This window comes from Abramis brama, assembly GCF_963993115.1.
Source record: "Abramis brama genome assembly, chromosome: 25".
Classification (NCBI taxonomy): Eukaryota; Metazoa; Chordata; class Actinopteri; order Cypriniformes; family Leuciscidae; genus Abramis; species Abramis brama.
In genome coordinates this window covers 9470849-9542937 of record NC_139987.1, presented here as the reverse complement: position 1 = coordinate 9542937, position 72089 = coordinate 9470849, and the positions used below count along the sequence as shown (strand labels likewise).

At 36.2% G+C, this 72089-nt stretch overlaps 3 protein-coding genes across 3 annotated transcripts; 1 reads left to right on the top strand and 2 right to left on the bottom strand.

The window, feature by feature from the left end:
* Window positions 1-19796: 19796 nt before the first annotated feature.
* On the bottom strand, window positions 19797-47627 carry igsf9a (immunoglobulin superfamily, member 9a). Its single transcript, XM_084105235.1, has 21 exons — window positions 47358-47627; window positions 42121-42205; window positions 40920-41114; window positions 32891-33040; window positions 31756-31907; window positions 31115-31232; window positions 29596-29737; window positions 29361-29506; window positions 28728-28870; window positions 28317-28457; window positions 27622-27738; window positions 26985-27135; window positions 26559-26670; window positions 26053-26240; window positions 25391-25608; window positions 25183-25267; window positions 24871-25038; window positions 24682-24718; window positions 22369-24585; window positions 21856-22037; window positions 19797-21475 (listed from the first exon to the last, which is right to left on the bottom strand). Exons 2-21 carry the CDS (start codon window positions 42176-42178, stop codon window positions 21318-21320), a joined length of 4878 nt encoding a protein of 1625 aa, XP_083961361.1. The 5' UTR covers window positions 42179-42205; window positions 47358-47627; the 3' UTR covers window positions 19797-21317.
* A 6169-nt stretch (window positions 47628-53796) lies between these two features.
* tmem230a (transmembrane protein 230a) lies at window positions 53797-57975 on the bottom strand. Its single transcript, XM_084104623.1, has 4 exons — window positions 57756-57975; window positions 57053-57229; window positions 54845-54967; window positions 53797-54756 (listed from the first exon to the last, which is right to left on the bottom strand). The coding sequence occupies exons 2-4, from the start codon at window positions 57149-57151 to the stop codon at window positions 54616-54618; spliced, it is 363 nt and encodes a 120-aa protein (XP_083960749.1). The 5' UTR covers window positions 57152-57229; window positions 57756-57975; the 3' UTR covers window positions 53797-54615.
* A 4773-nt stretch (window positions 57976-62748) lies between these two features.
* adra1ab (adrenoceptor alpha 1Ab) lies at window positions 62749-70247 on the top strand. Its single transcript, XM_084104066.1, has 3 exons — window positions 62749-62868; window positions 65789-66875; window positions 68541-70247. Exons 2-3 carry the CDS (start codon window positions 65984-65986, stop codon window positions 68957-68959), a joined length of 1311 nt encoding a protein of 436 aa, XP_083960192.1. The 5' UTR covers window positions 62749-62868; window positions 65789-65983; the 3' UTR covers window positions 68960-70247.
* The last annotated feature ends 1842 nt before the right edge of the window (window positions 70248-72089 follow it).

The window sequence follows — 72089 nt, the reverse complement described above, 5'->3', positions numbered from 1 at the left end:
TTTCAGATTGCACTTAGAGGCTTTTGCATCTGAACTCTTCATATACTCAGCACATACACTGTAAAAAAAATTACATCCCCAAGTCAAAAATTTAAAGTGACCGATAACATCTAAATTTTTCAATTAGTCTGATGTATTATTTCTCATTGAGCCAATGTTAACAGACTATTGCAACAAGAATTTCACTTGGGCCAATTGAAAAATTTAGATGTTATCGGTCACTTGAAATTTTTGATTTGGGAGGGTTAGAAATTTTTTACAGTGTACTTTAAAAAAAAAAAGAAAGAAAAAAGCGTTTAATTTTAGCTTAATGCATTCTTTTTTTTATCAACACTTGAATGTGGGTAGTTTCATTAAAAAAAGCAACATTTTGAGCAAACAGTTGAGAAAATCATGTTTTCGTCAAAGATTCCTCCAAGTTCCTGAATTCCTTGTTCCCTCATCTGTTCTCCTGCTCCAGTGTCCCTTCAGCATTCCTGCTATCTCTGTAAGGCAAAGACATATTTTTTGTTATTCATAACGGCAACCAAACGGTGTGTGTGTGTGTGTGTGTGTGTGTGTGTGTGTGTGTGTGGATATACTTACCTAGTGAAGTTACATCCTCTATCGTCACCTTCTACCTGAAGCATATTCTCATCGTTTGTGGTGTATGGACATGTTCAATAATTGTATTTCACCAATCTCTCTCTCTCTAGTCTGATATCCTATTTGGACATGTAGTACCAAAATAATTATTAAAAACCTTGAGGTTCTTCATGGCTGTTTGCCTAAACACTGTCAATTTAATCAAGAGGATTTGGCCTTCAAAACTATAACTATGTTCAATGCGCAAAACTCTTCAATATTTTAAACTCATTTAAAACCTTATCATGCTTCTCAAAAGTGGTTCTGCGAAACAAGATGTATGCAAGCAAGAACACAGTTTAACTTTTTTTACAGGTATTTTGTGAAACCTTGGAACATCAGCTTTTCAGTTTTTCTAAAGCGGTTTCTCTTAATGAATCGCATTGTTTTCCATTAATTATATTTTTTGAAGCTTTTGAGTTGGAGGGAAGTGTGAAGGACATGCTTACATGTTGTTGTCATAAGAAACAAGTGAAGTCATTTCAGAGGCAATTATCATTTTTGGCATTTCAATAGGCATTTTGATGAAAAATTACCAAAACATCTTCTGACCCAAAACCACCTTCTATCTTCTGTAGAAAAACATGTACTGATAAGTCATGCAAAATAAGATCAGAAATGCACTAAGTAAGAAAATAGGGAAACTGTGAAACAGAAAATTCATCAACACTGAAAAAAAAGTTGCTCCCTTAAAGGGATAGTTCACTTTAAAATGAAAATTCTGTCATCATATGAAGAGTTCAGATGCAAAAGTCTCTAAATGCCATCTGAAATTTTCTTCTAGAATGATCATTTTTATCAAGCTCGTATATTTAAGTTCAGTAATTTCACTTAAATGACAATTAATAGGTAATTTTCATTGCAATTTAAGTGAAATTACTGAACTTAAATATACAAGCTTGATAAAAATGATCATTCTAGAAGAAAATTTCAGATGGCATTTAGAGACTTGTGCATTTGAACTCTTCATATACTCACCCTCATGTTGTTTCAAACCTGTATGAATTTCTTTCTACTGCTGAACAGAAAGGAAGATATTTAGAAGAATGTCAGTAACCAGTTTCTTGGTCCCATTGACTTCCATAGTAGGAAAAAATATATACTATGGAAGTCAATGGGACCCAGAAACTGCCTGGTTACTGACATTCTTCTAAATATCTTCCTTTCTGTTCAGCAGTAGAAAGAAATTCATACAGGTTTGAAACAACATGAGGGTGAGTATATGATGACAGAATTTTCATTTTAAAGTGAACTATCCCTTTAACCCTTGAATACAGACCCGTTTTCATTTTTTATCCAAAGAAAAATTATACGATTAATTATTTTCTCATCGGCCTTGGCTCATTTTCTGTGAAGAATATATATCAGAACACATGTATATGGTTTATGAGGACACAACTGTATATAATGACATGGGTATTACAATGTAATAGGACATCTGTGTCCTCATAAAACAAATGGCTTAAAAAAACACTAAATGGTGTTCTTTGAAATTCAAAAAATGGCAGAAGTTTTCTGTGATTGGTAGGGTTAGTGTAGGGGGATAGATTATACAGTTTGTACATTAGAAAAACCATTACGCCCATGGGAGAGTCCCCGTAAACCACATATCCAGGTGTGTGTGAACACGAACACTGGCTGAATAACAAAAATATGAACACCACACAAGAGTTAAATTAAGTACAATCAACTTGGATGTTCGAGTCATTTCAACTTAAATTACATTAAACTCACTTCAAAAATTTAACTGAATCTCGTATAACTTCTAAAAGTAAAAAATTGCTTAGCTTATTTTGATGAGTTAAAGCAATGGAAAAACATAATGTTCTCATAACTCACTGATCATATCATTTTATACTGTGAAGACAAACGTGACAAAGCCTAGCCCGAAAGTTCAAAAATGTTTTAGCCTTGAAGTTTAAAGAGATTTTTCTAAGGTAAGTTGTTGCTAGAGCGCTCTGTGGGTTGCTAGATGGTTGTTAAGGTGTTTTGGATGGTTTGGTGTTGTGGGTGGATGAAAAAGCAAGACAGAGAGATAGTTAAACAGATCCTTCTATGCACTTCCGATGGAATGACATGCTCTAAACTTCAAATCGAAACAGATCATTATTCAAATACAGACATCAGACAGCATAGATTTGTTTAAGTCTAAAATGTCAAAATGAACTTGATCGAGACTGGCAGCATCACCCTCTTAGCGCCGCATGGACCTTCAGTTGGACAAGCTGACAGGCTTTCTCAAGTGTTCAAAAAAAGATGAGAAGTGAGTGCATTGTCTTGTTTTTATATGGATTTTTTGAAGCAAACAGCTGGCTGCTCCCCTCCTTATTTATTTCAACACAAACAGTGGTCTTTGTGCAGAAGATTATAGTATATCTCAAAGGAGGAAGAAACTGTATAAAAGCATAAGATTTTTTCAACTTTTTTAAAATAACTCTCTTATGCTCATCAAGGTTGCATAATAAAATACAGTAAAACATTCATATTTGAATTTAAAATCACTGTTTTCTATTTATTAATTATGGCAAAGCTGAATTTTCAGCATCATTACTCCAGTCTTCAGTGTCACATGATCCTTCGGAAATCATTATAATATGACGATCTGCTGCTCAAGAAACATTTCTTATTATTATCAATGTTGAAAACTGTTGTGCTGCTTAATATTTTAGTGAAAACCGGGATACGAATAGAAAGAACAGCATTTTTTTTTTAAATGGAATCTATTTGTAACTTTAGAAATGTCTTTATTGTCTCTTATGATCAATTTAATATTTGCTGAATATAACTATCAATTTCTAAAAACACATTGTGACTGCTGTTTTTTTTTTTTTTTTTTTTTTTATCCCAACGAACCGATTGCCTAAAATGAACTGAACTCCCCGATGTGTCACATGAGAGTGTTCATTTTAGGTGAACACATTTAGCTCAATATATTCCTACATGTAAAGCTACTCTGTTTTGACAACAGCTGTACTGTCATACTATTTAAAAATTAATTTAGTCGCATTGCTCCTAAACTTAGTTCCTTAACACTGTAAATAACATCAGAGATTGTATGAAAAAAAAAAAAAAAAAAAAAATCTCCCACTACAAATTTTTGGTTGCTCTCCCCCCATAATTGACAATGCACTCATATGCCTTTTGATTATGATTTAGTGCCTGTAGAAAAGCTTTTCAGAATTCATACTACTGAGGGTGAGCTGTATAGTTGTTTCTCTCAGTCTATTTTCATTTCAGTTCAGATTGATAACTCTAATTAGAGAGAGTATAATGGCTAATTAGACGAGGCACGTCAACCATATCAAACATGCAATTGATCATGTGAACATGTGGGCTGTTACCAAAAGAAATCTATTTGTCTGACTCCATACAAATCCATATGCAAGCTTGGATAGACATCCATTTTTCATTTCAAACTGCTCATTAGGTTGTAACAAATGTATTTGCATATGTATATGTGAATATAGACCTGAATAAATCATGTATTCCAGTTCAATGAAGCTAATTAACGCGGCTAAACGCTGGTGTGACATTTAAGAGACAATGATTTCTCTAGTACAGTTCAGTAACTGACCATATCAGCTGATCATTCTCCCTGACCTCCCATGTAGACTAACACTTTTCTACTTTGATAAATGGTTTTATGAGGAGGCATATGTCTGTGAAGCTCCAGGTCAAAAAGGACAAGTTTTTTCTTTTAAGACTTATTTACCTTCACATAAAAGACAGTGCTCCAGTAGCAGAGCAGGCTCTATAATGCATTATTTATATGTCTCATATTTATCACGCCGTAGTTCTGAAGCACATTCTTTTTGTGTGTTTGTACTGTGAACCGACAGCATTTGTCGCATAAATGTTGATTACTACAAAATTATTTAATCTGGTTTCCTTAAAAAATAATCTTTGCACAGAAAAGGTTAGGGAGAGATTTTTTTCCACACTAAAATCATATTAACATGCATATAGTTTACATCTTGTGGCTGTACTTTTGAAACATTGAGTATTGTAACATTGTAACATCAGCCTCATTCACTTCTATTGTAAGTGTCTCACTGTAACCCAGATTTTTTTTAAAAGAAAAGGAAAGTGAAGATTTTAAGCCTAGCTGCACCCATTTGCACATTAACTCTTTCCCCGCCAGCAATAAAAATAAAAAAAAAATAAAAAAAAAACATTTGCCAGCCACCACCAGCGTTTTTGATCATTTTCACCAAATTTTCATGGCACCCATAATATTTTGTTGTATGAATATCTGAACATGCACATATCAAAAGAAAGAACAGACCCTCTGCTTAAAAATAAAAAATAATTAAAAAAAACGTTTTATTCTAGCTTTATGCATTCTTTTTTTTTTTAGTTGACATTTCATTTAGTAACATTAGGCAGTTTGGATTTAATGTTGATGACCACGTTATTTCACATATGCATATGATTACATGTGAGATCGCTTGTTCCTGCATTTTCTTCGCATGTGTTTTGATCAGGAGATTCTGTTCAGTTAGTTCTTTCAGAAGATGTGTCATAGCGCCCCCTAGCGTATAACAGTGAAAACACGGAAAGCACCGTTTCCTCACAAATGACGGAAATTTCTGTCAATGGAGGGGAAAGAGTTAGTAATAGTTCACGAAATAAGGGGGAGTCCATGACAGAATATTTACTTTTGGAGACTTACTTTGGCCTATTTATCCCATAATTTACTCGCCCTCACCCTTCCTCCAGAACTCGACTCTCGCCGAAAGCCAGTGATTATAGTTTATAAAATTTTAAATATGTATATTTTTCTTACAAAAACCCATTGCTTCGCTTCAGAAGGCATTTATTAACCTGCTGGAGTCGTATGGGTTACTTTTATGATAGATGGATGTGCTTTTTGGATCTTCACAAACTATTTTTTAATTAGCTATTCAGCTAATTCACTTATTCGGTGCTATTACAAAAATGGGAAGAGCTAGGATATTATTTAATGTAACTCAGATTGTGTTCAGCTGAAAGAAGAAAGTCACACAGGCTACACGGGATGGCTTGAAGACGGTGAGTAAATTATGGAATAATTCTCCTTTTTGGGTGAACTATCTCTTTTTTTTAAAAAAAGTTCAGTTTTGCAAATGCATGTCAAGTTAGCTTTGCAGATTTATTTTGTTAGCCAAGACACAACATGAATCTTGGAAAATAGCTGAAATGCATCTTTCTTACCAGACATTACACATCCTCATTATGCTTTGCCAGCTCTTGCCACCTTTGTTTATGGGATATGTTAACTAGCGGGGTAGAGCTAATGTCTTCAGGCATCTTGGCACTGACATCTGCCACCTTTGCCTTTGTTTGCTGCTTCTGTTCGTGACGTGCATATGTTTTATTGATTTAGATATTGTAAGCAAGCAAAGGGTAGGCAATGTCTGCAACAAGTCAAACTGGCTCCCCTAATTTCCATTTTGCACTTTATTTGATTCAGGCTTTTACTGTCATGCAATGGGACTATTGAGCACTTCACATCTTTCCAGAGCTTTGACTAGAGTTAAATGCTTGGTCTAAAACTATGTACTCTTAGTGTGCAATTATATTGCTTTTGAATGTTTTAAGCTTTGTTTCGGTTTTACAAATTATGTAAAATGACAAGCATTCATTGCCTTGCAACTAAATGAGTATACTTTAAAAGCTGCCGCATGCCGCATGCCTCCGGAGACAAAGTAAAACAATTAGAATCACTGACATTGTTATTGTTTGCAAATATTTCTACAATTACGCTTATGGATCTTTGTATCTCTCCTTAATTAAATAACTTAGTTGAAATACTAATGACTGCTACTAGACTCTTACACACCATGAATCATACCATAAAAAGTATGTAATTCAGTAATATTGTGATTTTTTTTTTTTACAATTTAAAAGAAGTGTTTTCTATTTTAATATATTTTAAAATGTAGTTTATTCCTGTGATGGTAAAGCTGAATTATTAGCATCATTACTCCATTCTTCAGTGTCACATGATCCTTCAGAAATCAGTTTAATATGATGATCTGCTGCTCAAGAAACATTTTTTATTATTATAAATGAAAACAGTTGTGCTGCTTAGTATTTTTGTGGAAACATCATTTTTTTCAGGATTATTTGCTGAATAGAAAGGCCAAAAGAACAGTATTTATTTGAAATAGAAATCTTTTGTAACAATGTAAAATTTGTTAATGTCAACATTTATAAATTTAATGTCCTTTCTTAATAAAAATAGTAATTTCATTAAAAAAAAGAAAAAACCTTACTGACCCCAAAATTTTTAACAGAAGTGTACTTTTCAAGATAAAAAGTACTTTTCTTTACAAATACAGCAAATTATCATTAATTTATCAATATCACTTCACAACAATCAGAACTAACCTCGCCTTTGTCATAAAAAGGTTAAATTCTGATATTTTACAAGACTTATTGACCGTGATACTATTTGTGAACAAAATAACATGAAAAGGGCTGTTGTATATATCATGTGATTATATCATAGACAGTAAAAGAAATGGACACAGCGACCCCATTGGATTCAACGGAGAAAAGTGAAGTCAATTAGAAGCACTCACTTCCTGATGGCTGAGCGTACTGCGCAGACTCAAACTGAGCTTGACGACGTAGATGTGACGTGAGCAACCTGTCTGTCTTCTAGTAGCTGTGCCAAGAGAAGTCTGAATCATTCCCTTCCGAATCTTGCAGAGACGGAGAGTGTGAGTAGGAGGTGTCCATGAGCTAGGAGCAGGAGAAACTTTTGCTAAGTATTCTGATTCATTATTTTGTCATTTTGCCTCCACGTCTCCCCGATTGCCTGCGAGCTTCTCCTCCTGTCCATACGGTAATCTCTCTACTGTGACAGAGAGTCGCGTGGTTATGACGCAATCGTTAGCCTATTTTTTACAAAAATGGCTTCTACGGGGCCATAGCGTAAGATACAAGGTAATGGAGCCTTTTATACATTTTCATGTTTCTTTAGAAATAAATAATGGACAAATGGAGTCTTTAAACGCCTCAGATGTAAAGTTATTCGCTGTCAAAGTGACGCCAAAATGAATGGGAGTCAATGGAATGCTAACAGCAGGTGATGGTCTGCTAATCAATGGCGGCCCCCGGGGAAGCTTCAATGTTTTCCGAAACATTGGGGGCTTGGATTATATTCAGGGGATGTTTACACAACACCATTTTCTACTAAAAACAGAAAACCTTTTTTTGATGGTCGTTCATTTACACGACAATGGCGGTTTGGGAGCCTAAAAATGCAAACTTTTGAAAACGTTTCAAAGTGCAAGTTTAAAAAAAAACTTACATTTGTGAAAACGGAGACGGAGGCGCGTGCATATCACGTGTTCAGTCTAAAGGTGCTTAGTGAATCTTTAAAAAGTCACATCGCCAACTACTGGCCTGGCATGAATAATACAGTGCTTTTAGTTGTTCTCACGGATCCATGTGAATGTGGATCGCTTTGACAGCATTCTCATAGGAAGAACTTGCATCGATGTCGTGTAAACGTACCCTCAGTCTAATTCTTCCCTTTTATTCAAAACGATTTGCGGAATGGACCTTGTTTGTGTCATCAAATAACTTTTTTAGTATTATCATTATCAGAAAGCACTCCTTGGGAGCTTTAAAAGTGCAGTGCTGTGATTTCTTGTCCATTAGCATAACTAGTTATTTTATTTATGATATGATGAAGTAGTCAATTTATCTCATAAGAATATAAGTGTAAGCACTAAAAATTACCAGTGATAAAATTAGCCCTTAGCAGAGGAGTTTCACTTAATGATTAGCCTTAAGTTACAGAGCTTCCTTCCAGCTATCTTTAAAGAATGTACTGCACTTTGCCTCAAGCAATTATTTTTCCCAAGATGCTGCCATCTAGAATTACACTCCAAATTACAGGTATGCATTCAGAGGTTAGAGTGTATCCCATCATTCAACACTTACACACACTGAGTCAAATGAACGTACAGACAACGGCGCCGTAAACTCACATCTGCTGTAGTTCTTCTCCAACGGCAAACTCCATTGCCCCATATGCAAATGACTCTGATTATGTAAATGCTTCTAAATATGACAGCTATTCAGGGAAGAGACAATTAAAGTAGCATCGCTCTATGGAATCAAGCTCTGTGTAACTGGAGCCAAGACACACAGGGAACGTTTTACTCTGCGTGGGCCTTCCTGTTATTTAATGCATCGTTCTCTGCATGAGACTAGGTTTATGTTACTTCACACAATTTATAATAATGCCAAATGAGAAACAAGTCAGCCAATGTCATTTTAAAAGGTGGGGGGAAAATTCAGTGTTTGTGAGAATATTATAGTCCTTGCATTCTTTTGAAAAAATAATCTATTTAATAGATATATCTTGTATAGGTCACACATATTTATATATTCTCCCACATGTAGTGGAAAGATATTTTATTAATCAAAAAAAGGAAAATTCACTGTGAAGTGGAAATGTTTAGCGACATCTCAGTATCAAAATTAGATGCTGACAATTAACTGCTGGTGTTACTGTGGTAACGAGTGGGGGAATAGAGTGTAACTTTGCTGCAGACTTTCTGTAAAATCACTACTACCCAAATGTTTCGTTGTACATATACAGTTTCATAATATGGACAGAGATTATCGCTGCAGAGAGCTAAAGCTGTAAATGTCAACACAAACACAACCAGCTTCACAGAGAAGGAGACGTTTTGCCTTGTGGCTTTCAAGTGCAGAGAAAACTGGGGGGGTTTGTCACATCGGAACTATATCTTTAAGCATCTAGTTGGAAAAAATATATTTATCCATTATGTCATCCAAATTAAAATTTAAGTGTCATCATGTTTTTGATCTTGGATGAACACAATAAAACAACACTGATATACATTCAGAAAAGCCACATAGGCTAAATAAAGTAATTATGGTAGATTTTAACTGAAAGTTTGAAGTAGCCTGTTTAACAGGACAAGGGTATTTCCATGTTAAAGTTGTTTTACTTTTGAATTTGTCCTGAAAAGCCATAAACTGCCTTTAACAAGCTGTTCAATGGCTGGTCCTCTTTGTGACAACATGCCCCTTACAGGTCATGTTCACACAGCCTAGGCTACTCTGTGGCTACATTTACGTTGACACCATTTCTTTTCTGTACTCGCAATCAATAATTGTGAACCATGATGACTGAACGACACAACAGCGGCGTGCAAGATACTTTATCATAGAAATATACATAGATTCTCTTTAGTGGCTTAGGAATAGCGGCCCATTGAAACGGCCGCTAATGAGGAATCTATGTAAATCTATGGTTTATTCAAACGGAAAACGAGGATATCGTGGATATTACGTCACCATAGGCGACAATGACAAGGGACGAGCCATTATGTAAAACTGGAATTTCGCTGGATTTACAAATCCTTGGGAACTTTTGGGAGAATGTAAGTGCACAACTGCATGAAATATATCACAATGTGAAAGTGTTTTTTGAATATTTTATTACAAAAATCTTATATTTTGTACCTTTAAATCAGCTCGCGCAGGTGTTACGGAGTCGCTATACGCGGTGGAAGTCAATTTCCGACAAATAAGAAAACAAAATCATGCTATTGGTAAATCTTAATTATGACATAAAAAATTATTATTATTTTATGTCATAATTATGACCTTTTCTAATCGACTTAGTGTGTAATAATTATGACCTTTATAATACCTTTACCTTTTTAATATTCATTACGTAAACATAATGTATTGATGATATGATGTCAAATTTCCTCTCGAGACCCACTCTCTTGTTTGTGAGCCATCTCTAATTATTTTATTGTAGAATCATGTATACATAAAGTAGTTGACACGAACACAGTAAATGCATAAACTGAACACGCAAGTCACGCGTGCACGACCACAATATAACTGGTATAACTTCTCCAGGGACGAGGTCACTCGCGATGAAATCAATCACATATATGCACTGCGACAGCTAAACAAGGGATTGCATTGAGATCCCACTCAGAAGACATGTAGGCCTACCTCTCTCTGAAACTGTGGGACCGAAATAGAGAAAGACTAGAGGGAAAGGTACACCCACAGGATGGTACTGTCGCTTACTTTTTGGGCTGGCATGTGTGCCAGTCCCCTGTGGCTCCGTGGGGAATGATGGGTGAAGAATGGAGGTGACAGAACGGACTATGGCGTTACGCAATCGCTATCCGTCGTGTGTGCCAGTAGATCTGACGTGCAGCTGAGGACAGCATTGGGATGTCAACACTGAGAAAACAACAGCGATAATGAGATATCATTGTTCACCGACAGGCTGAGACTTGTGTAGGAGTGCAGGCGACTTATTTCTAGTAGCCAAATCTCAGTAATGTATTCAAATCATCCGTATTTTTAATTATCATGTTACTATGGGGATTGGGGACCTAGACATAAAGAGAGAACGAACGATTTATTTTTGACAGCATATCACTCCATGAAGGAAGCTGAAGCTTGAGGTGTCAACGAACTAACAAGATTTATTTATTTTTTAATGATTAACATATAAGCATATATATGTATGCATGTATGTGTGTGCGGGGGTGTGTGTGCATAATATACGTATATATTTTCACATACACACTACTGGTCAAAAGTTTTAGATCAGTAAGATTTTTTATGTTTTTAAAAGAAGTCTCTTCTGCTCACCAAGGCTGCATTTATTTGATAAAAAACAATAAAAAAAAACAGTCATATTGTGAAATATTATGACAATTTAAAATGACTGTTTTCTATTTGAATATATTTTAATGTAATTTATTCCTCAGATGAAAGCTTAATTTTCAGCATCATTACTCCAGTCTGCAGTGTCACATGATCCTTCAGAAATCATTCTAAGATTTGATGCTCAAAAAACATTCATTATTATTTTCAATGTTGAAAACAGTTGTATACATTTTTTTTTCAAAATTCTTTGATGAATAGAAAGTTCAAAAGAACAGCATTTATTTAAAATAGAATATTTTCTAACATTATAAATGTCTTTATTGTAACTTTTGATCAGTTTAACTCATCCTTGATGAATAAAAGTATTGATTTATTTTATTTCTTTTCCCCAAAAATAAAATTAAAATTCTTACTGACCCCAAACTTTTGAAGGGTGTTTAGTGTTACAAAAGCTTTAGATTTCAGATAAATGCTGTTCTTTTGAACTTTCTATTCATCATAGCATCATGAAATAAAAATGTAAAAAAAAAAATCAACATTGATAATAATCATAAATGTTTCTTGATCATCAAGTCATCATATTAGAATGATTTCTGAAGGATCATGTGACACTGAAGACTGGAGTAATGATACTGAAAATTCAGCTTTGATCACAGAAATAAATTACACTTAACTATATATTCTCATAGAAAACAGCTGTTTTAAATTGTAATAATATTTCACAATATTACTGTTTTTGTTTGTATTTTTAATCAAATAAATGCAGCCTTGGTGAGCAGAAGAGACTTCTTTTAAAAACATTAAAATCTTACCGATCTAAAACTTTTGACCGGTAGTGTACATATACAGTATATAAGGTCTACTGTAATAATAGTTTTCTACTAGTTCATTCTGCAAAGCCTTCAAAGTAGCAAGCAATATAAAATTAAATCCAAAAGCACCTCTGTCTAGGGCTGAATGCATAATGTATTTTGCAGACTGTATTTACTTTAGTTTTAATTAGTTTGAATTTGTGTGTTCTGTTCATTTAGTTGTGTAATGCACGTAGTCTAAAACATCTGCGGTTCTCCTAAAAGTAAAACTTTTTGGAAGGTGAGTAGAGAATGTGCCGGAAACAAATGGATCAGATTATTTTACTGCACCGATAAAGCAAAGATTTTACAATCCCTTTGGGAATGAAGCTCAACTCATTAGCATAAACAAACATTCACCTTCATATGTCCATTCAGACACCGGCTGTCATTTCAGGTCTTCTCTTTTCATACAATCAAGATGCTATAATAATTGATTATATTATATATTATAATAAAAGTTGACACTTTATTTTACAGTATGTTACATGGGCTGTCAATTATGCATAATTACATGCAACAAACCCTAAACCAAACCCTATTGCAATTAAAATAATACAATTAGTATTATTATTGCATCTTGATTATACATGAACTGAAAGATGTTCCACTATTCCTTCAAGAGAGTTCATAACACAAACTGACTTCATGCAATCATAATTTCACAATCTTAATTTTGTATAATTCTGTTACACTGTACTTACAGCTGTGAACTTAATGTATACTATATAACAATGTACATAATCAAGATGGAATAATAGTAGTGGTATTGACTAAGACATACACTTTTTCCCTTAAAATAATAATATATAAAGACTATACAAGTACATGCAGTTTTGAAGAAGAGTGTTCAAATTGCACAAAACTGACTTCATAAATTCATAATTTCTCAGTTCCAAATCTGTATAATTTTCTGTCACACTACACTTACAGCCTGTGAACTTAATTTACTTCTGTTATGAATTTCTCATATTTCTAGGCATATCTCAATATGCACCTGTTCTCACTCCTCAAAATTATGAGTGTTACCAAAAATTAAGGTCAACTTGAAACGAACTGAATAACCTTTAAATAATTTGGCCTCTTTTCTTGCTGCAATTTAATATAGTGAAAAAAGATTCATTGCAACAGATCAACTGACCTTCCTCCAGCAATATACTCACACGCTGCGCTCTCTTAAAAAGGATATAGCCTGTCTTCACTTATTTATATGCAGTACCAATTCATTCTTCGAACCCTTTGCAAGCAGTCAGGATCTCAGTAAGTTATCAGAGGAGCGTCTGGATCTGCTAGATTTATATGTGATGCAGTTTCTGTATTCCTGTGAATCAAATAGTCATTGAATAAGGTTTGTTATCATCAGAAACAGACGGACTGTCATTCTCCAACCCTATTTAATCAGCCAAGCCACAGGATACCAGGACCCGGATGCCCCATACTGGGAGCCAATCTTTTCCAGCTTTAGCTCTACAAAACTCGGCAAGGAGAATATTGACATGGAAGTAACTATATTTGGATTTATAGAGGCAGTTTCACAGACTTCCGCAAGTCTGGCTCTTGACCAAAGAGTTACAATAGAGTCGCACTGCAGAGTTCTTCACAGTCTTGAAATAAACTTCACGTAAGTATGCGAGGAAATTATGCCTCAAGATATTCATAGCTGTTCATCTGTTCATTCTACTTCACTCAACATAATCAACATGACGACACACTTACTGTACAGAGGCAGTTCTGCATGAAAAGTGAATAAAAATAAACAAATATAACAGAATGTTAATTCACACCGCTCAGACTATATTTTATGTCCTACAATATACCATATGCATACTTGACAAGGTGATTTAGAAAAGACCCAAGGCAGCTCTGAAAAAAATAATTACAATGAGCCATATGGTGAACAGTTCTACACCTCGGCGAACACTTTCACAAAGGCATTTTCTCTGCTGGAAAATGGAGAGACAGCAAGAGATTTTTCCAATAAATATGTTTCATGAAGGTCTGACCTGAATTCACTGCTGCGGTAGCTACATACCTGACAGCTTTTAAGAATGATTGACATAATCACACTTAGCTGTCTCAGTCAATCAAACGATCTGTCTGGAGACATCATACTAAGTGGTACAATTCAAGCTTTTGTTCCTGTTTCTAATTTGGTCTCTTTGCTTATGAAGTCAGGAGGTATGTCAAGATCAATGGAATGGATTGGGCTGGAACGTTATTACGTTTTAAGGCAAGCGTGCTAGATATTCACCAGGATTATCATATTTAACTAAAACTAAAAATGTTAGTTTTTTTTACAAGAAATAAAGGTACAGTATGTAACTTTTGGCCATCTAGTGGTTAAAAAAACTGCATGCATTGCGAAAAAAACATTGTTTTGGTTGTGCTTTGGCTCTGCCTGACTGTGTGGATGAATATGGTTATCCTACTGCTTATTAAACATTCAGTATTGGCTTAGGATATTATAGCTGCGTCCCAAATCAGAGGCTGCATCCTTCGAAGGCAGCATTTGAAGGCAGATTGTGTCACAGAGACGTGTCGAAGGCTGTCCCAATTCGAAGGCTCCTTCAAATGCGACAAGAACAATCCTCCGTAGGCTAGACCGTCCAACTAAACCACGCTCGGTCCGACCTTCGCAGCCTTTGAAGTCCACGTCCTTCATCTCCTTCTTCCACATCCTTCATCTACAAAAAGCCAATCCAATGTTGATTCTTGTTTTATTACGAGCTCTATCGCGTTCTCTTTTTCTCAACAGACTCTCCTTTGTTTCAGTGATTTTAAACAGACGATTCCCAGGAGGTTTGAGATTTAGCCTGGTCCATGTCAACCTTTCTAACTAACCTATGCCCCTCCCACACCATACACGCGTCAAAGTAGCCGGAGCAACTTCTCTCTATATACAGATGTGACGAGACACGCACAGGAGAGCAATTTCCCACAAAAACCATTGCGACAGGTCTAAAATATAAACGCTAGGCTTACCATAGTGAATCAGGGTAAGACAAAAACACGTTTTGGAAGAAGGATTGATGATGTATTTACTCATTGTTTGAATTTTGTACTTTTTTATTTTTTTTACTTATATTTTTATTTAGAACCACAGCATTACATACAATACAGTATGGCATTGGGTTTTAACATGTTAGTCCATCATGTTCCCACAATATTGACAATTCTTCAAAACTTAATTATATCGTTCACATTATACAGAGAATGAAAACGCATTAACCTAGTACAGGGAAAGGTTCGAAAAAAAGTTCGAAAAAATCTGGTTATTATCTTCCATTTGAATTTCCTCCATTATCTGTGGAGTTCGAAAAAATCTGGTTATTATCTTCCATTTGAATTTCCTTCATTATCTGTGGAGTTCGAAAAAATCTGGTTATTATCTTCCATTTGAATTTCCTCCAGACATTAGAGTTGGTCACGAGATGTACCTCTCCACAAGCTTCCTCCCAAGTTTCAAGAGGGACTGTTTCATTAATTTCGTACAGATCTACAACCGTTAACTCTCACTGAGACGAGTGGATTTGTGTAGAGTGTTTGAACCCACTTTATGAAATTGGGGTCTGTAAATTTATTAAGCTTTGTTAATGTGTTTGAATTTGGTCATGTGAGATCTTGTTGTGTTGCCGTCCTATTCTTTTTATCTAAATGTTTGAGAGCGGTAACGCTGTGTTTTGGGAATGATAAAGGAAGGGGGACAGGTAAGAGATGTCACGTGACGTACATTGCACTTAGGTTTATTTTCTGTTTAAATACACCAGGTTAATGGGGCATGTGCCATTTGTTGTACTTTTGTTTGATAGTTAGAGTAGGGAAGGATACGACGTCTCGGACGTCGAAGGCTTTTCCTTTCTACATTTTTCTTCTGAATTAGTTAGGTTAGTTTAAAATGGTATAGAAAGATTATTTTGTTTTATTCTTTTCTTTGAGTTGGCACTGTCCAGTTATTCCCTTTTCCTTTCCCAAGTCTGGGATAATAATATAATTTGCTGGTTTGTTTGATTTATTTTTGATTGTAAACTACTTTAATTGTTTCTTTATTTATCTATATATATATGTTTATATATATAGATATCTTTTGGCAGTTGCACATAATAAATGTGTTCAAACGCTCTGCTGCTTCTTGGTTTCACTCACTTTCCAGTGTTCTAATGGTAAATATTGTTGACGGGTGACATAATGTTCCCCTTCTACCTTCCTAGGCTTTTAAAACCATGAAGGGTTGTAACAGGGTCAAATTTAAACCCTTTAAAGGACAAATCCAGTGAAAAATGAACCTAGGGGTAATTAACACATGGTTACCGAGTCGATCGTTCCCTGCGATGCATTTCATGAAAATCGAATGTATAGAGTTTTATCTTTAAAAACAGATTAGCTCATAACACTAGTATATGGGGCACAGAGTAAGTAAAAGTAAATCGCTAGTTAATACCACTAACAAGGCTCAAAATAGCCTCACACTAACACGGTAGCATAATGAGGGTCCCTACAGACAGTTTAATAAGAAGATACTTATTAAACTGGCGTCATCTTGGAAAACAGTCTCGACTAATCGAGTCACGAACACCGTGCTAAGTGAGCTGGTCGATAGGAATTACGCATAGTGAAATCTAACGTAGCACGGCGTTCGTGACTCGACTAGTCGAGACTGTTTTCCAAGATGACGCCTGTCTGTAAACGCGTAATGTACTGTCTTTATAAAGTATCTTCTTATTAAACTGTCTGTACACTTACAAAGTTCTCAATGCTTCGGTTTGCATGTAGGGACCCTCATTATGCTACTGTGTTAGTGTGAGGCTATTTTGAGCCTTGTTAGTGGTATTAACTAGCGATTTACTTTTACTTACTCTGTGCCCCATATACTAGTGTTATGAGCTAATCTGTTTTTAAAGATAAAACTCTATACATTCGATTTTCATGAAAACGCATCGCAGGGAACGATCGACTCGGTAACCATGTGTTAATTACCCCTAGATTCATTTTTCACTGGATTTGTCCTTTAAGAGTTTGGATCAGATACTGCCAAGATACCCGATCAAATGCCTTATGAGCATCAAGTGATAAGAATACTGCCTTTGTAGATTTTGTATAGCTCAGTATAATCAGATATGTTTCCTCTCTGGAGACACGTTCAGTCTTTCTGCTTGCAAATTCTGCCATGTAAATAGCGAATCCGCCATGACGCGAACACAACTAGCTTTTTTTTAAGGGAATGGGAGATGAGACTCGGATTGGTTTATTGCACGTTATGCCCAAAACACACCCATTACTAATTAAGAGAATAGGGACTACCCTTTTAGACCATGCGCTGGGCGCGCCGACCATTTTTCCCGTTGTTAAACTAGCAAAAGTGGATTCGGACACGCCCTAAGTGCTTTAGACCATGCGCTTAGATCGTTAAAATAGGGTCCAAAATATTAAAGAACTTTAACTTTAAAAATGAATTTTAAAAAAAATATATAGACATAAAAAAACTACTAAAAACTAATTTATTATTTATTATCTTAATGATACTAAAGTAACACTGCTATTTACTAGCATAACTGTATAATCTGCTCAGTTAGAGAATACACTAAAGTGTACATAAAAATAAAACAAATTGCTTTTTGTGTTAGTCAGATAGTCTTTTCCTGTCTAAGTGGCCGGTTCATGGCCAAAAGCAGCCGTAAAGTGGACTAAACTATGCGTTAGGTCTTAGGTCTGAACTTTTCTTGGATATGACCCAATACAAAGTCGCCACAGTCATTTATTCTGCACGGGATCGATATATGAATGGCCAGAGGGAAAGAAACAACTTCCTGAACACCTTGATTGCTATCTCTTTTTTTCCTGATGCAGGCAGAAAGAACCACTCTAGAACTACTTACAGTCTGCCTATGAATGATGTGTCACAGTGTGATTGGATAATCAGTAAGGGCTATAGGGCACAGAGAAGAAATGGCAAATGGCCACTTTAGTGACATATTGCATTTAGGTCAACATGACCGCAAAAGGCCAGGGTGAGAAAAGATCAAATCTTACATAAGAATTTGTGAAATGAAACTGAAGTCAATGCGTCATCACACCGGAAGGATCTCTACATACTGAAGGAGATGATCTTTGAAACTTGAAAATAATGCAGCATTTTAAAGGGATAGTTCACCCAAAAACGAAAACTCTGTGTACTCGCATCATGTTGTTCCAAACAGTATAACTTTTTTGCAGGACAACAAAAATACATTTTTTAAGATGATTTTTTATTCTCTTATCCATGGAATAACAATGAGGACAGTAGTTTTAATAAAAACAAACCAAAAGTTCCATTAAAAAAACAATTAAATTAGACTTTATTTACTGATTCTCGAATTCAACTCACTGATTAAGTGATCTGGAAAGGAATTATCAGTGAATAGAGACTATAAAGGGATAGTTCACCCAAAAATGAAAATTATTCTGTCATTATTTACTCACCCTCATGTTGTTCCAACTCTGTTCTAAATTTCTTTCTTCTGCTGAACATAAAAGAAGATATTTTGAAGAATATGGGTAACCAAACAGTTAATGAGCCCCACTGACTTCCATAGTATGGTAAAGCAAAAAAATACTATGGAAGTCAATGGGGTCAATTAACTGTTTGGTTATCAACATTCTTCAAAATATCTTCTTTTGTGTTCAGCAGAAGAAAGAAATTCATAGAGGTTTGGAACAACTTGAGGGTGAGTAAATGATGACAGAATTAACATTTTTGGGTGAACTATCCCTTTATTTCATACTATTCCTCTCGGAAAACCTTGACTTCAGAAGACTTGAAATACAGTATAACAGTTCATATGGAACATTTTAAGATACTTTTATGACTTTTTTTGCATCATTTGTGAAGATTGAAAGCCTCAGTCCCCATTTATTGTAATTGCACAGAAAATATCGATCAGCACGGAATGTGTCCTTTTTGTGTTTCACTGAAGAAAGTCAAAGTGGTTTAACGACATTAGGGTGAGTAAATAATGACTGAATTTTTATATTTGGGTGATGTAGTGCAATATGCATGTGTGAATACGTGAATGGTAAAGTATTCCTTTCGCAATTAATCTTTTTAGATGGTGTTTCTGGCACACGTTTGAAGGAGAGGTCTTTAGTCATTTTGTGTGTGGTTAATTATTAATGTTATATACAAGTCATGCATACTAATTATGAGTGCCATATTACACTGAATTTAGAAAAAGATGGACTAGAAGAAGTGGAAAACTGTTTGAGAGAAATGCAGTATGCATGTTTTTTTGACACATCTCTGCTTCTCACCTCAGCTGTGATTAATGCAGCATGTGGCATTGCTGGAAGCTTTAGATAATGATGGAGGCTGTGCACCTTATGTTCAGTACACACGCTATTGTGACCGCCTGTAACCTGTCAGGATTTCACAGTCCACTCAATCACTAAAAGAGAGTTCACAAATAGAAAAAAGTGCATATCTTGTTGCTCAATGGAAGAAGAAAAAAAAATAGAGAGAGAAATAAAGTGATTTGGCTTCCACAGCTCACAACATTCAGATGAAACGTTGTGATCAGAATGGTCAATAATGGCAATAACTCAGAATTTCCTTCAGAGGCTATATATATATAGATATATATATATATATATATTTAATATAATATACATGCATTGCTTTCAAGTTTTTTAATTCAGAAAAAAAGAGGTTATTTGTGAAAGTGCAGCACATCCTAGTGGATATAGAGGAACTCAACTCACTTTTGGCTTTGTAGTATCTACACACCAACAAAACAATATATATTTTGTTGTCTTTAATCAATATATAAATCCACATACATGAAATAAAACACATAATTTGATAAAGTAACAAAAATGTAAGTACAAATTGTTTCCAAAAACATAATAGGGTTGCAAACAATTGGAACAATCCTCATTTTCTACAAAGAAAAGGACCTTTCTTTGTACAGTCTTGTTTGAACAGGCTTTGATTAAAAAAATTAAAAGATAACAATTAATTACATATAGACATATTTGCAAAGATACCATATTCAATGAATTTTCTCAGTTGGCAGTAGATGTAAAGACATTTCATACTGGCAGAAAATTAAGACTAGTGGAATTTATGTCAGTGCATTACTGTCTAGTGTTTTCTAGCATTCTGACCAATAAAAGCATATAAAGTAGAATTGAATTGCTCTAAAATGTTTTGATTATTAAAAGAAATTGGAGCTGTGAAATGTTTGGTTAAACTGTAAACAGTTCAGCTCTGTTCGTTAATGTAACTTTGTATTGGCAGACTCGTTACCGGCCAGACTACAGGGCGCAGTGATAAGTAATTAACTCATGTGACCTGCAGTGAACTTAATCATTTCTTCAGTTGTACTCTGAAAGAGAATCCGTTTATTAGGTTCCTCCATGTATGAGGTAGGTACGAGTGGGTGGAGTATGGACCAATGATTGTCAAGAAAACTGAAGTTTCTGCCAAAGCATTACTCTAATCACATTTAAATGCATCTCCAACTTGCTTGACAACTTGAAGGTATAGCTAAAAATTATACTTTTTTCAGCATCCTGTTTCACATGATAAAATATTCCTATAACCGTGCATAAAAGGCCTTTGATGAGGTTTCTAAATCATAATGTGCTCTTACTGTCAAAATAGGAATTAAAGAACAATCAAACGGCACTCCAAAAATCAAATTTGAAAGGGGCTCATTGTAACAGCTTTAACATTTTTATTTCAAATTCAGTTTCATCAGCAACAGCAGGGTGCAGAGAGCAATGTCCTGTATTATTTATTTCCCCTTTGATTTGCAACTCCAGCACATACTATATGATTTTTAGGCTACAGTTCTCTTCACTGAGGTCTGGCCCATCCATCAGATAATGTAATTTCCATTAGTTGGACAGATGAGTGTGCGTTCTTAGGTTCCAGTGTGCTTGAGTGCCTGAGACGTCCAATTAATTGTGACACCCAGTGTCCCCTTTTATTCTGACCATTAAGATCTGTGTTGAGGGGAACCATGCTGTGTCCAATCCAGATTTGAGAACACACAAACATTTGGCTACAGTTTTGACAAACAAATCTAAACATTTTAAGTGTATCAACACAATTTCAGACTACTTAAGAGTCTAGGGGCTAAAATGAAAACAGTGCAGGCTGATCAGCGTGAATGGTGTACCTACTATTAGTAATCAGAAAAGCACAGTGTCGGGCTCTGGGTTTGGGAATGATGTGAAGCTCTTCCGAATCTCATGAGCAAGGAGTGATTCTTGCTCACAGTGAGGAGGAAGAATACTGGGAAGTTCAAAGAGTGGAACAGATTCCTTCAAACCAGCCGGAGTGTAGAGACCTTGGGTCAAACAGACAATGGAGATGAATGAAACTAGAAAGAGCAAACTGCCTTGAATGCATTTAAGTTCAGATTTTTTTAACTGGTCTTCATAATTTGACTTTCACAGTCAAAAAGAGCTGCATTATTTCCAAGGTACAGTTATGCTGTATTATATTATTTTTCCTTATATTTCCTTATATTATATTATTAGGATTAGCATTCATATTCCATTGTATTTGCATGGTACACCAAGGTATGTTTAAGAACACCATGGTAGTGCCATGGTACATGCCGACAAAACCATGGTATTGCCAATGTAACATGTCTAACAAAAATGTAGTTAGTGAAGGAACAACTTTTTGCTGAGTTACAAAATACAAAGCAAGCATTTCTCTTACTTTTTTGTTTCAGGTCTAAATCTGGCCTGCCATCATCTTTGGTAGTTCTGCCCAGCTTCCCTTGACCTTGAAGATCTCTTCGTAGACCTGCCTTGCTCATTGACACTTTGGGGTCCACAGGATGCATTTGGACGTAAGTAGAGTCCCACTCATAAATCTCATCCACAGAGCCTCTTCTAGATCTAAAGTCAGAAGATAAATTAATGTGCGATGTCGCTGAGTCTAATGTGACACATGGATTCCCTTACATAAATCCACAGGGGCATTGGGACATGTATATGGTACCATGTCAAAAAACATATTATTACTATTGAAAATCCCCCCCATGGTATTACAGTGGAGACAATAAAGTTTCTCTTCAAACACAAATTTCTTGTGTTCAAAAAAACTTTTATCATTGCAGATGCCCATGGTACTTTTTGTAAGAGAATTAACCATAATAATCTATTTAAATCCTTCAGAACCACTTTTAAGATAAATATATAAAGAAAGACAAAGAAAAGCCAGTATTACCTTTCAGGCCCCTGTAGAGCTGCCTCATCTCTGTCACTGTCCTCTGTGGTCTCTGGTGAGCTGGTGAGAGGGGGGCTGAGAGAAAACTGCCTGCTGTTAGGGGCATCCATGCTGCCTCTGCCACTGCTTTGGCTTGCATAACTTCTATAACTCCCCTCCGTCTCTGAACTCTTCCTGTATCTGTTAATTTCCACATCCACCTCCTGCCCATTTACAACTTCCTCCCCTCTTTCCACCTCTTGGCTCTGGCTCTGGCTCTGTCTTCCAGATGGCAAGGCTGACAGAGAGGGGCCATAAGACAGAGGCCAGCTAGAACCCCCTGGAGATAATAAAGCACTATGGGTGCTATGTCCTGACACTAGGTTTTTGCTGGATTGTAAATCATTGATTGAGTCATCATGGGATTTAGAGGCCTGAAGATGGTGATCTTGCGTTTGACTTTCTGAAGGTACATATGAATCTGTTTGCAATTTGGGACTACTTTTAGGCTTATCTGCCACAGAGTTGGGTCTGCACGGAAAGGGGGACATTGTAGAATCTCGACTAAGTGTCAGCGAATCTACCCAGGCATCAGGGGTCAAAAAATGGTCCTTGAATAATTTAGAGTCTAAACTATGCATACTCTTGTGCCGATTCCAATTGTTTGGCCCAGGACTCTTTGTCTTCCTTGGCATTGTTCCAGAGACATTCATTGTAGACACAGTTTTTCTTGACCAATTGTTCAACTTCTCCTGTTTTCTTGTTCTCACATGTCCTGACTCTTCTGATCTGTCCTTTTCAAGCTCTGATAACCTGGGTCTATCATAGTCTAGAGTCTCATAACTGTGGCCCAAGCCCAGTATAGACCTTGAATATGGAGACTGGCTCTCAAGATCAGGTCCATCCACACTCATCTCTGAATAATCAGTAATTGGAATCATCTGTCTAGTGCTTCTTTCTATGGCCTGCTCCTGCTGATCATCTAAGGATGAACTAAAATATGTGTCAAAATATTGTTGACTTCTGCTAGAGGTCCTATGGGCTCTATGTTCTACAGCAGTTTGGGTCTTTTCCAAATTGTAGTTTAAGGGTTCATCCTTTACACGACCAAAACTTGAATCAACAGGCGTCCTGCTTCGTCTTCGGTCCCATGTTTGGGATTTTTGGTGTTCCCCTCTGTCTAGACTTCGAGACCGTTGGTAGTTGGATCTCTGGATGGAATGATAACCTTGTTGATTCTGCCTATACTTGCTATCCTTTCCATAAGAGGTATGTAGGGGCACCAAGCTTGCAGAAGAAATCCTGTGTCTTTCTTCCCATGGAATGCAAGAGGCAGCTCTTCCCTTCAACATGCTGGTTTTCTCAGATAAAATGCCTTGTCTTATGGCTTGGTAGTTAATCTGAGGTGTTGAAGTTTCTTGAGTTTTCCAGATTTTTCCATACTCATCATCTGTCTCATTATCAGATGGATTTCGATCAAAAGTGAACTTGCGCAGTTCTCTTTCAAGCTCCTCTCTCTCACGAGCCAAAGTCAAACAGCGACTTAGGTTTCCTTGTTCCCTCTCATGCTCCATCTGCAAAACGAGGGTACTGGCCGCAGAGTGGTTGGTACCTTGTTTCAGGGACCGTTGTCCCAGAGTACTTTCTGAATGGGGATAGAGAAAAGAGCCACTGCTATCTGACGAAAGACTTGTCTGGTCTGGTCCATTCAAGATCTCTTGCTCCCGAATGGGCATGTAATGGCCATTTAACGAAAGGTGCTTAGCCATAGCTCGTGTTCTGCTGGAAGAAGGAATATCTGATCTAAAAGGTGGAAGATCCACCGAAAGGACAAAGGGTGGCTTTTTTCTTTCATCTATGTAGGATCTCAAAGACTGTGATTTCTGGATTCTGAAGCTCCTGTTTCCATCTGATGACCGATGGGAGTTTTGACTTGGGTTTCTCTTAATCTGAGAACTGACAATGTTGTCATCTTCAAGAGCATGGACAATAAAGCGTCCATCTTGGCCTCTGTGGATGAACTCCACAGAGGACCCAGGGGCAAGCGATGCCCGTTGGAGGTGGCTCTCAGGGAGGGAATGGTGGGATGGAGGGTTAGCTTGAGGCAGGAGATGTTGGCGCTTGGCATGACAATCACTGTGACTGGACTTGTCAAGAGAGGAGTGATGGGAAGAGGAGGAAGTGTAGGAGAGTGGAGGAGCTGGTAGAAGCCTTTGCTTCAGGGTGTTGTCAGGGCTGCTAAGGTCACGGATAAGAATTTAGTACATTCTACAATGAATGGAAAAATTTTGGACAAAGAAAAAAGGTTCTGAGAGGTGATGGTGGTGCACTTACTTTACAGATGGGTTGTCTTTTATTGCAGGAGGGAGATCTGATAAGGGAACCAATTTTACAATGGAATGAGTGTCAGGATAATTGAACATGCAGGAAAGGTAATTTCAGGAGTGAGAGCATCCTCTAAGGAGGATACATTGAGGCAGACTTAAAAACAGTTATAAGTGGTTCAAAGTGTTGTTTCTTTACCCTTGATATTCTGCCTGCGCCTTCGGCCCCTTTTGTGAAAAATGAAACAAACTATTGCCGGGGTCAAGATAAGAGCAAGGCAAAGGAGTCCCACTCCACCCATAACACCAGCCATTAGCCTATCAGGAAAGTCTAGGAGGCGGGAACTGGCTGGGTGCTTATTCATTCCTGTGGAGCCCAAAGAAAGTGTTACATTTAATGGTTGGATGGGTTGAAAGAGTTCCAGGTTTTCTTGAAAATAGTTTGTGTAAATAGTGTTGTGTAAATATAACAGACCAGGGAACAAAACATGGGAATGTGTGAAGCACTGACCAATGGTGGAGACACTGATTGATGGACTGGGCATGCTCAGCTGATCTCCATGCCGAGAAAGAAGCCTCAGTTCATACTTGCAGTCCTTCAGAGAGTAATACACCATGAGGAAATGACAAAATAAGGATGAAAGAAAAGGAAAGAAGGGTTGCATTTATCAAAAATGACAAGCTGACTGATTCATGAAAATGTCTTTGAGAATATTTACCTTACATAACCCCTGAAGAAAGATCTGACTCTCAACTGGGCTAATGTCCTCTTTCAGATTAACCCATTCCCCACCCTCAAGGCGTGACTGTATGATAAAACTGTCAATGGGTGGAGACTGGGACTGGGGTGCTGACCACCACAGAAGAATTCCCTCTGAACTCATATTGACTGAGAGATTCGTAGGGGGTTCCAGCTTTGCCACAACAGGAAGTGTATCTGTAGAAAAATATTAAATAAGGGAGACATTGAAATTAATAACTTGTTTTTATTCAAATATCCACAGTGCGTAACATAAACACAGATGGTGTATTAATTTAAGTCGCCATGAGGTAGCCAACCCACAAGCTAATTGTTTTAAAGATGAATAAAATCAAAAATTGATTTTTTTGGCTTTTATACCATATCTATTAGCTTTGATTATGCTAATGTACTCCTAAAAGTTGACTAAATTAATAAAAAATTAAGAGGTATTCATATTCAAATTTACATGCTTTCTCTTCTTTCTATAAACAATATTTGTCCAACAAAATGCCATCCCCCTAATGCCACCTAATAGCAACATCATTTAGCAAATCATGGTCCATTCATGGTCATGAAAAGTAGGCTGGTAAACTCATTTCATAGGGTTTTTAGAGTTTCTTATGCATAGCTAATGTTTACCCATAGTTGTGATGGTGGTGATCTCACTGAAGGGTCCAGTGCCAATTTTATTTTGAGCCATGACACTGAATTGGTACTCAGTGGCAGGAAGAAGATTGGTGACCAACAGACTATTTTCAGTAGAGAGGTCTGAGAAAGACAACCACTCTTGCTTTTCCTCTATCCTTACTGCTGACACCTGCTTATACCTGGAAAAAGAATGTTCTTATGAGTTTTTAAAAACTGACTTATGAAGACAGGCATAAACCATCCAGTGAAAACTTGGCTACTAACTTAGCTAAAAAAAAATGGAAGCATGGAATTATCTAAACTATTTTTACAGTACAATGTTAGTGACAAAATGCTACATGACTTTTTTTTCTTTTTGACTTTGTATTGTGCATGCAGCTTTGCAACTTTGCATTGTATAAATGTATCAGACAAATACTGCTCTTATTACAATATTATCTGAAAGACTACATTTCAAAATTGCTTCCCAACATTTACAATGATAAACAGACACCAACCAGACAGTGAATTTCTGGGTATATCCTCCATCAAAGCCAGCCACCCAGGAGACATTGGCCTGGTTAATTCCTGGGATCACAGATACTGACGACACTGCATGAGGACTTGTACCTGTGAAACAGAACGATGAGCAGAAAACAAGATATGTGTGACATGAAGAGTGACAAATGTGTGACACATGACAACAACTACTCAGCTACAAGGCAAGATTCACTTTAGGGCTTTTATTTGTCTGAAATGTAAAGCTTTGTATGCTTCTTAACCATGTAATAATTCCTGTGTTTTAATATTTCTTGTGATTCTTTTTTTTAACAATTAGAAGAAGTCTGTGAGTAATTATTGCTGTTACAGTAAACATCAGACAAACATAAGAATGGCCTAAGGGTTGCATGTGGTAGTGCTGACCCAGATGCTTCTAGACTTACCGAGCACAAAGACCATTGTTCTGATGGATACAGTAGCCACTCGGTTGGTGGAGCTGCACTCCCACTCCCCCTGGTGGTCTTTACTGAGAGGATGTAAAATGAGGGAGCCATTCGCTGCTACAGTGAACAGTGAGCGAGACGCTGCACCAACCTAAGAGGAGCAGTGCCATAATCAAGCATATAATAAGATTAAACACCCATTTTAATTGAAAAATGATTTCCAGCTGTAATGGGGTGCAGTATAATATTTGGAGGAAATTAAAATTCTCAGTTTTTGTGCATAGAATTGATGCTATAATTTTACATGTTAATCAACAGTTTCATATAAGCAATTGTTATATATTGCTGCTGAACATTATATTATACCTTTTAACATGACATAAATGTTTTGGGTTAAATATGTGTTTAGCTCAATCAACAACATCTTTCAAACAGTCTTTCTACTGATTAGAAATGATCACAGATGTACTTATTTTACTTTAATTACACATATAATATAAATAACTGAAAAAGGGTAACATTTGTTTATTGTAAATACAGTTATTTTGTGTGTGATAAAAAAATATGTTATCATATCTTCACTCTGATAGGCGATGACCATGAGATTTGTGCTAGAGAAGATTGTAATGACATTCACCTTTTTCCAGCTGACTTTTGGAGCAGGGCTACCATCCATCTGGCATGGAATAACAAGCATTCTCCCCACATCTTGTCTGTACTCCTTACGAGGTGAAACTTTAAATGACGGAGGATCCTAAAAGATAAAACACAAAGTTTAAGGCTCCTAAATTATAGCTCAAAAACTCACACTGACCATATTTAATTTTATTTCCATAGCATTTCACCACTGTTTTTGTACAACAATGTAAGACAGCTGTCTAATTTGTATTAATATGTATATATATATATATATATATATATATATATATATATATATATGTATATATATATATATAAACACTAGATTTAAATAAAAAAAACGTGTTTTGACCAATTTATAAGCCTTTCTATTTTCACTTATAAAGTGAAATTTTATGACAACCAACTAGTGAGGAAATTTTACTGGTCCTCATTAGTTGTTTGTGATTAGGACCACAATATTTCACTACATAAGGGAGGACATTCGGCCCTCACAAGTATAGCCATTCCTGTACACACACACACACACATACACACACATACACACACGCACACGCACACACACACACACAAACACACAAACGAACATGTGTGGGTGGTTCAGGTATACCCTACATTATGGGAACAAAATGTCAAAGATGGTGTTAGCCAAAATCCTTGTGATTTGAAAACAGAAAAAATTACAAGCCCCACCTGTAGTATAACAGTGCTGGGCTCAGACTGGCCCATTGTCCCAAAGCTATTGTAGGGTGTACACGCGTATACACCTGCAGCGTCATCATTAGCTGTTGCTATGACGATAGAGCCTTCTGAGGTCAGTGTCCATCCAGGATACTGTTGAAAGAGTTTCACAGAGTAATTTTTTTAATGTCCTGGAGAGATGTGAGGTCTTTCTAAAGTGTGTACCATCAAGAGAGGGGTTATAAGTGTAAGCACAGCATGGTGTCACCTAATCAAAATCAATGTGTCAAGCATTAGTAGATCTGAGAGAAAAAGCACTTTAGGAAGCACTTAGAAGTAGCAGTGTGCTTATACAAATGTACATATAAAAGGTTAAAAGTTTTTTTGTATGTATAGTGAAAAAAGCAACTAACAGTTACTCACCATGTCTAAATCGAGCGGTTTGCCATCTTTGATCCAGTCTACATGTGATAATGGTGGTTCAGCTCTGACGGGGCATGCAATGACACCCCTCATGCCAGTGGGGAGGAAGGTCAGACTGGACATCTGCATCACCTGTGCTGGGTCTGTTAAACAAGAACAGTTATCAATAAGAATTACTATAGGGTCATATGTACCCAAGTATTCATATATATATATATATATATATATATATATATATATATATATATATATATATATATATATATATATTATATATAATAATATATATATTATTTTTAAGAATGTTTTTTTAAACAATTGATTAATGCTTTTGAAAGAAGCACCAAGGGGGCACGTGGTTGTGGTTTAAACTAAATTTTAGTTTTAGTTTTCATTTTCATTTTGCACAAAATTTTGCACATATGGTATGTGAAATGAAGATGAAAATTAAAATTCAACAACATCACCTGGATGTGCTACATCTCATATATACATCATTTTGAACATAATCATTGAAATGAGTGCACTTTATAGTTAAATTAGGGTTATACTAGTTTTAGGAAATCTAATACAAATGCAGGCAAATCCACATTCATTATTCTCATTTTGCAGCATGATATGTGAAACACTTACGCTGCACAGTGAGTATGGCTGAGGCAGAGGGGGACACATGAAGTCCATTAGTGGGCATGCAGGTGTAGTTCCCTGAATCCTCTGGAGTCAAACGTGATATGAGTAGTGTACCGTCCACTATGATCTTAACACGAGACTTCAGAGACCTAAAACAAACACACAGATGAATAGTACATAAGCTACCTGTTTCTGTAAATCTTAAGAGTAATGTTGACAGTTTTAGAACAGAACTCACTCAATGTGGTGAATGTCTTCTCCTTGTCTTTGCCACACATAGGTCATGTTGGGTGGGTCAGCCTCAGCCTGGCACTTCAACTTGGCATCCTGGGACATGTTAAGAACAGTGTCGGTTGGAGGGATTATGATCACCGGAGGGCCTGTTGTTAGAAAAATACATAACATCCCATAATGCAATATGTAAAAATACTTTCACCTGCTTCTCCTTGTGAAAAAAGTACACTTTAGCATGCTTTTAAAAAGAGTCTTTAATATTGAAATAATATATATTTTAAAAAATATACTTAAGTGCGAACTGAATGTAATGTTTCAGTAATGTTCTGAATGTTTTCAGACAATAAATTGAATGTTATTTAGAATTAAATTAAAATGTATTATTTAAATTTATATTAAAAGCAATTAGTTGAACTTAAGAGTCCTTTTTGACCCACTAATGTAGGATTTACGTATATCTTTACATGTAATTCAATAATTACTTCTATTGACTTTGAAATATGGTTAAATTATACTGCTGAATGTACTAACAAGCATCTATGGTAAACTAAAAGATGCCATTTCTATTGAAATTATTACTTTATGTATTTAAATAGATTTGTAATTACACGTGATGAAGTTGGAATTTAGTACTTGTATTTGTATTAGTATTTAAAATACATTAACTTTAAACACACTTAAGTTAAAATTATAATCAAATACTTTACATGTGCTTTATTATGTTAGTCAACATATCACAATAAATGTACTCCTTTAAGGCATTTTTGATGTGACATGATTTGAAAAGTGCACTTTTTAAAAATGTACTTAAGTGTGTTAAGAAAGTCATAAGAGTGTACTTTCTTTAAGTACACTTAAGTGGCCTTTTATTTCTTTAATATTATATCATCTACAAGTACAGTTTTTTTTTTTTTTAATATATACTTTTAAGATTTGAAGTACACTACAAGTGCACATTCAATACAAATAAGCATTTGGCAAACTTGCCTTACTGCATTACTTTTTTAAGCATATGTTTTATCACTTAATTTCCTGGTAATTAAACCCATGACTTGGCACCATACTGTACTCTTTGAGCCACAGACATTTGTGACAGAGAAGTGCACTTAAATGTAATACAATGCAACGGCACCACTAGATGGCGCCATTCATTTAGAAAAGCTTATAGTTGACATTTAGAACATACTGGCATGAGCCAAGGGGCTTAGAAACCATTGCAACTAAGGAGAAACTAACCCCCTTCCTCTTTTTTGGGCAATAGTCATATTTTTAAAAGCCCCAAACAAACCTCTGCCAATCAGTTACATGGCAGTCGATCAAATAAATGTACGATCTGTAAGAAGTAATCCTATCATGGCTTGCGTTCACGTACCTGATTTCCTCCAAATCAGTTACTATTACTGGGCAAATGTTACGCCACCAAATCAACATTAATATTAATGATAAAGATTGATGACAAAGATTTATTCTGGTCTACCCAACACTTTTCAGATTGTTCCAATCAAACATCAATGCTGACTTACCAATGACTTTGAGCTTTGTGATGTGAATTACATTTCCTTCAGTGTTGGAGGCGTGACACTGATACTGGCCTGATGTTTCTCTGCTTACAGCCTGGAAAGATACACTTCCATTCATGATCTGTAGGATTAAAATGAGAGATATGTGAGAGTTTGTGAAAGCCTGGAAGAGAGAGTAGAGTGTAATTGTATTCTAGATTTGATCCATTGCATTTGGGAATTTAAACCAATGAAATAAAAATGTAGGTTTTGTGGTTCTTAATCCATGTCCGTTAAAAAAGGTCAAAGTGAATATAGTTTTAAAAGTTGACAAAACAAACTTCTTTTCCAGGAAAATAGATGACAAATGCAGATGACTCATGTTGTTTGCAGGGGTGTACATATGTTTGTCCAATCAACTGCACTTTAGAATGAGCAATAGCAAGTAGCAAATTATAATTTTTTTCCAGGCTGTTATGTGAAGTAAAGGTTATCGGCAATTTTAAAAAAAAAGGACAGGCATTTTGATATGTCCCCACCCCAGCTTTCAGTAGGAAATACTTCAACACGGGGAAGAAAACAGCATTCATGTCAACCTTTTTCATGGACATTTTTAAGTGCAGAATCAGTAGATGTGATCATACTAACTAGTTAGAAATTCCCACCTTTACTTTGTTTTGAGGTTTTATTGGTCCTCCATCTTTAGACCAGGTTATTGTAGGCCGTGGACTCCCCCGGGCAGCACACTTCAGGGTTACTGATCTTCCTACAAATACTTCAATGGCAGGAGGTGAGGTTTCCGTAAGCACAGGAGGTGCTAGACATGAAAGTAAGCAAAGAAAACAGTCACAATCGTTCAAAGGATGGCAAAGATTCATTAATGATCAAATGTGATGCTATGAAGAGCGAATATATTCTCCATGAGAGAATATCTTAAAATGTAATTAATTCCTGTGATCAAAGGTGAATTTTCACCATCTTCAGTGTCACATGATCCTTCAGAAATAATTATAATATTCTAAGTTGATGCTCAAGAAACATTTCTTATTATTATCAATGTTAAAATAAGTTGTGCTTCCAATTTTTTTTTTTTTTTTTTTTTGTAGAAACCATGATAATTTTTTTCAGGATTCTTTGATCAATAGAAAGTTAAAAAGAAAATAATTTATTTAAAAATAGAAATCTGCAGTAACATTCTAAATGTGTTAAATATTTTAAGAAGAAAAGAAATTACCCTATTCAAAATGCTAATCTGAATAAACTAATTCAAATTGAGTAGCTTGTAGCTTTGAAATGTTTTAAAGTACTGTCCTCAGCGCTAGTCGTACTTTATCAACTTTTTCTTTTTCTTTTTTTTGCTTTAACGAAAGGCACAGTGGAGTCAAGCCAGGCCTGCAAAATGCTCTTTCTGCTTGGCGTCCTGTGGCTCAAACAATTGACAAGTTGAAAACCGAGCCGAATATGAGCACGGGCCTCAGATGGCTTGTTTAATCTGGCCAACACTGCGTCTGAGCGTCAGAGAACGGCCTTAAGGTGTGGCGACAGAGAACGAGCTGCTTCTGGAACAGGTGCATAGAGCACTGTCTGTAACAGGTGCATGAAAACAGGCTGGGTTGTGTATTCATTCATTGTTCACTGCATGTTTGAATGAAGTCATGGGATGAGCATAATGGCATTGTGTCACTGGTCTGACATAAAGAGAAATGCTTTGATGGTTCAGACTCGGACTGCTTGTAAAATTGGATATCCTTTCTTACAATAAATAATTCAGGCCTTCTCATTGGATATGGTGAGTATCACCTGTAACGAAGAGTAGAGTCCAGCTCCCGTTGCTTCCAGCCTCATCTGTGGTTTTGTCTAGCGTGAGGATCCGGCACTCATACCAGCCTTCATCCTCTGGTAAAAGCCCCGTGATCTGCAGTGATGTTCCCCTGATGAGCGACACTCGACCTGGGCATGATCAGGAGAGGGAAGGGTCGGAGAATCAATGACAAACTTGTACAAAACAAAAGTAGTGCGTATTTGTTGCAGACACATTTTTTACAATTCACAATTGCAATTATCAACAAGCTACAAGGAAAGCTAAATATAAAATTACAATTAAAAATAAAATATGAGTATTATTAGTTTTTATATTATTATTATTATATTTATTATTTAAAAATAAATTGAAATTAAGTTTACAATTAAAAAAAAATTAAATACACTTGCTATTTTGAGTTTGTACAAAAATGCAAAGCGTATACGCTGAAGATATAATATTACACACTATTTTAATAATTCAGCAAGCTAGAAAACAAGCTAAATATAAAATAGGTAAATTTAAAGTGAGTACATTTTAAATGTGATTTTAATGATGTTTATATATGAGTATTATTAGTTTTTATTAGTATTATTTTTATTCATATTCATTATAAGTACATTTAAATTAAGTTCACAATTTTATTATCAATTTAAATGAAACATGTTTAAACAATTAAATTAAACAAATTTTAGAATATTTTATTTAATATTCCATTTAAATTAAGTTTACAATTTAATTTTCAATTTTAAAAAAAATATATTACATCAATTAAAAACTCAAAGTCATTGAGAGTTTGAACAAATGAAGTATACTGCTTTCAGACTTAAGACCAAATTTATTTCAATAAAATATAATAGTTTTACAGAAATTTTAATTTAAATGTAATAAATGAATTAAAAATCTAAAATACTCATTGAACATTTAAGTGTTTAATATATCATCTATTTCAGTTGCACAAGGCTCAGATAGACTGAGTGTTTAGTATAGATCATTTTAGTTTGAAACTCTATCTCTCAGTTGCCAGGTGACTGCGCCCCATAGCGACAGTGTTTGCTGACTCACCCCTCCCTCCCTCCTCTTTCTTCTCTCTCTCTTTATCTCGCTTTCATTCAACCAACTGAGCTTTTCAAAGACTTGTTTGTTTCTCAAAATCTATAGTCATTTAAAGAGACCAGCGGTCAAAATCTTTACCACAGAAGCCACATCAAAGATAAAACTGACTTAAACTGAAAATCCATCATCTGCAAACACGTGCACGGCCGATGCATGGTGTACAGCTATGAGGTATTTATGAAAACAGGCGGTGACAGCGATCATTAACTGAGCTCCCAAGAGGAGAGACTGTGGAAACAGAACTGGGCATGAGATAACAGCTGAGAGCATCATCGTCCATCCGCGCCTGTTTATTTTACCCACATGGAAGACAGAGGTCACGGAAAAAGGGACATGGACACCATCCCAAGGGATTTGGGATATATAACCTGTTCCTGTCCAGCCCAAACACCCACAATCCGGCCCTAAAAAGCTGCCATGGTACCTGCTGCCAGTGGTGTGGATTTGAATTTAGTTGCTGTGGTGACAGGGATTAAAATCAGTTTGGGGGCGGAGCTTAGGAGGAGTTTAAATTCTCAAGTTACTCGATACTACTGAAAACAAAGCTGAGGAGAAAGTAAACTGTTGTTCAAACTCGTTTCAAAATTTAAGACAATAATGTGACGAAAAACAGCTATAATAGTATGTAATTCCAAAGATGCCAAAATAATAAATAAATACATAAAAAAATATATAATAACATATTTATTGATAATAAAATTGATAACATATTTATATATGTTTTTTTTTTTTTTTTTTTATTTCTACATATATTTATGTATTTATTATTTTGCCAGCTTCCATATAGTAGCAGGGAAATCACAAATGTAAAGACAAAATAACTCGAATGAGATCATTTTAGTATCTCCCTGTTTCTCCAAGAGAGCAAAGAGGTTAGATGGAGAGCAAACTGAGACGTCTGCTGAAATCTCTTGCTTCACAGATTTGTCTCCTGAGAAAAAGATCCCGGGTAAACACTCCTTCTCTCTTGAGTTTCTGAAGAGATCTCAATAATGTCTCACACTCAGATTTGTAAAACTTTGCATTCGAAAAAAGATTTCAATATGAACTCAGATTCTTTCCAGATCAAATGTTCAGTTATGCTATCCATATATATGTTATAGCGCTACACTTTTTAATGTCAATTTATGTCACTTTTATTTCTCCTAAGCAACTAATGAGATGGGATAATCTGATATTTACATAAAACATAATAGAGAAATTAGTCCTCACCTCTGAAAAGGCAATCTCTATGGGTAAAATAACCTTAGAGAGCATAGAGTTTATGCCCATTTATGAATAATAAAAACAGGACTGGGAAGTATTTTTTAACAACCATCTACTATATATTCACTGCAAACATAAAAAATATCATCTGTGTGTTTTCACCTGTTTCCTGGTTCAGCAAAGATTCATTTGAAGTTTCACATGCAAGTATTAACTCACTTGTTTACTTATGACTTACTAACCATTTACCACTGAGCAGATCACAGCCGAACAAACACACGCTCGTTGCTTAGTCGACGGCAAGTCAAATCTCAGGAGAAACTAATATTAGACTTGGAGCAACATGCTGTCATTTGTATCTATATGCTTTATCATCTGAAACCAATGTTAGAACAGGTTTATGCTGTAGAAATACAATTATTTTAATGTTTAAAAAGGAATGCGCTGGAAGAATGACCTTTAAAAAAGTCTATTTGAGTAACACTAGTTCCACCTATTTAAATTTAAAAAGGTTTGCTATTGCAGGTTTAATTCAACCAGTCTAATGACTTGAGGCTATGAAACTTGGAGTCTAAATCCTATCCGCTGCCTTGTATCCCAGAGACATTGTGTCACCTCTTGGCACAGGTTTTCCAGGTAGGGACTCTCCAGTTTCAGCTCAGGAAAGCGAGGGTCGGGTTTCACACTATAGTCATCGTCTGTTTTCTTTTTATTGTGTTTCAAGACACTGTTATCTTTTGAAATTTGAATCATCATGACAGGCTACTGGGAAGCTGCTTGGTTTGATCCGACCAATGGGCTTTGAAAACAGCGTGCTGCTCATTAGGAAGGTTTTTGAACGCTAGTAGACGAGGGGGATGGGTGGTCATTTGGAATAGAGAGCCTCACTCTTCACTGCAATCTGTAGATCTCGTCTACTTTGTGAAGTAATCTTATGATATCACAAATTCCAAAAGGGCAATGCAATTTTAGGTCTCTAGAAAGATGAGTGTTTTGCTGAGTGTGACAATTTTACACAGAGTGGACACATGAGACACTATCCCAGCCAACAAAAACATGTTCTAAGAACGTTTTGCTAAGGTCTGTTATTTCTGTTCTCTGAACGTTTAAAACGTCGAGTTTTTAAATTTTTCGAAAACTTGGTTATACGAGCATTAAGGGAACATTCCATTTTATCATTCTGCAAACATTATGGGAACGTTACATTTGAACGTTCTCTGGACATTCTGTAACATTTAAAAGATGTTAGATGAATGTCCAACTAAATGCTCCATGAATGATGTATAAATAATGATTTTGTGCTTAAGATTTGAGAACATTATTAAAGACCAGATAACTTTCTATTAACGTTACTGACGTACGTACGTTTGTTTATAACTTTGGGAGAACCTTGCAGGAATGATCTCTGTTAGCTGGGATATAGCCTAAGGCAATGAAATTCACACCAAGCTCACCCTTCACCTCTTCCCATGCTTCCCTTCAACCCCACCTGCGGTAAGTCCCGGCTTTACACCTTTTGTTTCTTTTCTTTGTTGCACATCACATATAGCGACATTCGTGACGCCCTCTAACCTTTATTCAGCTGTTGGTATACATGAAGCCATTCATTCCCGCCTTTAGTTTACTTGAACAAATGTGAATAAATTGATATTCAGTGACGTTCAGTCTCATATGAGCTACAAAACAATAAAACATGCTAAAAATGTGTAGCCGCTATTAACCGAACATTTGCCTATAAACAATAGCTTGTTGCTTAAAATTAGATATAATTTGCTTAAAAATCATTGCTTGTCACACAAGAAAATTTATTTGAAAACAAATCTCTTTGTAATCCATTGCTTGTCACATAATTCACTAATAAACAATTGATTATCGCAAGAGCAAATTCATGTATCAAAACTATTGCTTGTTAAATTTGCTTATTGTCACAGTCACATTCAGTTTGTTTTGTTTTCATTCAGTCACATGTGTTTCCTTTGTCTAGTTTCCCGCCACTTATTAGTTGTCATGGTTACTGATATGATTAGTCCTCTTAGTTCAGCTGTGTCTCCTTATTAACCTTGTTGTTTGTACCACTACTTAAGTTCCTTTGGTCCCTCAGTTCATTGTCGGTTGTTGTCTCTGCACTAGCACTCTGTTTTTCGTATTGGCTTGTTATTCTCAGTTCATAATAAATCTTATGTTCTTTTATGGCCCCGTTTACATGTACATGGTTATTTTGAAAACGGAGACATTTCCCTTCGTTTGTGCCCTTCGTTTACACGCAAATGGAGAATTCGTCTTTCTAAAAACTCCGGCCAGAGTGGAGATTTTGGAAAACTTCTTTTGCACGTTTGCATGTAAACTGAGGAAACCTGAGTTTTAGGCAGCCGATGTCACAGTATGCGACAGAACTTACATCTGCATCAAAAGTGCGACCAGAAAGAGGAAGTGATTGGTTGCTGTTGTTGCTATTTTCGTGATTCTGATTGGCTAACGTGGGCTTGAGCTTCTTGTTACACTGCCACCTACAGGTTTGGCATGCTCTTAACGGCATATATAGACGGGTTCGTGTAAACGAACACTGTTCTGAAAACTGACAGGTGTGCACAATGTTATTTTTGAAAACAGTGAAATGAGGGGAAATGAGAGGGTGAAATGAAAATAGCCGGCCACGTGTAAACGTAGCCTATAATAATCTTCGTCTTCTGTGGATCTAAGCATTACACTTATAAAGTGTTGCAAATTCATTTAAAAGATGTAAACAAATTTCTGCATGAACTGTTACATGTCGCACAAGTAAACAAATTTACTTACAAACTGTTGCTTGTCGCAAAAGTAAACAAAATCACTTATAAACTGTTGATTGTTGTACAAATAAAAAGTCACTTATGAACTGTTGCTTGTCATACAAGTAAACAAATTTACTTATGAATTGTTGCTTTTCACACATGTAAACTAATTCACAATTCTTTATACATTAGCATATAATCCATCACTTGTTGCATAGGTAAATTAATTTGGTTATAAACCAAGTTATAAGTTGACTTTTTCAGTTTTTGCTGATGCTCAATAAGTTTGCATTCCATCGCCCGGGCAACATCGCGATGAACAGGTGCAATGCTGTCTTCGAGAATTTGTTTAATTGCAAAGGGACACGCTGCATTCATGCATAAACTGCAGGGTTGAACCTGGCTGTGTGGAAGGTGAGTACTAATCCAAACGCAGAAACTTGCAGTGTTACCGAGGCAGCCTCTGTCTTTCTATGTTACAGCCATTGTCTTTTTAAGAACAGGGGAAAAAAAAGGTATTTTCAGCCATTGAAAGACTTTTCCCTGTAGACACCCTTTGTATTCCAGCTCCCAAAGACACAATAGGGACTTCTACAATGAGAGGGGGAGAAACTAGCAGGTCCCACAGAGCACACAAAAGAGCAGAGTTACTGTAAGACGAGACACTCTATGACCGAAGTGGCACTCAGGAGTACAAATTACGAAAGAGGTGAGAGATACAGCATTGTGGATAGTAGGATGTGGTTTATACAGCAAGTCCGGTACAGCAGCCGTTTCAAAATGAAGTGCCATTTTTTATTTTTCAATGATATTTAACCACTGTTCCATACCTGTCCCAACTCAGAGGTCTTAACCTTTTTGATTAACAACATGAAAATGAAAATCTAACATCAAAATGTCAATAAAATCAGTTGAACTGATATTCAATTAATTATAGAAATTAATCCGAGTCCAGTAGATAGAAGACTTCCAGGGCCAGATTTACTAAACAGGGCAAATTAGCGTGAGAGCGCAATTCCAAAACAGCGCCGATGGGAGTGGAAAGTTCTGAACACAGAACACATCTTAAATTTAAGAACACAGACGCAGCCAGACCATTTCCATGATGACCAACACAATCTACCAGTTAGCGTCTGGTTTAAGACATGCTTTTTGGGGGGGTGTTAAATAATGGTGCAAATACCAGTACATTGACGAGTGCAAACCTTAGTAAATCACCTTGCATGATTCATTTAAATACTATCCCATAAATAAATACTCCTATAAATTCTGCGTCTGACTGGGAAACTCCTACAAATGCATATGCCATAAGGTCAGCCGCAAAAATAACCCTGTCCACACCTTTTCATCTCTAATTTTTCACTGTGTCTTTAGTTAATCCTGACAGTAGTTTTTAACGCCGAAAGAAGACCATAGAGTATTTAAGCTGTCTATCACTAGCAAAGCTTAATGACTATCCTAAGACTACATGTTAAAACATGCTAGCAACATGCTAATTCATGTTAGCAATGTGATTAAACATGCTAGCAATGTGTTAAAACTAGTGTGGTCAATCAATTAAAAAACATTAACTACTTAATCGCACATTGTTTCGAAAGAATGCCAGTATCGTAGATACAAATACTGGTACTGATGTCTCTATAAAATAGTGTTTTTTTTAGTTTTTCAATTTTAGCCATTAATTAGGCCTATAGGCATTCAGCATTACAGTATAATTGAAAGCTATAATTTTTAAACATTTATTAGGCTTTAAATAATATAACAACTTTTTAAGTGAACATAAAACAATCTTCACATACACCCATTACAATAAATGTCACATTTACCTGCCCTCCAATTTATCAGGGCTAATTTTTTTCTATTGACTAGTCAGACCGGTTCAGATACTTACCCAGTCAAAATGCACTAAAAGTTATTGTTTTCATTGTTTTTGACCCATGTAACCTTGTAAATAGTGCTTTAAGATTTTCAGGCAGGTCTAACAGGTAAGATATATACAGAAATTGAATAAAATTATCAAACACTTCACTGTCTTCACTGCATAAATTACAAATTAAATCTAGAATAATCCTGATAGGTTTATTAGGCTGCTGTCACTTTATTACCTGAAGCACATGATGTGGATCTGACGCACATCCTATTTACTCACAAGTATTTACGTACATTTAACCCATTTAACTGTGCTTGCGAGGATACATTTTTGCATAATTATGTGTGTTTTTGTCCATTCAAGCGCTGCCTGAAGCTTTCTGTGCGCACGAGTGTGTGTGTGTGTCACACAGATAGGAGATTCACAGACGCGCACCAGTGGTAACGCACTGCGTTCTCTTTTGCGTCTTGTCGTGCATGAATAGTTTAAAAGCATTTGCTTGAATAGAGCGTGATCATATTGTAACACCAGCCAAAGGGGGGGAAAAAACAGATGCTGTGTCAATTGCGTTGAATATTTTTAATGTGTTAAACTAAAAAAAACACGACAATTTTGACAGCACTAGAACTTAAAACATGCTAGCAATGTGCTAAAACATGCTAGCAACATGGTAAAACATGTTAGCAATGTTTTAATTGATGCTAGCAACATGCTAAAACATGCTAATTCATGTTGGTAACGTGCTAAAACATGCAACCAAAATAAAAATAATGCTAGACACATGCTAAGACATGCTAACAACATGATAAACATGTTAGGAAGCGTGCAAAACATTCTAACTTTCAGACAAGGCTTTATCAAGCCAACATCAATTTATATCTTTATATCTCGCAATTGTGAGAAAAAAAAAGTCAGAATTATTACATAAAAACTCTCAATTACCCTTTTTATTTTATTTTACAAGCTTAGAAATATTTTTGATGCATGGTTGCAAAAATTCCAACCTTTTTCATGTGCCTAAGGTTGCTGACCCCTGCAATAAGCTCACAGCGTTGAGGCACTTACCATCATAGCTGGGATGTACTCGAAGATTGTTCACTCCAAAGTGCATGAGGATGGGGATATCGTAGTCCTGACGCACCCACTCTATGACGTGCTGAGGGGCAGTGCTGCCCTTGTCCGGGGCTGGTAGACTGCATGTCAACACAGCAGTGTCCCCTTTCTTGGCACGGACGTGTGCTTCAGCTGCACTTGTGTGAACTAAAATGATGAGAAATTTTTTATGAAAATGTTTTGTTTCAATGAAATTAATGTACTATATTTTATTTCGGTGATGTTTATATTTAATATTTTGTATTTTTAGGGGATTTTATGGTACTAAATTATATTTACGCTCCATTTACAATACATTTATTCACTTTTTAAGAATAGACCTGAAAATTAAATTTGTACCCATCATAAATCTTTAATGCTTTAGAGCACAGACTGAAGTTTGATCTCTTTTTAAAGACGACACTTGGCAGATTATTGCTGAAGTGAAAAAAGTTTTTAAAAAGTGAACATAAAAAATTGCAGAATTTTACATTTATTGTTATGGAGAATGCACAAAAATACTATTTTCAGAAGGAGATTTTAAGAAGGAACTTTACTTTATTTGTTAAATATATATACACATATATATGTGTGTGTGTGTGTGTGTGTGTGTGTGTGTGTGTGTGTGTGATCATGTAAGGGATTAATAAATGGACAATGTCTTATGCTCTACTGTTTTTCCTATTCTGTACTGTCACTGAAAACCAATAAACCAACTATTTTATGAAATCTATATTATCAAAAACACTTTTTACTCTAAAACTGCAAGAAAATCAAAGCCATAAATCAAAACAAGTTGTGTTCCATATTTGATTTTGTTTGGCCACAGTACCAAAAGTTTTCACTATATGAACTTTGTCTCCCATTAATTTCCAATGCGGCCATTTTTGACCGCGAGGAGTACAAGTGTGACTATTTTTTCAGGACCATTTAACCTTTTTGAATCATGTCCATGATTTTTCTTTTGTGTGTGTGTGTGTGTGTGTGTTCACATACTAAGTGTCAAAACCTTTACCAAGTTTCGTACCACTCCGATGAAGTAAAAAATTCTAAAATAAAAAACATTTTTTTCTATCAAAAATGACCAAAGAACACCAGAGGTTTAAACCAGTGACTTTTATCCTGCATGTTTGTGCGTATATCAGTTGTAAAGTTGTTACTATAAAATACTCACTGAATAGGGACAGTACTGCAACAATGACTTCCAATAGAGGAAGATTCTTCAGTAGCATGATGGTTATTCATACAGATTCACATACCTGCAAAACATCAAACATACAATATCAGACAACAGGCAAACAAACCTCAACCACAGTGAAAGCATACAGTATGTCACAAAAATAACCACACCTCTTTTGCTTTGCCTGTTTCTATAATCTCAGAGCACACAAGAGGATTATGGGATCTTATGTACGGATTATATTGTAACCACAGTAAGTTAGCGCAACAACACATCTGTATTGAACTAATTAATTCATGAATAAAATTAAACTGTAAAATGAGATCCAATGACTCAATCTCCAGCACGACATGTGATGCCTTCATCTCAAGAGAGATTAAATACACTGTAACTACTGAAACAGCCTCTCGTTTATTACCAATCTATGCAAAATTAAACATTTGCATTATAATGTAATTCCACTCAAAAGCCTTTTCATTAAAAATCTTATTTATGTCATAAATATATCAATCGGACTGTGGCAACAATTGAGCAGATGGAGCTAAAAAACACTTTGAATCTTTGAAACTATTCGGCAATCTTAATGAATTTATTAATTAATTAAAGTAATTTATAATACATTTTAAGACGCTTTTTTTTTATCTGATGATTTGTAAACATACAAATGCATGTCACAAAGCAGGAAACTGGTGTCACTGCTTGACACGTCATGTCAACTTTTATATATATATATATATATATATACTTAACCTGTGCAAAGATGACTTTACAGGATAACATCAATAATGGCTATGTGGGTAGACAGGAAGTTGCAAGACGATACAACTCCCTCAGAGTACATACACAACTGCAGCCGAATGTCATTGAGTCATCAGTCTAACATTGCGGTCTTTGGTAAATCATTAACACATCAGGAAGCATTAGGTCTGTTGCCGCTGTAAATACTAAAGCGTGTGATTCGTGCGAAGGGTAAAGCTAGCACTCCACTTAGCTCACTGTGAGCCTGTGCTACGCACCAGCACACAATGCAAACTCCCACTCATTATCCCCCCGTGTGCAATGAGCGAGAGCCATTCTTAAAGACTGCTGAATGGGGTCCAAAGACAATCCCACAGGTCACACGTTTCTCACCGCACACTCAGCTACCAGTCTGTTCACCATTCAGCGTCTATTCAGCGATTCAGAAACCTTGTGGTACAAAAATCTGAGAACTTGAGTAATTAAGTAGTACGTTTTTGTGCATTGTAAAATGTACCGCAGAAGAAGCAAAGCTCTGTGGGATGCTGATAAACCTGTTCTTCTCTGACAAAAGCTGGTAGGTCAGCGTTCTGCTATGGTTTGCTGCCTTCTAAGGGTAGACACCCAGCTAACAGGGAACGGTTCTCACAACTTAGGCTAATGTCCTAGCAAGGATCTCTCAAAGTTATGAACGTTCTCCTAGTAATGTTAATAGAACATTTGTTCAAAGTTATCTGGCCTTTAATAACATTCTCAAAACATAAGCGTAAATGTTGTTCATGGGACGTTTTTTCTGAAATATTTTAGTTGAACGTTCATCTAAGACATTTGTCTAAATATTAAATAAATGTTGCTACTTACTACTTGTTTCAGAACATTCAGAAACGTTCCCATAATGTTTGAAAAATGATCAAATGGAACATTCCCATTCATGTTTTCTCTAAGGTTCACATAACCAAGAAAACACTTTTTTAAAATATTTAAAATCTTGTCGTTTTGAACGTTCAGAAAACACTTTGAAATACCGTTTTCATATCTTCATGGGAGCATTAGCAACACCTTCTAAGAACATATTTTTGTTAGCTGGGCAACACCATCCCAGCTAGACCAAAGTCCTACATAAATTACCAAGCACACAAAAGCTGTCTTTTTGATTTACTGTTTTACTGTAGTTTCAATAACCAACAGTAAAATTCTATTAACCTTTGGGGGCAAGGGTTAGAGTACTTGGCCATTAAAAATAACCAGGAAACAAACATTGTATTATACTGTTTTATGTCTATAAAGACACCAAACTGGGACCATATTGTGGGTTATGCTAATTCCAGGCACTGAAAGAGTTGAGTCGTCCATTCATTCTCGGCTTTTACAAAGGACGGGTTAAACTCAAGTCACAAATTTCTCTCAGTCAATAAATCTGGCTGTGCTGTGAAGGAACTGGGCCAAATCAAGCGTGAAAGCTAAATATAGTCCACTCATTCTAAGCTTAACCTTAATGTGAAAGGATCAGCAGTCATTCCATTATTCATATCTGACCTATTCTGCATACAAGTAAATGAAGATGACAATAACACTCAGAAATTTAGTTTAATCAAGTTGGCTGTAAATATGTTCTAACGTCAGATAAAGGAGTGTTAGGCCAAATTTTTATTGTATGACTGGGGTCAAACTGATCTTAAGTCAACAAGAAATCAAAATTGACACTTTTGTAACTTGTGTTTTCCAGTCTAATTGTGTAAAGTTTATTACAAATAAATAACACAAGTGTTTTTTTAATGGGTTTTTGGTTAAATCACTGAAATAAGGTTTGTGGTGAGCACAAGTTCAAGATATTTTCACACTTTATTCTACAACATAAAAATACATCAGTAATACCTCTTTGTTCTTTTTTTAAAAGCTTTTACTTGTCTTGTAAAATAAGGTTGCTGACGAGTGGTTAAATGGGAGTACAAAAGTTGTCAGAACATTAAACGTCATCAGGACGAACAGGTAAACTCATCTACACACTATAGTCCGCTTTCATAGCCTCATTGTGCTTATAACCGCACTATTACAATTTACTTGAACTTTCAGTGAAAATGCTTTTAAACAAAGAATGAAAGAGTTGTCAGAAACTTAGTGATGGTGACGTCATGTGACCGTGGTGTAGTTTGTTTATAGTCTACGTTTAGCTTTTGACGTCTGCTGATTTGTGTTATCATAATGAACAAAACATGTAAGAATCATAAACTTTTGTTGGTCGCAGAGCTCATTTTCTGCAATAATCCAAAATCCTATGGAAAACTCTTATTGGGTTTTTGTCGTGGGAATCAGGGTGATGCGAACTTCTAGGTTGGTCTATTGTCATAACGCCCAATTTTGACATTTAAATTCCCAATATATATCCCATATTATGAAAGTAAAATGAAATTCAAAGGGGTATTCATGACTTTAAATGAGGCCAAAGATGCAACAAAACCTCACATGATTGTGCTCCTTTGAGATGTGGCAAAGCAATAAACTAACTCGGGCTTCAAAGAAGCAAAGCAAACATTGTAAAGGACGAAACAAACGAGACGTTCACACTAGTAACCTGCAAGAGAACTACTTACTCTTTAAAAGCCTTTAAAACAGTAGTCATGCCATACTGTGAAAGTGAGCTCTATATTTACAAAAGCATTTGTTCATTAGAGCAAATAAACAGATCAGCTGTAGCAGCTGGACCTGAAACTCAGAGGCTCAGAGCAGATTCCCTGATGACGAACTCACGGATTTAATCAGACAAATGGACCAACATCGATTTGTAGAGGTCAGAAATGTTAACCCACTTTCCTTATTTTACAAAGCTACCAACAATACTCCTTTTTATAAACCAAACAGATGATGTAACCAGATGTGCACTTTAAAAACAATTTCAAACTCATTTTAGAAAGATAATAGATATTTAGCTGCTATAGATGGATGTTTTGGTTGTATTATAAACCAGTTAAAATTATCTAAAAATGAAAGAAATGAGATCATCAGGAAACATTTTCAGTGAAGCCAAAAGTTGACCATGAATTTGTCAGTCACTAACATGCAAATGTCCTACCGTGGCGCCATCACAAACAAAACCTTTCCAGTGACAGGAAAAAAGCACGCACAGATTGTTAAAGTGTCAAACAATCAGCCATTTGGTGAAGAAAGAAAGCGCCATATCCATGGCAGTGTTGATTACAGATTATCCATTTTCCAAAAAAGTGATAATCATGTACAACATTGTGTATGCAAGCATCATAATCCATACATTGCATGGTGCTGTGCATGAAAGCTCAGTGATTCATGAGAACTGGGATAAGTGTAATCCAGGATAATCTGGCTGCAGTGAACCTGGGAAAAAGTGACTGATTAATATCACAGTAAATAAGAGCGATGCCTCTGACCGGGTTATACTCTGTGGTATACTGGTGAATTTGACTACATTAAGCATGTGACTCACCCTGAATCTACGCGTGAGTCACACTGGGCTAACTCTGACAAAAAGGAAAATCCATTGTCACAACCTGTTTATACTCAATTGTTTAAACTCAGAAAAGTTTGATCAATAGACGCTTAATGAACTTCAGTAATGGCAATTCAATAAGAGTTATATAAGAGGGGAAAATGATTAAATGTCTAAATGTAGTATGGTGTGTTGTAGAAGAACGGGTCAGAAATGTAGGGTTCATTAGATTTACAGATTTCTAGCCTAAGCCTGTATTGGATTTTGTAAAACTCCTTGTTGGGTAGATGATGGCATTTTGTTTGCCCTAACTTGACCTGTCGCACAGATACACTTGGACCCTTGCAGGGGCAACAAACCATTTTAATTCCTCCACGCTGAACTGCAACTGGCAGTCAAATGCTAGATAAATACCCCACTTTTTAAACAAACACACAAATAACATAGCCAATGCAGCATAAAAATATTGCTGGCAATGTGCACACATCTTAAGTTTGGCAAATGAACATGATCCTGTGCCTAAGGCTATATAAAAACACAGACAGACAGACAGATAGACAGATAGATAGACAGATAGATAGATAGATAGATAGATAGATAGATAGATAGATAGATAGATAGATAGATTATTTGGATGTTTATCTGTTTTTTAAAATGTTACACTTGTTATTTTTGAATGATAGCTTAACATTCTGAAACGTTCCCATATTGTTGAATGTTCCTTTAACGTTCGCATAACCAAGAAAAAAATATTGGACGTTTTAAGCGTCCATGGAACATAAAAAATAACGCTTTTATAACTTATTGGGAACATTCAAAACATTCTTTGAACATATTTTTGTTAGCTGTGTAAGCGCTAAGCGATTTAAACTTAGCCTACTCTGAATTAAATAACGCTGTTACCGCTTATTACACAAACCCCACAATTAAATGTCAATTACATTTTAATCTATAAATGTTTCTTCTTTCCTATCTATCTTAGAAAATGAAACTTGTAACAGACTAAACTGTGTTTTGTGTATAGGCTACTCACCTGTATCACTTCATGTATCAGCTGTAGTAAGCAGCGCTGTTTTGCCTTGATGACGGAAAATATCACGAAGACAATTATTCCAAAAGTAAGAAATTGTATTCTCTCATGCGTTAATTCCACATCACAATCAATTCTCAAGGGCAACTTCAGAAACTCTGCCAGTAGTATATTATTTTTCTCTTATTTCTATGAATGAGGTGAAGAAAACAAGAGCATAAACTTTGTCTCTATGGGAGGTTTGAGCTCGCGCATCAGCGCACCTCTCGCGTTGAGTTCACTCCTCCTGCTGCTGTTTAATCAAACTAATGCTGTGCGCATGCGCAGAGAGCAAGCGGTCCAACAGGAACGAAAAACAAGTAATAAAAACTCGTTGAGTGTTTTAGCGCAATTTTCTGACCTCATGGGATCACAACACTAAGAGATAGTAAATCTTTTCCTGGATTTTTTTTGTGCGTTCCCGAGATTAGACCTTCCTTAACATAATGCCGAAAACCCGAAGTCTCTAGGTGGTCTGGTTGAGGAGTAGATAGAAGTGCAAGATTGGTGCGCACAGACAGAACAGAAATCATGAGTTAACAATCGCAATTTTGTCCGGTGGAAAATTGCGCTAAAAATTGGGAACATGGAAAGGGGGAATATCGTTTTAATGGCAAAGGAACACTTCAAATGTTTTTAACTTTTAATACAGAAAAAATACTAGTGGTGTGTGCAATTATTCATCAGCCCTACATTTATACTGGCATAAGGCATTTCACTACAGATAGCCTAACTCTCATAATACCGAGGTGTGTCTGTTGTACTTTGGTCATCATGATTCTGATCTTGTGTGTCATCTGGGCACACGTAAATCACCCCTGAGCCTGCAAGCACCCAGTAAACTGATAAACAATGACGATGCCAATGAACGATGTGTTTGTTGTGTGGGTTGGATAAAATAGCCTATGGCCTAAGTGAAAAAAAAATGCAATGTGTGTTGCCATGAATTTCAGTGCTGACAATTTATAGAGTTGTATGAATAATACAAACATACACAACACTTTATGCTTTATCTGCAATGAAAATCATAGGATCATAACCCAATAAATTTTGTCTTCTTATGAACAATGTTTAATTATTACCATTATTACTCATTACTCATCATCACTTCAATATTAATGATAGGCTAATCTTTATTCTTGTTGTTATTAATATTATTATAATTATTATTACTATAATGTCAAATTTCTTAAAGGCAGAGGGCCTATTAACTGTTTGGTTACCGACGTTCTTGTTTATATATATATATATATATATATATATATATATATATACATACATTTAAAGTTAAAATGATCAGAATTTTTTGTCATACTGTCTAAACTGTTTGCGTGAAGCATTATAAAGTCATTTTTTAATCTGTGTTTTCTTAGCTTCTAAACGGGATAGCTAGCATGTGTCAAAGATATTGTGTCAGGCTAACATAGCAAGTTTTATCATGGCTGTCAGTATAGGAACAGTTGCAACATTAATGTAAAACCTTGCCATAACATAAAATTATAATTTTATGTATTAATAAAAAAAACCTTTTAATTGTCAGGTATCTCCCCCTTTTATTTTAGCAAAGTTTTTATTTAAGTACCAATGTTTCGGCACAAGTAGCCTTTGTCAAGGTCTGTTTTCAGTAACACAAGAGAGGAAATGCACAACAGATAGGAGTGTCCCTCTGTTCTGATGTTAGCAGCAAACACAGTGAAGTATAAAGGCACGACACTAAGACTTTACCATTTGTCACAATTTTTGTTTACCATGTTGCCGTATTTATTTTTTACTGGTGTTTTACCTGTTTTTGACTTTTGAACTTCATTGCGTTGTATTATAGGGTTAACTGTATATATATATATATATATACAGTGAGGAAAATAAGTATTTGAACACCCTGCTATTTTGCAAGTTCTCCCACTTAGAAATCATGGAGGGGTCTGAAATTGTCATCGTAGGTGCATGTCCACTGTGAGAGACATAATCTAAAAAAAAAAATCCAGAAATCACAATATATGATTTTTTTTTAAAGGGATAGTTCGGCCAAAAATTATATTTAACCCATGATTTACTCACCCTCAAGCCGTTCAAGATCCATATGTCAATCTTTTTTCAGACGAACACATTTTCAGTTATTTTAGAAAATGTCTTAGATCTTTCAGTGGTTATAATGTGAAGCAATGGGGTCCAGCTCCTCCAAGTCCCAAAATGTGCATGCATCCTTCACAAAAGTAATCCATCCGGCTCCAGGGGGATAAACGAAGGCCTTCTGAGGGTAATCCGTGCGGTTTTGTCGTAAAAATATACATATTTAAAACTTTATAAATGAAAATAACTGGCTTCCGGTAGCGGTCGACGCGCGTTCACAGAGATGGATGCGTCGTGACGTAGAACGAACGTGACAGCGCAGCCAGAGAGCAGAGCAAAACAAAACTCGACGTTCGTTCTACGTCACGACGCTTCCTACGCTACGTCCTACGTCATACGTCAGCATCCATCTCTGTGAACGCGCGTCGACCGCTACCGGAAGCCAGTTATTTTCGTTTATAAAGTTTTAAATATGTATATTTTTACGACAAAACCGCACGGATTACCCTCAGAAGGCCTTCGTTTATCCCCCTGGAGCCGGATGGATTACTTTTGTGAAGGATGCATGCACATTTTGGGACTTGGAGGAGCTGGACCCCATTGCTTCACATTATAACCACTGAAAGATCTAAGACATTTTCTAAAATAACTGAAAATGTGTTCGTCTGAAAAAAGATTGACATATGGATCTCGAATGGCTTGAGGGTGAGTAAATCATGGGTTAAATATTTTTATCCCTTTAACTATTTATTTGTATGATACAGCTGCAAATAAGTATTTGAACACCTGTCTATCAGCTAGAATTCTGACCCTCAAAGACCTGTTAGTCTGCCTTTAAAATGTCCACCTCCACTCCATTTATTATCCTAAATTAGATGCACCTGTTTGAGGTCGTTAGCTGCATAAAGACACCTGTCCACCCCATACAATCAGTAAGAATCCAACTACTAACATGGCCAAGACCAAAGAGCTGTCCAAAGACACTAGAGACAAAATTGTACACCTCCACAAGGCTGGAAAGGGCTACGGGGAAATTGCCAAGCAGCTTGGTGAAAAAAGGTCCACTGTTGGAGCAATCATTAGAAAATGGAAGAAGCTAAACATGACTGTCAGTCTCCCTCGGACTGGGGCTCCATGCAAGATCTCACCTCGTGGGGTCTCAATGATCCTAAGAAAGGTGAGAAATCAGCCCAGAACTACACGGGAGGAGCTGGTCAATGACCTGAAAAGAGCTGGGACCACCGTTTCCAAGGTTACTGTTGGTAATACACTAAGACGTCATGGTTTGAAATCATGCATGGCATGGAAGGTTCCCCTGCTTAAACCAGCACATGTCAAGGCCCGTCTTAAGTTTGCCAATGACCATTTGGATGATCCAGAGGAGTCATGGGAGAAAGTCATGTGGTCAGATGAGACCAAAATAGAACTTTTTGGTCATAATTCCACTAAACGTGTTTGGAGGAAGAAGAATGATGAGTACCATCCCAAGAACACCATCCCTACTGTGAAGCATGGGGGTGGTAGCATCATGCTTTGGGGGCGTTTTTCTGCACATGGGACAGGGCGACTGCACTGTATTAAGGAGAGGATGACCGGGGCCATGTATTGCGAGATTTTGGGGAACAACCTCCTTCCCTCAGTTAGAGCATTGAAGATGGGTCGAGGCTGGGTCTTCCAACATGACAATGACCCGAAGCACACAGCCAGGATAACCAAGGAGTGGCTCTGTAAGAAGAATATCAAGGTTCAGGCGTGGCCTAGCCAGTCTCCAGACCTAAACTCAATAGAGAATCTCTGGAGGGAGCTCACACTCTGTGTTTCTCAGCGACAGCCCAGAAACCTGACTGATCTAGAGAAGATCTGTGTGGAGGAGTGGGCCAAAATCCCTCCTGCAGTGTGTGCAAACCTGGTGAAAAACTACAGGAAACGTTTGACCTCTGTAATTGCAAACAAAGGCTACTGTACCAAATATTAACATTGATTTTCTCAGGTGTTCAAATACTTATTTGCAGCTGTATCATACAAATAAATAGTTAAAAAATCATACATTGTGATTTCTGGATTTTTTTTTTTAGATTATGTCTCTCACAGTGGACATGCACCTACGATGACAATTTCAGACCCCTCCATGATTTCTAAGTGGGTGAACTTGCAAAATAGCAGGTGTTCAAATACTTATTTTCCTCACTGTATATACACACACTTAAACACACAGTTCACAAACTTACACAGAAGTATTATTAAATGTCAATGTTAATTTTGATTTAATATATATAATGTAGTTATGTAATAATTTACCAAAACCTGATTGTTACTTTTCACTATTCACCCTTTACTAGTTTTTGTTTTTATACAGCCAATTTAACTTAGTGAAGACCCTGTATGTGCACAAGTAAAATAAATACATTTTTAAATGATGTCAAAGAAATATATTTTACATTTTAATGAATGTTGCAACTGCCCCTATGGGTGTGCTGCAACCTGTTATTGGGTCAGTTGCAGCGCAGCAATTTCCCTTAGTCTATTCAAGTAGGCTATAAATTGTACATATATTATAATATACACATATTGCAGCAGTGTGGGTGGGTAGCTGACATATGTGGGTATAATTGTATAAGTCTTTGAGAAACTCAAACCCACACTCTACGCTTTATGAGATGAAACACTATTATGAAGGCCCCCTAGCGGTAGACAGCTTGATATGCCGTGGGTAAAAACACTTGAACCTATTTACCAGTAGAGGACAGTAAAGTTCTTGTTTTTTCTCTTCAGGACAGTGCAACGACATTCGGAAAGAAACTACTACATAAACGTTTTAATATTAGTACGCAACAACGTTTCGAACAGTAGTATTCTACATTTATGTCCCCATTACATTGTTGAATTCAGCAAGTCACAGAACCGAAAGTACAGCTCATTTCATTGTGGGATATACAGGCAGCACCCAGTTCCTTGACTTCTGTCAGCCTACTTCACATTGTGGCAAATGCAGAAAGTCATCCATATTCCGTGGATAGAAAAGAATATATATATACTGCAAGAATACAATAAGACAAAAAGGTAATGTATACACCACAGGGTTATTAAAGTTAACAAACTAAAACTAAAACAATTAAATGTAAATAAAATCAATGTTAACTTAAATAAATTATTTTTAAAAACTGAACTGATTTTATTTCAGCTGTTTTCAACATTTCTCATTTTTATTTACTTGATGTTCTAAAATAACTGAAACTGAAATAAAAAATAATTAAAAGAATATATAGACATGTTTTTAAAATTTATGACAAAAGCAATAATAATTACTAATACCAAAATTAAAATGAAAATTTTTTGAAAATGAAATGAAAATGAAAAAGTATAAAAATAAAAAACGAATTCATAATACTAATAAAAATACAATAATGATACTAAAATAAAACTGGTTACCTACACCATTCCAAACAACCTACTCAAGGACTCCTATATACCTATGAGCCAAAACATTATGACCACCTGCCTAAAATGCTGTTGGTCTTCTGCATGCTGCCAAAACCACGCCGACCCGCCGAGACAGGCTCTACAAGATCCCTGAAGGTGTATCTGGCACCAGCAGATCCTTCAAGTCCTGTAGGTTGCGAGGTGGAGCTGTTGTGGATCAAACTTCTTGGCCTTGTTAAGAGATGATCAATGATTACCGGTCAAAAGTTTGGATTTGGTTTTAATGTTTTTGAAAGAAGTCTTTTATGCTCATCCAGGCTGCATTTATTTGATCAAAAATACAGAAAAAAAGTAATATTGTGAAATATTATTACAATTTAAAATAATGGTTTTCTATTTTAATATACTATAAAATATCATTTATTTTTGTGATGCAAAGCTGAATATTGATCAGCCATTCAGTGTCACATGATCCTTCAGAAATCATTCTTTTAAATTGTAATAATATTTCACATTACTGTTTTCAATGACATTTCAAATAAATGCAGGATGAGTAATATATATATATATATATATATATATATATATATGTGTGTGTGTGTGTATATACGTGTGTATATATATATATGTGTGTGTGTGTGTGTGTGTATAAGTGTAAATATGTGTATATATATATATATATATGTGTGTGTGTGTGTGTGTGTGTGTGTATAGTTTAACATATACAGACTGTAATACTGTCAGTCAACCTTTTCAAAGAATATTAATATTTTAATTTAAAATATCGAATTACTGTATTATATATACAGTATAAAATATATTTAATTTATATTGAATCTAATTAACCTTCTGTGGTTCTCAAAATACAACACTTTTTGCTCCCTCAAAATAAAGCAGCTGTCACACAAGGAGATGAACATCAATACTTCATTCAGTCATTTTAAAACCAAATAGATGGCTGAATAAAACCAGTTTATTTCACAAAACAATACTGCCACAGCAACTTAACTACACTACCAATAAAACTTTGGACACATTACCTCAGTCCACCTTTTACTATTATCCACATTTTAAAATAATGTCAAAGTAGTTAAAAATACAAATTAACACGTGGAAGTATGGGAACACAAATAGAAAAATGTAAGCAAAAAGTGAAACAAATCATAATTATCTTACATGTACTTTATAAGTTGTCCCCCTCTGCCTAATGCAGCTACTACACTGTTTTACATAGTGAAGAAGTTCACATGTATATTAGATGCTTTTTGACTGCCTTTCTTCACTTTCCAGGCTAACTTATCCAGGTAAAAATAAAAAATAAAAATAAAAAGTGTATATTTTTATCAATTTACAAAATTATCTCATTTAAAATATAAATTGTGTCCAAACGTGTCACTGATAGTGTATATACAGTAAATAACAGATTCTCTATTACAGGAAACATACATTTCTAGTTTGATGAGTTGTACAAAAGCTAGGAAAATATCAGCATATTTCTTGTTGGCCTTTTACGTGTTTAGCTAAATAAATACTCTTAATATTGCACTTCATTGTTTCTTTTGGTAAAATAAAGGTATTCAGCTCAATAAAGCTCAGCCAAGCCACTGTGTGCCACGGTTTCTCTCCTAGAGAGACTTATAGTAAACAGAGAATGAATGTCTGAAGGCGAATCATGCGTAACAGCAGCAGAAAAACACACAGAAGTAACAGCATTTAGTATGACTAGATCCGTTTAGTTATCAAAGTCTGGGATGTCATCGTAAGAATAACCACGGTAACCCTTGGAAGCATAATAAGCAATCCGCAAATGATAGAATCCGGGAAGAAAGATCAGTACGCCGATGATGAGGACTGGAATTGTGCGATCTGGGTGCTACAACAAGACCATAAATTACTGTCAAACATAGTGACAGATACAATTCATCTTTTTCAATTACAATACCGCAGTTTTGTCTACTCACCGTGACATTAATGTATCCCGCCAAAAGAAGTGATCCAATAATTATCAAAACAGAGCCAATCAGAAATAGGAACGTTGCCAGGGCAATGGCCTTGTAGGGTACTTTAGGTGGGGTTTTCTTGAACTATAAAACAGTGTTTAATTGAATACATGACACAATAGATACATATGTAATACCATTTACAGTCATGTGAAAAAGAAATTCTATGGTTTTATAAATCAGGACAGAATGCAAATCATATGGTGGATAGCAGGTCTTAAAATTAGGTATACAACCTAGAGGAACAGCAACATGGCATATTACACCGTGGCATTATTTATTTAACAAAAACTAGGCCAAAATGGTGAAGCAGTGTGTGACAAACTAAGTACACCCTTACAGCTTCCATAGGAATTAAGAGTGTAAGTAGCAGTCAGGAGCCGATAATCAAATGTCTTTGATTTATTGATCATCAGCAAGTGTGATCAACTCTATAAAAGCAGACGTTTTTTGCAGTTTGCTGGTCTGGAGCCTCTAGGTGTGTGTTAAAACACAATGCCAAGCAGGAAAGACACCAGCAATGATCTTAGAGAAGCTATTGTTGCCGCCATCAATCTGGGAAGGGTTATACGGCCATTTCCAAACAATTTGAAGTCCATTATTCTACATTAAGGAAGATAATTCACAAGTGGAAAACATTCAAGACAGTTGCCAATCTTCCCTGGAGTGGACGTCCCAGCAAATTCACCCCAGGGTCAGACGGTGCAATGCTCAGAGAAACTGCAAAAAACTCAAGAGCTACATCTCAGACTCTACAGACCTCAGTTAACATGTTAAATGTTAAAGTTTGTGGCAGTAGAATTAGAAAAAGACTTAGCCTGACCAAAACCACAGGACTTGTGAAACAATGTCCTTTGAACAGACGACTCCAAGGTGGAGATGTTTAGCCATAATGCACAGCAAATACCAAACACAGCATATCAGCAAAAACACCTCATTCCAACTGTCCATCATGCTGATGGAGGGATGATAATTATTGGTTTGTTTTGCAGCCACAGGACCAGGGCATTGAGAGTCGACCATGAACTCCTCTGTATACCAAACACCAAAGTATTCTAGAGCCAAATGTGAGGCCATCTGTCCGACAGCTAAAGCTTGGCTGATATTGGGTCCTGCAACAGGACCATGATACAAAGCACACTAGCAGAATGGCTGAAAAAGAAAAGAATCAAGGTGTTTCAATGGCCCAGTCAAAGTCCAGACCTCAACGTTGCGGCAGGACCTTAAAGCTGCAGTCGGCAAGTCTGGCAGATTGAGTGGACTTAGCCAAAATTTTGAATGTTTACAACTCTCATGCCCCTCCCCCACTACCAACGAGCACCCGCCCATCGTCAGTGCGTGTGTACCTGATTTTCTGTGAACGCGTCTGTCTCTTCAGCATCGATCAACACCATGGACTCGGAGGTAGGCTGCCCTGGCTAATCTATCCATAGATAGCAATAACCGAGGAATTGGAAGCTTGTTAGTAGATTTTCTCTCCGCCATCACGCTTCGTACAATCTTCAGGCGAACTTCAGGCGTGTCGTGTGCATGTGATATTGTAATGTGCGCGTCTGCGCGAGGGAGGGGGGATCTGTGGCGTGTGCACGAACTGTGATTGACAGTCAGATCTCACACCTCCCTGCGCTGATTGGACCCGATGAGACGGGAGCGGTGGATTTTTGCAAAACAAATAACACGCTCCAGGTGGAGTTAGAAGCTCGGGTTTTTTTCTAAAACCAACTTAGTTATGTTGTTCTGTCGGATTATAGTGTCAATTTCACTGAATTTGATAAAAAAATGTTGCCGACGGCAGCTTTAAGAGAGCTGTGCATAAAACAAGTTCCCGCAAACCTAAATGAACTGAAGAAACTTTGTAAAGTAGAGTAGGCAAAAACTCCACAACGATGTGAGAGAAAACGATTACTTCAAGTCATTGCTGCTAAAGCTGGTTCTACAAGCTATTAAATCATGGGGTGTACTTAGTTTTTCACACATGGTTAAATAAATAATGACACAGTGTAATATGTCATGTGTTGTTGTTCATCTGAGGCTGTATTTACCTCATTTTAAGACCTGCTAACGATCAGAAGATGATTTTTTGTCCTAATACATAAAACCAAAAATTCAAAGAGGGTGTACTTTCTTTTTCACAAGACTGTAGATATTTTCTGCATTAAGTTTTCTCACCTGTAGATCAATGTAGCCTTCATCACTATCTGCCAGCCTGGAGTATTTCACCTTATTGTTCGGAGCAGCACTGGCTGTGTTGTTTCGTGTCGCAATCATGATGTATAGATTTGTTGGCACTTGAGGATGAAAAGCAGCAGACTATCTGAGAGTGCATCCGCTCCTGGCGTGGTTATTCTGGGAGACCAGAAAGAACGTTCTAACTCTCATAACAAATGCAACACATTTAGTTCAGCATAAAAGTCATGTTGGATTAGCTTCCTATCATTTGAAATTACAGATAAATTCAAATACACAACAGTCATTTGATAGCATCCTGATGATATAGGCTATTATCTCAAGATAGATCATTATTTAATAGCAGCAATTATATGATTATTTAATAAACCAAAAGGGTTATTTATGCAGTCTGTGTAATCTTGTATTGCGGTTTCAGACTTCATCTGCGTTATACACTGAAATAAATAATAATGTGTAGGATTTATTTTAAAACAATTCTTACTAAAAAAAAAAAAAATGCTAGTAAATTTCACAAACAAATAGCAAGTAACACGTTGACTTAAACGTGACATTTTGAAGTATAAAGACTGAAATTGCATTTTCTTGTAAAATGTACTCCAATAATCTTTGTTGCATGTACAACTTCCAAAAATATTTTTTTACAGTGTAGTTGGTCAGTTTGTAAAAGCGTTCATGTACTCACCAGCTAATACAAAGTTGTGCCTTTAAGCATATATTATTTCACTAGAGACAAAATAACCAAAGACGCGGCGTTGTTTGATGTCGTTTTGAGAAGACGACCTGAATTTTGATCGGCTACTGCTACAGAACTACAGAAACTTTGTTTTTTCCCCTGAACACACTACTTGTCCCTCTGACATTGTTTACTTCCTTATTACTCTCATTCCAACCTGCGCGCGCGCAGGAAAGAAGACCAGCGGTAGCCAATAGCAACTGCTCTTCTGCAAATGACAGAATATCACTGAGTAAAATAATTACACGACAGACTGTGCCATTTACGTTAAAAGAACGACATATGAAATCGATTTTAAACATTGCATTATTGAAATAAATAATTACAATGAATAAATATGCATGCACCAGAGGTGAAATAAATAAATGAATGAATAGGATAAATGGCAAAATTAATTTAAATTTGAATACAGTGCATCAGTAAAACAACTAAATTTAAAACCAGTCAATAAATGTGCATTAATTATATTTATTTTGACTGTTAAAATACTTCAAAGACAAACGTACACAAAAATAAATAAATAAATAAAAATAAAAATGACTCAGTTATTACTCAAAATGACCTGTTTTTTATCTAGATTAGATTTAATAATAATAATAATAATAATTAAATTAAATTAACTGAAATTTGAAGTACTTTGAAAATCAGTGCAGTTCACCACAAACACCAGCTCCCAGTAGCCTACACTAAATTACCAATAAGTCACGCTTTTTTGTCCATTTTGAATAATTTCACATTGCCTGCTGGTTCAGAATGAAATCGCTGAGCAGAGTGAGTTCAGTGAGTTCAACAAGACTCTCATTGCTCAAGTACCAATTCATCTTCACAGAGGTGGAACTTGCTTTTTCTGTATGTGGGAGCAAGTAAGATTAAAAATCAGTCAGAAATTGCTTGTGACATATTTATTTATTTATTTAGATATTTTTCCCAAATATTATTAATTTCATTTAATATTCATAAACATAACTTTTATGATATTAATACAGTGAGAATAAGCACTATGACAGGAACATGGTATTTTTTTGTTTATTCTAATATTCAGTAATGGATCCGTTGATTGGATTTGTGTTCTACAGGCCAATACACTTTTCAAGTGCTAAACCTCATTCATCTGATCTGTTGGTTGTTAGCTTCCTTCTTCCCTCCAAATTCTTTATGGTTTGTGCAACTGCTGACGTTGGCTGGCTTCCAGAGTAACCCTACAACAAAACAATGAAGAACCCTTTACATTCGCAGCACGTCTTCAGACTGCAGCTTTGAGGCAAGTGCTTCAATAGCTTAAAGTGACAACAAAGGAGGATGTGAATGCCAACATATTTAAATTCAGTGCAAGCAATCCGTCATGCTTGCATTAAACTTCTGCATAAAGTTCTGTTTTTGATGCACGACAAGGGGGAATATGAAGGACATTAGATGAATAAGAGTTGCTCTCTGATGCAAGTAGCCAATAAATAAATAAATAAATAAAACTCATTCTTCTGAGAAAGAAGGTGCATATGTTCATTTCTTTGTTTTGGAGAGAAATATTAAATTAAAATTGTGTTCTTATTTACTCTTTCTCCCATGTCATTCTAAACCATGATATTCTGTATTTTGTGGAACACAAAAGTAGATGTTTTGAAGAATGTTCATGCTGTCCTTTTGCAATCAATGAAAGTGGATGTGGACCAGGAGCTGGCAATGGACAGTTAAAGAAATGCGGAGCAACATTCACAGCCACATGGACATGCCCTTTTAAAGCCACATAAATCACACTGTTGTTGTTTTTTTGTTTGTTTGTTTTTTGGCTGTGACATTCACTTTCATTACCAATGCTGATGAATTACACCTTCACAAATTGCTCAGTTTCATATCAAACCATAGACTGTAAAAAAAGATGGACGACGCCCCTTTGCTCTCTTCCATTGTTGAGAGCTGAAGCCGCCAGAGCCCCGATATGGCGCTGACATATTGGAACTTGAGTCTGCGCAGTAGCGATCTCGGGACCAGACCTGCGCAGTAGTGAGCAGGAAGTAAAGCCGCGAAATCAACGCTCCGCCCTCACTCTCGCAGAATGCACTCAGGGAGAGTGGATTCTGCCCACTTTTTAAAAAATTGATTGCAATACGACAAGAGGCTTGTTAAAATAAAGTAAATACAATCTCCTCAGTCTTCCGAAGATCCCGAAAAAAATGTCCGTTGGTGCTTCAGTGACTACTTCGCTCGAGAACCTGTCAATCACAGCTGTCAATCATGACGTTACACCACCGCATCACGTAACTAACTAAAAACCAACTTATTTTTGAAACAGACACTTGAACTTACATCAGCGTGATAAAAACGACAGCAAATGAAAGAAACCACCTTTGGAAAAAAGATATTTGAAGTGTAATTTAATTGTTTAGTTGGTCTCACGTCCCGTTGAATAACATGGGGAGGCGGGGCTTATGACCTATACTAGGACCAGTCACCGGGGGGCGATCGAGACGTTTTGGCTTCACTTTTCAGGGCTTGTGCGGCACGCTTGTATCAAACCAACATCCAGGGTGTTTCTCAATATGTGTTCTCGTTTTACGTCATCATTAACCGTCGAAGTTCAGACCCAATTCTCAAGAACGCAAGTACAAAGGACGCATGAAAGAACCCGGATGTGTTCTTGATACCGAGGATGCATCGAATGCAGACTTGGGCTAGTACTCGCCTGGTGTCCCAGAAGTCATTGCGGCCGGTTCCGAGTTCGTTCTTCCAAGGAAGCTTGGCAAGACCGGTCTCCACGAGAACACAAGTCCGTTCTCTGCGTTCTTGGAATTGAGAAACAGCCCCAGTCTTAAAGGAACACAAAAAAGTAGGTTTTAGTTGTATTTTATTTATTTTTTTTAAAATTTCAGTTCAGATTGTAAGCCCGTTTATCGGTCCAATGGCAGTTTTCCAATAATACGGGTGAAGGTCTTTGCGCGTTACTGTCTTTCCTTTTACGCAACACAACAAGATTAAAGGGCCCCTATTATGGATTTTTGAAAGTGACCTTTCATATAGTGTGTAGCTCTAAGTGAATGAAAATAGAAAAATACTCAGTAAATAAATTAGTACAAGTAAAATAATCAGTTTGTTGATGGACATGCACTTGTTAATGCTGATGGTGAGGAATTACAGTTGCAACATCTCATACAATGTACCTCAAACTGTGTATCACTGAGAAACACTGAGTCCTGCTCGAGACGTCCTTGTAGGTTCGGAAATGTTTCATCATCGGACTCGCGCTTGCATTGATATGGTCAAATCGACGTCATTGTTCGTTACTGTGTTTAGTTTACGGTGTAGGAAGCCTAAGGACAGCTGACATTGTTATGGCAGTGGGCATTTTTGTTTTCGGCGCGCTGTACACAGTAGGCCAATCACAACAGACTGAGCTCTCTGGCCAATCAGAGCAGAGTATATCGCGGAAAGGAGGGATTTTGAGAGATTGATTCATCTCACGAGTCGTCTGAGAATCATTGAAAATGTGATGATGTGCAAATGTATATTATGAGGAAATTAAACCGTTTTTTTTGTTGTTTTTTTGTTTTTTTTTTACCTTTGATGCATGTAAACCTGTTGTAGGAGACTCCAAAACAACATTAGGGAACTTTAAAACAGCATAATAGGGGCCCTTTAAATGAAATACATTTTCTCATACCTCGTTATTTCATCTGACTCCCATCCATGAAAAGGGTTTTAATGATATCTGAGCATCATTAAAAATGAGCGAATGTTTGATTATTCTTTTTAACTCTGTAAGTATATTTTATCCGTTCCAGATTAGGAATTATGTCGCTCAGAGGTCTTCGCGTCTTCTGTTTACACAAGCTCATAATCAAGCTCTGATCAGCTTCGGTCACTACAGAGGTAATTGCTATCTCAGATCGGTCACATTCACGTTTACACAAAGATACTATAGCCCCCGTGATTGCACACTTGAATTTAACGTAACGTTTACTTCAGTAGAGGTATGGCCACTATTACATAGCCTAAGTCAACCAACTTTACTTGTCTTATAATAGCTTTGGATTGGCCATGCCGTGGTTTCCCACGTACACTTATCTAAAGTAACATTAAATTAAAACAGAGGTAAGACACACCTAGATTTAGGTTGGTCACGCAGCATTTGCTGTTCTAAACGGAAATTAACTTCTTAATAACCATTAGTCATCAGATGCAAAACTTGTGGTAACATACAAATCCGTTTAATCTACTTGGGAAAAACAAGGATGCCATTTGCCTGGAAGACACACCCTCCTCTGTGTGCAAGTTATCTCTAAACTCTTAAATACCTTATTACCTTTTGGTTTACTTCTTTGGGAATGAAATGTTAATGTTAACATTTCTCTCAGTTAACATTTTCTCTTAGTTCTCTCGGAGAGTTGCCCTCTCTTCCAGTTTTCCAGTCTTACAAGATTGTTATTCAAAAATAAATGAACATGTATTTTTCTGAATTGCAGTGCACTTTTTTGTAAGTCAAAAATACTTTGACTTAGTGAGAAATGTCTAAGTAGAAAGCAAAAAAAATAAAATAAAAAAAATAAATAATAATAATTAGTACATTTATTATTATATAATATTTTTTTTATATAGTAGCTTGAAAATAAAATAATAATAAAATAATGATTGTATAGTACTTTGTAATTGATGTTTACACCATATATGGTATATATGAAGTCATATATTTGGTCATATATTTCATATTTGGTCATATATGGTCATATATTTCATACCATATATGGTCATATGAAGTTTTTAGAATCATTAAATCTAAATTTGTGAGGAAAATAGTAGGCAAGCCTAGATGTTTTTTTCCAAACATTTTTAAAACAACGATACAGAGAGTTCATTAAGGGTAGTCTACATTCCTCCTTTTTACCATCTGTGAATGTGAGAGGGTGGGGGGGGGGGGGGGGGGGGGAGTGAGTAGCCTATGGGATGTTGGCACAAACAGTATTGCATCCCATCAGATTCCTCATCAGACTCGTGTTATTTGTTTTCTCAAAGATCACGAACGAATGGAAATAAAACTCAATCTCTTTTACAGATGTTGCTCTGGATGATGGTAAGTGTGTACATTTTTTTAAAGGATGTTTAGTCGTAATGATGAAACCTCAGCAATAAAAAAAAAGAGTTAATTTATTGATTATAATTGCGAACGCAGCATGCGATTGTTAGTGTTACAGACGCGATTATTATTATGGAATCATAAGAACCTGTTTCTCTTACCGAAGAGCTTTTAATTAATCGATTTCAAAGTGAAATTGTAGACTATTAATCTATTTAGTGTAGCAGTGTGTTGGTGTCTACTTTGGCAAATTTCCGAGACAATTAGTAGCCTAGAAGTTTCTTTAGTCTAATTACACAAATGCTGTAATTTTGTAGACTATACATCAAACGTCTCGTTCAAACGGTCTTATTAAATTAAGAGAGAACATGTATTTCACTTGTTAAATAATCGAAGTTTATTCCTGGTCATAATTGAAAAAAGTTGCCCAATAAATAAAGTTTCAAACAACAAAGTAATAATTTAATAGTTAATCAGACATATAAGAAACCAAAATTAATTAATATTTAATGTTTCATTTCATTAGCTATTTAATGATTTTATAACGTGCGTCAATCCATTATTCAAAATGGGGCTCATGATTTATATGTATTGTGATCATGAGCAATGTAACTTATTTTATTCAATATTATACATATGTATTAAATATGGTATTGTGTATAATATCGTGTTTTATGGAGCTTTAAGAGGCACCAACTGGAATCATGCAACTCTGGTCATGTGACTTTACAGCAGACATGTACAAATGTTGACATGAAATCAAGTCAATCTGAATTTTGTTACCATATTTTTTAGCTTTTGTGTAACAACTGAACACACACACACACACACACACAAAAAAAACCTGACATACATTTAGACAAGGGTCAACTGCAACAACTTACCTTTTACAGTTATGTTGTTCTTGTTCCATGAATTCTTTTAAATTTAGCTGAAACGCTTATAATAGACTCTTCAGTGTCAGTTTCCATTGTGGCAACTTACCCCCTTCAATGTATTTAATTCTAACAAAAATACAGGAAGCGGTTTGGTCCAGTTACATAATTTGTCATTCATTGCACTGTATAATAATAAAACCATTATCCATAAGATTTTGGGCACTGTATATTTTGGCCCATAGCCAGTGGCTCATCAGATGATATACAGACTCTGAGTCAGCAGCACACGCCCAAATGAAAACAAAACAAAACTACCTTGAGTCTTTTGTTTTATCATAGTTTTAATGTATTTGTCTAGGTTTTGTTTGTACGCACAAGGCATATTTATTTCCAGCATGTCATGGGTTGTTGAAATATTGCTCTTGCTAAGATATGGATGTCAGTATTGCCGTGTCTATAAATCTATCCATAAATTTCCTTAAGCTTTACTTAATCAACTTGAAAGCCTTTTTTATATAATTTTTGGCATCTCACCTTGAATTTCATTTCTTAAGGTTTTCTGAACAGGAAACGAATCACTGCAGCATGAAATGCTTTTGAGACTTCTTAGCTCTGCTTCAGTGAAAGATTTGGCATGTATGTGAGCTTCTGCAGTTATAGTTCACTAGACCAAATTGACAAATAGATGAGTCCTAAAAGGCTTTTGTGAATTGAGTTTGCATTGTGGCAAAACTACTACACCAAAACAATTCACAGAATACTAACTTGAAGAAGCAAGCACTTTTCCATCTCATTACATAATGCATTACTTAAGAATCAGTCATACAGAGCCGTAAGTGGTTCACAGCCAGATACTGAGATATGTTTTATGATAACATTTATTTTAGCTGAATTGTGAGGCCATGCAGCTGAATTGGGATCTCCTCACTGACTGCATGCAAAAGCAAACATACCATGCACAATCTGCCCCAGTCAATCTATATGGTTCATTTACATGAGTCAGTGAATCAGTCTGAACAGAACATACTAATTCTGCTATATTAAGATATCGACTGAATGATATGTCGTTATTGAAGCCATAAACTCAATAAGAACCATAATTGCTCATTAATAATTGCAAATTTGCAAACAATAAAACTGAAGCGTGGTTCTTATGAATCAATCAGTCAAATTGAATCATTAAAACTGACTGGTGAACCTGAATAGAACACAAAGTTATTGGTCTCAATCTTGGACTGAATCATTCACACTGATTGGTGAATAATTCTGAATGAGTCATGTCTGAAGCTGTGTCCGAAATCGCATAGCTACTGTCCGAGTAGGGACTTCATTTGAATAAAAATGTCTTCTTCAGGTTATTCTGCCTGACTCAAGCCAAGAACCATTACTGTTTTATTTGTACTTTTGGAAAGCAATGCTAAAATGCTAATTCATATCAAGAATTTATAACTTAAATTACTTCAGTAATTTATTGACTTGTATATATAGACACATATGCACAACAGGGTTGCATAATAAAAAAGATGGAAACAATAAAAGATGGGGAAAATAGCATTGTTTTTTGGTTTAGCATGTAAGCACTGAAAAAATGTATTGGTTAGGGTTGGTGCAAAAACTAAATCCTGCCAAAAACACAGAATCATGGACTGAATCATTCAGACAATTCACTTTCCAACTGAATTGGATCACTAGCTTTGCTCACTGAACCGAAGGTTATTCTGCCTGACTCGAGCCAAGAACTGTTGCTGATTTATTTGTACTTTTGGAAAGCAATGCTAAAATGCTAATTCATAAGGTTAGTGACACTTAAATAACTTTAGTTATACTTATGGGTTGTTAATATCAACTTGTACTTAAGGATAGATACAGAACAGGTATGCATAAAAAAATGGTGGAGATAAAAATGGTAAAAAATGATGGAGATAAAAAATAGCATTGGTTTAAGATGGGTTAGCATACATCAGATTGCTTGCTGGGGCTGGTGCAAAAACAAAATCATGTCAGAAACACTGCTTATAATCAGTTTTTTTCTTTTTAAGGTTGCAAGATCATCAAAAAATATGGCTTATATCAAAAGTCATACCTGAGAAACTTAAATGGCACACGAATGTCCTCAAGTGTGACTGCTATGGCAACTGAAGCATGTTGGAGTTGAAACCACAAAACATGTTAAAAGTCATGTTAAAAGTCAGTTTGCTACTCAAACTTAACTTTGTAACTTGCATAGAGACGTCATGACCAACGTGTTTCCAGCAGAAGATAACATAAGTTCAACCTTTTTTCCTGAGAACTGTCCCAACTGCACTGCGATACCTGCGTTTGAAATAGATCTCACAAAGACACTGGCTTTGGGCCTGGTGCTGATGCTCTTCATAATATTCGGTGTGATGGGTAACATCCTGGTCATCCTCTCCGTGGCCTGCCATCGCAACTTTCGTTCCGTGACGCATTATTTTATCGCCAATCTGGCCGTTGCAGACCTGCTTCTGAGCTCTGTGGTGCTCCCGTTCTCCGCTGCATCTGAAGCCTTGGGACGCTGGGTATTCGGCCGCCATTTATGTAATGCCTGGACCGCGCTTGACGTGCTTTGCTGCACGGCGTCCATCCTCAGCCTCTGCGTGATCTCTGTGGATCGCTGCATCGCCGTCAGTTACCCGCTGCAGTACCCTTCCTTGGCTACGAGTCGAAGGGCACTGGCGGCAGTGGCGGCTCTCTGGGCCCTTTCGGCTGCCATCTCTGTAGGCCCACTGTTTGGATGGAGGGATCCAATGCCGGAGGACGAGTCCGTGTGCAGAGTTAACGAAGAGCCGGGGTACGCCATCTTCTCCGCTGCATGCTCTTTCTACGTGCCGTTGGCAGTGATTTTGTCAATGTACTGTAGGGTGTACGTGGTGGCCCGGCGGAAGACTCGTTCCATGAGTAAGAGCAGGCAGAAGAATGGGTTGAAGGAGCACGGAGTAACCCTACGGGTTCACTGTCGTAAGGAGGAAGCCGTCCGCTTGAAGCACTCGCACTTCACCTTCATGATTAAGTTCTTCCAGGAGAAGAAGGCGGCCAAGACTCTGGGGATTGTGGTGGGCTGTTTCGTGCTCTGCTGGCTGCCTTTTTTCCTAGTGTTGCCCATAGGTGAGTACTTGACATGTATGTGAACACACAGCAAAGCCCATCCAAAAAATAATAATAATCTTAAATATATTTTAAATTAGAATGCCCCAATTATGCATTTTCAAAGGTTTCTTAATTTGCTTTGGAAGTCACCTACAACAGCGTACAAGTTCAAAAAACACTTTAATTTTTTCATAATATACACTGTAGCATCACTTTGTTTCTCACAGTGTCTGAAACGGTTCGATAAAGGATTCAATCTCTAAACCCCTCCTTTCCGAGAGCTTCCTCTGCTCTGATTGGTCAGATGGCCCAGTCTGTTGTTATTGGTCTACCGCTTACAATGGAATCAGAAACAAAACATCCATAACCATATCTAAATTTCAGCTCCAGAGCTTCCTCAGCACTTGATGCACAGAGTTACGTACAACAATGGTGTCAGTTTTACCATATCAATTTAAGTCCGGGTCCTCATCCTTTGGAAGTGCATGCAAAGTGGAAAACAGCATGTTTTAACTGTCGACAACATGAACCAAACTTTTCGAGGCCTCAGCTACAACTACAGCGTTTGAGGGAGGGTCTATGTAGATGTTTTTCCTGGGCTGTTAGTGAAGACCATAGGCGCGTATTATGCAAATTTGTTACAAACCTACAGTATGTAGGTTAGACTTAAGGTCCTTGCACACTGAGTCCGAATTTTCGCACGTTAAAAAATAAATACAACCTCACGCTGTGTCAATCACGTTTACACACTGCCTCCGAAACTATTGTCCATCATAAAAAAAATTTGAATCGGGTCTGATTTTCTGCGTTTTTCACATTTGTTGCAAGCATTTTGAGAGGTGTTTTGATTGACATGGGGGAAAAATCATGAGAAAAAGCATGATAAGGGCACTTTAAGGTAAAAGGTTCTTGTTTTTTTGTTGTTGTTTTTGCATTACAACTTAATATGTTTTATTGAAATAATTTGTTTTACTTCGAAATAATGATAAAAGTTGAAAAACTTGAATGAAAAATAATGAAAAAACTATGCAATAACTCAGAGAACATATTATGTGCTAAGTAATGCTCTGAATAAGGCATGTGTAACGAGCGTGTAGATGCGTTGTTTTCAAGCGAAACACATTTTAGATGTCATGCTTTAATTTATATTTTGTTATTCTCATACATTTCAAAACAACCCAAGGTTCTCCCACACTATCCGTAAACAACATTAACATAATTCTTGCTGGTCCCTTTGAGATTGCGTTTAAATGAGCTTGTTTACAACGAAAGAATGAATTGTGAAAGAAAGAGAAAGTATTGCAGACTGTTTTAACCCTGCTAGTCATAGAAACACACTTTTATATGCTAAACAGCAGTTCAGAAAACTAAATATTTTGAATGTATTCCAAATGTATTTGCAGGCGAATCTATATCATTTGTTCTTACATTTAATGTTTTATGGAAATACAGCTTATTTATCTGCCTTTCTGCTTAGTAATTGGACAGCTAAGATGCCATTATCATTTGTGCGTCTGGTTCAAAGCTTGCAGAATACTAAGAAATGCGCACATCAAAGCGAAGCCTTTGAAAATATGAAACATCCAAAACCATTTGACCTGCCGTCTTGGAGTGACCTTGGAGCTGGAGGTCTCTTGCCGCATATAGTAATTTTGTCTTTTCTTTCTTACCGTGACCCCAAAGGCTCAATTTTCCCATCTCACAGACCCCCGGACACTGTCTTCAAAATTACTTTCTGGCTGGGATACTTCAACAGCTGCCTCAACCCCATCATCTACCCGTGTTTCAGCCAGGAGTTCAAGAAGGCATTCCAGAACATTCTCCATGGCCGCTGCCTCAGCAGAACGCACAGGACCTGGAGCCCTCCGGCCTCTTGTCGAGACCCTACGAACCTGCATGGACCCACATCTCCACAGGGTTTACCATCTAGACTTACTGACTCCTGGAGGGCTACTAATGAATCGCCTTCTGCTGTGATACTGAACGAGTGCTCATTTACTACACATGCACATAGCAACAGTGCTCTGAATTCACCTGACACATCTCTGACTCTGAAAGTTCATCAAGTTTCCATTTGTAAGATGGAAGGTGAGGCTCTATGAAATATTTCTGAAAGAATGAAAGACTTAAAAGGCAACCTTTGTATGGTATTTTACAAAGACATTACTGTGGAATTGAACAAGAAATAACCAAGGATCTGGCAATATTTTGTATACAGGAGCGCCACCTTGTGGCAACATCTGTAATATGCAGCTGCACTTTTGTTGAGTGTATTTATTTGGAGTGTAAAAATCCAGCTTGGTAATGCAATGATTGTTGACGGAGCCATTTGAAACAGTTTTAAAGCTTTTAAAAATACAAATACACATACAGTGGAGTGAAAAAAAATGTGGAAAATGTTTGTGTTTTGCATTGTTTTTCATATAATCTTAAAAACTGAACATTTAAATCTAAAAAAAAGTTCATAAAGTCTTAAACGTTTCTTCAAATGGTTGGTTAACACTTTACAATAAGGTTTAATTTGTTAGTAGTTAGCATGAACTATCTCTAAATATGATACTTTTACAGCATTGTTAAACCTTTCATGTGTTTTCAGGTGTTTTCAAATCTCATCTAAGTGAGCAGTGTGTAGTAGCACATTACAAGTAACATGCATGCATGATCAGATTGTCAGAGCTCTGCCCTGGCAGATTTGTCTGTTCTGTCTTTGTTAAATGTTTCCATGTGTTTTGTGTTTGAGCACATGGCTTAGTCTTTGTTTATGTTGCCATGTGCTCCCCTTGTCTTGCCTCCTTGTTTCCCTTTACCATGCACACTCGTTTAGTCCTTGTCTAGTCCTCATTTCTCTAATTGTATACTCGCCTGGTCCTCATGTGCTCTACTCCCTTTATATTGTGCTTCCTTGCTTCATGTATTTGCTGGATTGTGTTGTGTTTATGTCATAGACTTGTATCAATTCTTATCCGGGTGTTAGTGTCTCTAGAGTTCTCTTGCAGTTCTTGCTTTTGGTTAACTTTTTAGTTAGTTACTTGATTTTATTATTTAGCCTGGGTTTACACTGATTTATGCTTAGCTTTCTCTAGTTATTTGTTTTGGCTTTTGTTTTATTCTTTTCCTTAGATTTTATAGGTGTAGTTTATCAGTTACTTTATTCTAGTTTTTTGCTCTGCCTTATACTTATTTGATGTTTGAGTGTCTTGATTTGTTCTTGTTGTGTCTTGTTTCTCCCCTGTTGTGTGTTGGAGTCCCGTCCCGCCCAGCCCGAGACTCCACTGACTGCTGTTATCCTGGCTTGCTGGCTGGATCTGTGCCCATCTCCTTTCCAAACAGTTGTTGTGGGACTGTTCACCTGTTGCACATTGATTTCCGTTTTGTCAAATAAACATTCACTGATCATCTCTGTACTTGGTTCCTATTATTTCCAGTGACTCCCTGACACTTACTTTTTTGATGTAACGAGTAAAGTAATGCATTACAAGTAATGTGCATTACGTAATCAGATTACTTTTTTGATGGAAGGAGTAAAGCAAGGTTCACCAATCTCTGTCCTGGAGGGCCGCTGTCCCTGCAGAGTTTAGCTCCAACCAGCTCCAACACACCTGTTTGAAAGTTTCTAGTATGCCTAGTGAGACCTTGATTAGCTGGTTCAGGTGTGTTTAATTGGGGTTGGAGCTAAACTCTGCAGGACAGCGGCCCTCCAGGACCGAGATTGGTGAACCCTGGAGTAAAGTAACGCAATACAAGTCTTGTGCATTATGTAATATCACTTTTTGATGATATGAGTAAAGTAACGCATTACAAGTAATGTGCATTATGTAATCAGATTACTTTTTGATGATATGAGTAATGCATTACAAGTAACATATATTTTGTAATCAGATTACTTTTTGATGATGAGTAAAGCATTGCAAGTAACATGCATTATGTAATCAGATTACTTTTTGATACGAGTAAAGTAACACATTACAAGTATTGTGCATTATGTAATCAAATTACTTTCTGATGATATGAGTAAAGTAACACATTATAAGTAACATGCATTATGTAATCAGATTACTTTTTGATGATTTGAGTAAAGTAACACATTACAAGTATTGTGCATTATGTAATCAAATTACTTTCTGATGATATGAGTAAAGTAACACATTATAAGTAACATGCATTGTGTAATCAGATTTCTTTTTTGATGATATGAGTAAAGTAATGCTTTACAAGTAACATGCATTATGTAATTGGATTACTTTTTGATGTAACTGCAAATTACAATCTAATGAAACGAATACATTTATTTACAGCCAAAAAAAAAAAAAAGTTACTGCAGCTTAAGTATATTCTAACCCTAACCCTAACAGTCACAGTAATAGTACAAATTGTAGCTGAAATATAGCTAGTGATGCATGATGTCCAATTTAGTGGACATATGATTAATCTGAATTTTCTCCCAAACTTGATGTTACACTTTTGTTTTTTTGTTTTTTTACCTGCATGAGTCTCAGAATGGATGGATATTCCGTAGCAACTTGACATTTCTGACTGGAAGTTGGCCATCTCGGTTTGGAGAAAACAAAAATTCCACATACAAAGGCTTTCCACTTGGTGACAGTGTGTAGGATGATGCACTAGAGTCCACTAGAGAGGTTGATGTGCAACTATGCCATCAAAACCCATGCATATGCAAAAAAATTGCTTTTTAATTAGCTATCCACTCTAGTGACCTCTATGCGTGAAAGGGTTAATCTTAGGTGCATTTATATTTTTACTAATACATTATTAAAATAAAAGTTGTATCTGTTAACATTAATTAATGCACTGTGAGCTAACATGAACAAACAATTATCGATTGTATTTTAACTAACATCAAAAAAGGTTAATAAGTGATGTAAAATATAATACTCTAATGTTAACTAATGAGACCCCAGAATTCTTTTTTTTATGATGAAAAAAATATGGTGTTTTAATTGGAAACTTTTGACCCCATGTGTATATGTATATGTATATATATATATATATATATATATGACGATAATGTTGAATCACTAGTAGCCTAGTGTTTCTGTAGTTTACAACAGGATTGAAATATTATGTCTTTGGTCATATTGATGATAATAGACTATTAAAAGACTCAGTAATGTTAGATTCATTTGTCTGCTTTAACATTGTCTTTGTTGGTTTCCTGATACTTTTCATATTGTGCATATTGCTGAAAATCAAAGAAAGAGTAGAGAAAATATT

Coding starts and splice junctions, on each gene's coding strand:
- igsf9a (XM_084105235.1), bottom strand. CDS start 42,178: ATGCTACTGAAGAATCTTCCTCTATTGGAAGTCATTGTTGCAGTACTG. Junction 31,233..31,755: donor AACCTCAAAACAAAGTAAAG/GTGGGAATTTCT, acceptor TTAATCCTACAG/ATCATGAATGGAAGTGTATC. Junction 26,671..26,984: donor AACAATGGTCTTTGTGCTCG/GTAAGTCTAGAA, acceptor TCTGTTTCACAG/GTACAAGTCCTCATGCAGTG.
- tmem230a (XM_084104623.1), bottom strand. CDS start 57,151: ATGATTGCGACACGAAACAACACAGCCAGTGCTGCTCCGAACAATAAG. Junction 54,968..57,052: donor AAGGCTACATTGATCTACAG/GTGAGAAAACTT, acceptor ACTGTTTTATAG/TTCAAGAAAACCCCACCTAA. Junction 54,757..54,844: donor CGGGATACATTAATGTCACG/GTGAGTAGACAA, acceptor GTCTTGTTGTAG/CACCCAGATCGCACAATTCC.
- adra1ab (XM_084104066.1), top strand. CDS start 65,984: ATGACCAACGTGTTTCCAGCAGAAGATAACATAAGTTCAACCTTTTTT. Junction 66,876..68,540: donor TTTCCTAGTGTTGCCCATAG/GTGAGTACTTGA, acceptor GTGACCCCAAAG/GCTCAATTTTCCCATCTCAC.